General features: G+C 31.1%; 6 protein-coding genes across 6 annotated transcripts; 4 read left to right on the top strand and 2 right to left on the bottom strand.

Annotated features, from left to right (window-relative positions):
• The first annotated feature begins 1,266 nt into the window (after nucleotides 1–1,266).
• Nucleotides 1,267–4,669, top strand: LOC114390074 (GDSL esterase/lipase At2g23540-like). Its single transcript, XM_028350759.1, has 5 exons — nucleotides 1,267–1,593; nucleotides 2,497–2,627; nucleotides 2,729–2,977; nucleotides 3,720–3,975; nucleotides 4,230–4,669. Exons 1-5 carry the CDS (start codon nucleotides 1,332–1,334, stop codon nucleotides 4,451–4,453), a joined length of 1,122 nt encoding a protein of 373 aa, XP_028206560.1. The 5' UTR covers nucleotides 1,267–1,331; the 3' UTR covers nucleotides 4,454–4,669.
• Nucleotides 4,670–13,213: 8,544 nt separating this feature from the next.
• LOC114389577 (dof zinc finger protein DOF3.4-like) lies at nucleotides 13,214–14,395 on the top strand. The gene has a single exon (XM_028350275.1). The coding sequence runs from the start codon at nucleotides 13,525–13,527 to the stop codon at nucleotides 14,233–14,235; it is 711 nt and encodes a 236-aa protein (XP_028206076.1). The 5' UTR covers nucleotides 13,214–13,524; the 3' UTR covers nucleotides 14,236–14,395.
• A 15,652-nt stretch (nucleotides 14,396–30,047) lies between these two features.
• LOC114390122 (salicylic acid-binding protein 2-like) lies at nucleotides 30,048–33,000 on the bottom strand. The gene is made up of 3 exons (XM_028350805.1): nucleotides 32,520–33,000; nucleotides 30,703–30,816; nucleotides 30,048–30,497 (listed from the first exon to the last, which is right to left on the bottom strand). Exons 1-3 carry the CDS (start codon nucleotides 32,880–32,882, stop codon nucleotides 30,216–30,218), a joined length of 759 nt encoding a protein of 252 aa, XP_028206606.1. The 5' UTR covers nucleotides 32,883–33,000; the 3' UTR covers nucleotides 30,048–30,215.
• Nucleotides 33,001–37,743: 4,743 nt separating this feature from the next.
• Nucleotides 37,744–40,439, bottom strand: LOC114389473 (salicylic acid-binding protein 2-like). Its single transcript, XM_028350167.1, has 3 exons — nucleotides 39,911–40,439; nucleotides 38,303–38,428; nucleotides 37,744–38,167 (listed from the first exon to the last, which is right to left on the bottom strand). Exons 1-3 carry the CDS (start codon nucleotides 40,286–40,288, stop codon nucleotides 37,886–37,888), a joined length of 786 nt encoding a protein of 261 aa, XP_028205968.1. The 5' UTR covers nucleotides 40,289–40,439; the 3' UTR covers nucleotides 37,744–37,885.
• A 5,887-nt stretch (nucleotides 40,440–46,326) lies between these two features.
• LOC114389957 lies at nucleotides 46,327–48,340 on the top strand. The gene is made up of 5 exons (XM_028350653.1): nucleotides 46,327–46,439; nucleotides 47,186–47,474; nucleotides 47,548–47,721; nucleotides 47,973–48,200; nucleotides 48,290–48,340. Exons 1-5 carry the CDS (start codon nucleotides 46,327–46,329, stop codon nucleotides 48,338–48,340), a joined length of 855 nt encoding a protein of 284 aa, XP_028206454.1.
• A 7,927-nt stretch (nucleotides 48,341–56,267) lies between these two features.
• On the top strand, nucleotides 56,268–60,211 carry LOC114389074 (serine carboxypeptidase-like 27). The gene is made up of 9 exons (XM_028349664.1): nucleotides 56,268–56,739; nucleotides 56,897–56,992; nucleotides 57,317–57,409; nucleotides 57,494–57,579; nucleotides 57,701–57,961; nucleotides 58,498–58,625; nucleotides 58,725–58,820; nucleotides 59,597–59,702; nucleotides 59,808–60,211. Exons 1-9 carry the CDS (start codon nucleotides 56,379–56,381, stop codon nucleotides 60,060–60,062), a joined length of 1,482 nt encoding a protein of 493 aa, XP_028205465.1. The 5' UTR covers nucleotides 56,268–56,378; the 3' UTR covers nucleotides 60,063–60,211.
• Nucleotides 60,212–72,089: the final 11,878 nt, after the last annotated feature.

The following is a 72,089-nucleotide window of genomic DNA, read 5'->3' on the forward strand; positions in this document are numbered from 1 at the left end:
TTCCTTCACCTTCAAAAAGACCTAAACAGACAAAACTACCCCTCCGACCTAACCACTCAATACCATCGTGCTCCACCTTCGACAAACCACCCAATACCACTGTTACATAATCCCACCACCACTCAACACCACAATTGACAACTTTGGTGCAGGGAAGAAGGCACAATGGAGTTAGGGACAATGAGAGGTGTAAAATTTGATCTCATTCCAAATATGTAAATCTAGAATACACTCTTTTATCCTTTTGGAAAAACTTTTCCAAAATTATCCTAACATAGTTTTGGAAAAGCTTTTTCAGAAGACACAATTTTTTTATACTTCCAAAAAAGTCTTTTCAAAATTATGCTAACATTGTTTCGGAAAACCCTTTCCAGTCACAAATACTTTTTCAGAATTATGTTAGCATAATTCTGGAAAAGCTTTTTTGGAAGTATAAAAAATAGTGTCTTCCAAAAAAAATAATTCGGAATAGGGTCACATTGTACACCTCTTATGTTGTGTCCGACTCCACTTGTCTTCTTTCCTGCACCAAAGTCGTCAATGATGGTGTTGGGTGGTGATTTTTACTTGTAGCGGTGGTATTGGGTGGTTAGATGGAGGGGTAGTTTTGTATGCTTGGGTCCTTTTAAAGGTGCAGGAAGTAATTACCCAGCACAATCCACCCCAAAACATACCTCATGGAGTCCTGGTTTATGAACTTGCTACAAGAAAAAAAATTGTTCACAAACTTCAAAGAATAAAATAAAAGAATAAAAGATTACGTTTGGACTTTTTGACCTATTGAATTGGAAGGAAACAGAAAAGGGCAAAACTTGGTTTTCCTGAGTTGTTGAGTGCAGATGGACTGTCCCATTACTTGTTCAAAAGAAGTCATTTTACCTATGTATCCAATAACATTATGAAAATAGGAGTTAAGTGCTGCTTTCAATGTCTTTTATTAACAGTTAACACCAAAGTCCCTCAAAACTTTATTCTTTAATTAATTTTACCTTGTAGAGTAGGTCATCATCGTGGATAAAACTAGACAACCACATGAATTGCAAAAGCAAAATCTCCAATAGATTAATTCCACAGCAGGTTGAGAAATCTGCACATATGTTGATGACCAACCACATGAAAATCTGTTTTCAACTTGTGCACTCCTTTGGAGTCTTATTTTTAATAATAAAAAAAGGGTCAAACCAAATTCAACTTCATTAAAACATGATCACAAGTTTTCTCACGGGAAGGAAAAAAAAATGCTCCTTATAAGCCTCTTCGCTGGATTTTCTACTTGCAATCAATGGTGCTTTAGTGCTTCTTTAGGTGAAGTCTCGTGAAGCTCAAAAGCCATGGCCTTCTTGAATTGTTTCGACATGTTGGTCCTTCTGCTTTTGCTTGTCAATATGAGCTTTTATGGAAATGTTGATGCTCAGAAAAATGGCTTAGGAGCCTCTTTCATCTTTGGGGATTCCTTGGTGGATGCAGGAAACAACAACTATTTGTCAACTCTTTCTAAGGCAAACATCCCTCCCAATGGAATTGATTTCAAAGCCTCTGGAGGAAATCCCACTGGTCGCTACACCAATGGAAGAACCATTGGTGATTTAGTAGGTAATATTGTTTTCTTTCTCACATATAAATAAAGATGTTTGTGTGAAGCTATTAATTTTCTTTGTTAACAAACAATTAACATTTTGATTTTTTCAAACAATAATTTTTTTTTGTTGTGTTAACATGGAATATTTCTCAATCGAGAATCAAGAATTAATCCCTTAAGTTAGATCTAAGGAATTAACTTCTAATTTTTTTTTCCATACGTACAACGATAAAAAATCAAATCTTTAATCACATGTTTAAGAAATAATATTTATGTCAATCATATCACACTATATTTTTATTAAAAACAATGTTACATGCATAATATACTTATATGAAATTTAATGAAATTTTAATGTAAAAGCATAAAGTTTAATTTCTATATATTGTCAATTTTAAAAAATTATACTATTAAGTCAATAAAAATTATTGTTGATGACTTTTTAAGATAATTATTTTAAAAATAAATTCTATAAATTATTGTTTACAAAATTATTCTTTAATTTCTATAAATTATTTAAGATAATATAATTTATATTTCACGATAATTTGTAATTAAATAAAAAATAATATAATTTTTTACATTATCGATATATACACTGTTTATTTTAGCATATGCCTCCTTTGATTTCTTATGGTATTATATGTAGTAAAATTTTAGGAAAGTTCAGTCTATTGTTAAAAAAATAGAAATATTAAAAATAATTTCATTAAACTTCAGGAGTACAAGTGTAATTTCTTAACTTTTTATGAATAATAAAATTCATGATATTGTGTAAAAAAAAATCATGATATCTATTTCCCACACAATAAAGTGGCAGGAATGCTGTCCAGAAATGAAATTAGTGTGGAAAAAAAAACCTTATTTTTTTCTATACTTAATATAACGTTTTACTTTTTATATTTTAATCTTTTCAGGAGAGGAATTGGGACAACCAAATTATGCTGTACCATTTTTAGCTCCAAATGCAACAGGAAAAACCATACTCAGTGGAGTGAATTATGCTTCAGGAGGAGGAGGAATACTGAATGCTACCGGAAGAATATTTGTCAGTATTTTATCACCCTTATCTATTTCTTAATCTTATTGATCAATCTATGTAATAAGGAACATAATTGTTTCATGTCACGTACATAAATTTGTTTTCAGGTGAATAGAATAGGAATGGATGTTCAAATAGATTACTTCAGCATTACAAGAAAACAAATTGACAAACTGCTGGGTAAATCAAAAGCGAAAGAGTACATAATGAAGAAATCAATTTTCTCCATCACGGTTGGGGCCAATGACTTTCTCAACAATTACCTTCTCCCAGTTCTCTCTATTGGAGCCAGAATTTCTCAAAGTCCAGATTCTTTCATAGATGACATGATTACTCATTTCAGGGCCCAACTTACGGTATATATACACCTTAATCTAAATTTAACACCAAAACAAACTAGACCAGTAAATGAAATTAATTTCTTCAAGAAAAAAAGGTAAATGAAATTGATACCCATTAGTCATTTTAATGCTATTTGGCAAATCTTCATAAAATTAACATAATCAATATCCCGTACCATGACTCGCATTCTAAAATCTGTGACAGAAACTAATTAAAATTATTTTCTTCAAAATCAATTTCACTTAATTTAGTTCTATGTATTAAATGAACTTATGCAACCGGAGTCCCTGGTTCCTAAGGTAATCATCCTATGACAATAACAATAAGGAATTGAATTCGAATCCAGTACATGTCTATATATCAGGACAATAAAAAAATAACTTATTCAAAATTAAAATTAACTTTTAAAGAAATTAAATAAAAACTTTTATAAATTAACTTATGCATAAGTTAATATCAATTTATAAAAAATTGTTTTATTTTACCTTCTTGTTTCCTTATTCTAAGATAAAAAAGATAAACGAGTTAAACTTCTCTTATAAGTTAAAATCAGTTTTTGAAAAAATTAAGTGGAAGGATTTTTATAAATTAACTTATTTCATTTTGATTGATGAGGCAAGAAGTTTATTTCAGTTTACTTTTGGGTTTTTCTTTTATAAATGTTTATTAAAAAAAAATCCAAACAAAAATTTACTGTATTTTATTTTATTTTATTTTTTGTCATGTGTAACTTGGCATGTTTGATTGGAATGGCAGAGACTTTACCAAATGGATGCTAGAAAGTTTGTCATAGGAAACGTTGGGCCAATAGGCTGCATACCTTACCAGAAGACTATTAATCAACTGAACGAAGACGAGTGTGTGGATTTGGCTAACAAGCTTGCACTTCAATACAATGCTCGATTGAAGGATTTGGTTGCTGAGCTTAACGACAACCTCCCGGGAGCCACCTTCGTCCTTGCCAATGTGTATGATTTAGTGCTGGAACTCATAAAAAATTATGATAAATACGGTAATTAAACATGCAATCCCTTTCATTGGATTTTATTTTTTATATGATCCATTATAATCTTCATGTTAGTAATCATTATCATTACATAACCTATTTTTTTTTTCTCAAATTAAACATATGTTTAATTATGGGTTCAATTCAAAATTCTTGAAAAGTATACATGCCATAACATTTTGATTATCAAGAAAATCTAGAATAATATGCGTGAATTATTGTAAATTTTTTAATATTTTTTGAGTCTGTTTTCTTATTAGGGTTCAAGACCGCAAGTAGAGCTTGCTGCGGAAATGGGGGACAATTTGCAGGAATAATTCCATGTGGACCTACATCGAGTATGTGCACAGATAGGTACAAGCATGTGTTCTGGGATCCTTATCACCCAAGTGAGGCAGCAAACCTAATCCTCGCCAAGCAGCTACTAGACGGAGACAAGAGATACATATCTCCTGTGAATCTTAGGCAACTCAGGGATCTTTGATCTTTCTTCTTTTACTATTGTTCTTTCTGTACTTCAATTTGTATCTGTCCACACAATGTATTACACACATGACACACCCATTTAGTTCTTCTTATTCAGTTATTGTCTCTCAAAGGATCAAACTGTAGCCTTCAACAGCAAACACCTTTTGTTGTGGCTGCCTCCTTTATTTACTGCAATTAACATAAACGTAATTCACGAGCGTGATTTGCTTCATGTTTTTATTTACTTATTTTATTATGATTCTGAGTTTTAATTATGTTTGACATAACTGAATAACAATTGACCCTAGAGTTGCACCTTGGTGCACGAAAAAAGTGACTAGCTAGTCTCAATTAGCTAGACGTGTTGGAGAATTTCATTTTCTTGTCCCTCTTGATGGTGACCATTTTGCATTTGATTATAGGAAGCTTATATTTTTCCACAACTTCCGCGCCTTGATAGTTTAAAAAAGTCTAACCAAACCAACCTCATCACATGATTAATATCAATCTATTTCTTTTTTGAAATTTGATATAGTGGTCACAATTTCAGTTGGTCCATCGATGGTCCGACCAATAATTGTCATTGATTTAATAATAAAATTAATATGCGGTTGAGATTTATGATGCTAACCTATTATACAAGTTACTTTGTACACGTTACGAAAAAAATTACAGTTTCACCTATCTGTAAAATTAGTTTAACCTATGAAGTAGGAGGCAGGTGTAGAAGCAGGAGGTAGGTGTGGGGGTGCTAAAGGGCTGTCATGCAAACGAAATATTGCCAAAATTAAGAATAACAATTCTTTAATTAGGGCTAAATACTTTTTTTAGGGTCTTTGGGGTTAAATACTAAATACCATAAAACTGTCTACAACCTGTTAAAATTTAGGATCATCACACTATGGGACACTGCAGAAGATTCCTATTTTTGGTATAACCATCTCTCTAATTTTATCCTTGGCACTTGCTAGCAATAGCATGCATGAATGAAGGTCATGGAAAAATTAATTCTACGTTTGATTTAAGCAAAAAAAAAAAAAAATAGCCAGTGTCAATGTGAGAAGATTTTTTACGTTGTTTAATATGAGAAAAGTGGGAAAAATGTGTAAAACAAAATAATCAATAAGATGCGACATAAATAAGGAAAAATTGCTCAATACATACCAAAAAATAAGAAAAAATTGCCCTCATCTCCCTTAAAGTTTCTTAAAAAACATATACACCTCTTCTAATTTTTAATTGAACATCCATTTCCTTTATTTGTTTCTCAAGTGGCACACACCTCTAAGTTAATTGTCTGTGCTACGTTAAGAGAACTAAATAATGAGTTTTTATTGTTGTTGTAACTTAATTTTTTTTTTTTCGTTTTTCCATACACAACCACCTACACAAGATATTAAAGAGATAAACTTGCTGAGAAGCACAAGTTCTTCACGAGCTTCATTAACGATTGCAAACATGTGACTTCTCCATATTTAAGTTCCGGGTCTAAGCGGGTCCCGATCGGCCTGCAAAGTCGATCAATCTAATCCAACTACATTTTAAGGGGTTAAATTGGACTCATCAGGTTGTTTTGAGTTTATTTTGACTAATCCAATTATAATTAAATTTGGTGTTAGGTTAATTAATTATGAACTCAATTATCTTGACCCGAAATCAAGTTACTTTAAGAGTAATTTTAACTTCATTTTCATTATTCAATTTTTTGAAATCTAATGATTAATTCTTAGATTTTAAAAAATAAATGGTGCGAAAGAATAATTTTTTTAAAATTATTCTTGGTGTAACTTGATCTTCGTCTTTTAATTTTATAATTATGTTGTGTGTGCATATGAGTCTAACCACATAATCAAAGATAATTTTTGTTGAACTGCTCAAGACTTAAGTATTGATCTATCGACGTTTGTGCTTGTGCTCATTGTAGTTACTTGTCCACCCCACCAGCCATTGTTCTCCATTGGTATGACCATGGACCACCTTTCACTTCCCCTCTTTATTAATTTCATTCCCTTCCTTTCTTTTATTTTCCATTTTAGTCATTTATCTTCCATTTCATTTCTTTTATGATTTTTTTTCTTGATTTTTATGATATTTTTTCAAATTTCCATAATATATTGATATTATTTAATTAGTCAACTTGACTTTCCAAACCAAACCAACTTAATTAAGGTTGATTTTGTTCAAGTTGGATTGCTTATTAAAAAGCAACAACCCAACCTAATAATGTTTTATGGCAATTACTTAATGCACTTTATTTTTTGCTTGGTGCACTTCCTAAATTTGTAAAGTCTCCATTTTACCCTTTTAGAGTTACTCACTCTTTTCTTTTCTCCATCTTTCTCTTCACCGCCATCACTGAATAATAGGAGCACAAAAGGAAGCGAGCATGGTCTCAACACACACAACAAGAACACATGCCTCAAGGTTGTTCTCCATAATGTCCTTGGCTTCGAGGAGAATGGTGCTGCCAGCATAGCAGCCATGGCTAAAGAGCATAAGGTAGTTCTCCGTGGACTTGAGTAATATGTAATACAAAGTATTATGAATTAATCAATTCGTAATGCATTTGATGAATGTTAATTCTTGATGTGTATGATGAGGGTGACAATTTATCGGAGGATGAATATATAAAGAGAAGAGATTTGCAATAAGAGTTTTGGAGGGTAGCTACTTTTAATGAATCATTTATATATGCGACAAAATTCAAGGCTCAAGTGGCTCATGGAAGGAGACTACAATAAAAAAATTCTATCATAGTTGTAAATTGGAGGAGAAGGGGTAATATAATGAGAGGCTTATTGATTGATGGTAGTTGGGTAGAAGACCGTTGTAAGGTGAAAGGGGAAGTCATTTTTTTTTTAGAAAAGATTAAAGGAACTTGATTGGAAGAGACCTTTGCTTGAGGGTGTCTCTTTCAATTCAATCTCTTAGGAAGCTAGATTGTCTTTGGTGTCTGTGAGGGAGGTCAAAGAGGCAGTGGGGGAGGTCAAAGAGGAAATGTGTGACTGTGGTAGTACTAAAAGCCTTAGGACAAATGGGTACAACTTCAAATTCATCAAAGTTTTTGGCATTTACTAAAGGATGATGTTATGCACTTCTTACAAGAGTTTCATGAACATGGTGTCTTTCCTAGAGGAAGTAACTCAACATTTATTGCTCTTGTACATAAAGTTGAAGATCCTCAAAATTTGAGTGATTTTAGACTCATCTCCTTGGTTGGTTGCATGTATAAAGTTGCTACAAAGCCAAGGAGGTGCTTCTTTCGATTACTAATCATCTCCAAAGTGCTTTCTTGAAGGGAAGAAGTTTAATACAAAGTGTCTTGGTGACCAATGAAGTGGTTGATGAGACAAAAAGGTTTAACAAGTGTATTATTTCGAAGTGAATATGAGAAGGCATACGATTCTATATCATGGAGCTTTATGCTCTACATGCTTTTTAGGTTGGGCTTTGATAGTAAGTGGAATGGGTGGATTAGGGGGTGCTTGATGTCAAGTACTAGTAGTGTGTCTCTGTAGATCAATGGAAGCCCTTTTATACGAAATTCAATATATCAAAAGGACTTCGACAAGGTGAGTCTTTGAACTTATTCATGTTTAATATTATCATAGATGGCTTCCGTGGGATGATGATGGAAGGTATTTCTAAGGGCTATTTTTCTATTCACCTTATTTGAAGAGACAAAGTGGAGGTCAATCTTGTTCAGTGTTAGAATATCCTTAAAATTAATTAGAAAATTAAAGCTTTTAAATCAATAAATCAATATCAATATATTATATAAAACAAAGTTATTGATTGTGTCTGTTACTTAAGACACATGACAAACGCTGATGCAGTTAGGCCTCGCGTAATTAAATATTATTTCCCATTGAAGAAACAAAATAAAATTCAAAATAAGAAATCAATCAAACACCAAGTAATTCTATCACACAATAACTTTAAATTTATTTGTTATATTCATAATAACATGCTATTGTTTAATTATGTAAACTGAAACTGATTGACGGGAAAAGAAGAATGATAGTTTAGATAACTCAGAACCAACTTAAATAAACAATTTTAATGACCAAGGGCTTAAAGGATGAAAATATCCAACATCTTTTAATATTGTATGTACCTTTCAGTAGAATTTTTATATTGATGAATGCTAACAAAACTCATTTTTTAACTTGATTGAATCCTTACTATTAGCGTAATACCATGTGCCTTGCAAGAATAAAGATGCGTCTAAGTAAACACATCATATTCATTCTTTATTAAATGCATTTTTATTTGTTATATTCATAATAGTAGATTATTATATTTAATTATAATAATTAAGATATGTCTAAGTAAAGTGTGTATAATAAATATATATCAATTTAACCTAATGGCACGCTCATTAAGATGATTTTGACTAGTACTCTATTTTGACAACTAAATCATTTAGAAGAAATTATTGTCATTAACAAATCAATCCATTAAATCTTAAAAATGATTTTTCTATCATAATTATATTTAAAAATGATTTGGAGTTTCGGTAATATAATTTTCTGATTAAACTATAGTAATTATACTAATTATAACTACAATTGAAAATGATTTGTGATTATAAATGGGATTGTTTTTTTAGGTGGGTAAGCCATGTCAAATTTTGTTGTTACGGTGAAGTACCTTTGTATTCAACCATTTGTTTTCATTTGTTCATATTTTGTGATTTTTTGTTGTCATCATTCAGCGAGGTTGGAAAATCTTTATGTAACAACAAATTTGTGATTTTTTGTATAGATTTGTTTATATTTTGTGATTTTTATGTTACAATAAATAATCTGTTATAATATTTTAAAATAAAATATTGAAATTCGAAAATTAATTAAATTGTAGCATGAAACAAACTATCTTAATATTTGTATTATTGTCTTTTGTAAATAATAAAAGATTTGGGAATGAGTAATATTTGTAAAAGAATTTGATTTGATTTGCGTATTATGGGATGAGTAATTTTAAAAACAAATCTCTATTTCCTTAATCATTGTAGTTATAGAATTTTTATTCTTTTCAGGGTATAATACAGAGTACACAATTTTAGGTGCTAAAGAGTAAAGAGAGATATTTTTAAACAAGTTAATGACGTGTTGGGTCGTGCTATTTTTTTATTTTTTATTTTTGCTGAATTTGTTGGTTAGTGCTGATGTTTATCAGTCAACGAGAGATAAATATTGTTTTTTAGATTTTTTTTTATTTACTGAAGTTGTAATTGTTTGTTTTTTTTTGTACTTGTTGCAGGTTTAAAATAATTGTAAAATTCTGGTACGATATCTTTTAAATATTCACACACACAAAGTTGAGTTGTAATTAAAATATGATCATCCTAAATCTCTACGACACGAGTATTGGTAATTGATACTAAAATAATGTAAAAGAATAAATTGGAGTAGTAATTTCACCATGGCACATAAAAGCCTAAATTGGGAGAAATTATTAGGCGTTCTAAATTGGAGTTGTAATTTCACCATGGCACGTAAAATCCTTAATTTAATATAAAGTATAATATATTTTTTCTACTATATCATTCAATATTTCTTAATTATAATAAAAGATTGAGATAAGCAAAATTTGATTCTTTTTCAAAACTATCTAGTTGAATTAAAGTGAAGGTATATATACTTACTTGATATATCTTGAATGAGGTCTTTAATTTAAGTATCGTATTTGTATGGAATGAAGTCTTTTATTTCGTCAGCTGATAAAACAAAAACATATTATTTCGTCTGCGTAGGTGTCTCTTAACCATTTTTACGCAAGTGAAATTTCTTGGGGCACAATATATTTCTTTTCTAGTTAAAAGGAAACCTTGAAAAGAAAAAATAATGAATGTTGAGGGTTGAAAAGTCCAAAGTTTACAAACAGCTGCGTTCAGACATGTTGGCATTAAATTGTAAAAGGAATGATGGATAATAATTGTGGTTGTAGTAGCAATAATAGCCCTGCGAAGAGGAGAATAAAGCGTGCGAGGTTGCAATTCATTCATTTTGAAGAGTGGAAGAAGGGAAAGGGAATATCATGTGCGTGCAGAAAAGGCCAAAAAGAGGTGATTGCTGATCTACATTTTACAGGTCTGAAACCATGACGATGCCAAAAAACCAAAAATGTTCCTCTCTCATGGCGCTGCTATAATTGATCTTTTTTGTTGCAACGAGTCGTATGTTTGCATATGTGTTACCTTCCTCCAAGTACGGAAAGAAAAGGTATTCCAACACTTAAATCTAGATAATATAATAAAATAAGAATAATAATGATGATAAATTATATATATATATATATATATATATATATATATATATATATATATATATATATACTATTTTAATCCATAGATCCCATATTATGATGATATTGTTATTTTAATAAGATAATATTATCTTTATCATATTATTGATATTATATTTAAGGTAAGGGATCAAGAGCTTAAAGGGATAAAAAAAATAAATGTTGGTGGATATAGTAAAAAATCATGAGATTAACCTTGGATATAATGATTATTGAAAGAAATTTTATCTTTTTTAATAAGATTTTTATATATATACATGAGTAGATAATTAAAATTCTGTCAGCATGTTAGTAGATAATTTAATATATATTTAAATAAAACATTTAAAAGTGAAATTTTTGTGAAATTTATTAAAAATTATTTAAGATTCTAAAAGAAAATCTCTCATTAAAAGAAAAAAAATCTTAGAATAATCTTCAATCTTATAATGAGGTGAAATTCACTCAAAAATAATGTAAGATTCTAATTTGAAATATTCACTAAAAATATTCCTAGTGATTATTATTACCGTTAAATATAAAGGAAATTGAGAAGAGAAGTGAAAACGATGATAATAGTCACTGTGTGTTGTATGTTTTGGAAGAAAGTTGATAATATGAAAGATTTAATTTAATTATAAAAATTAATTCAAAAAATAAAAATTATCCCTCACTCATATATTCTAATGAGAGATTTAGGAAGATTTTAAGAAAGAAACAAGGGATCTTCACCTTACAAGTTTTGTTTTTGCGGTTGAAAGCGACCCATGATTCATTCTCGAAGACCAATTTGAATGGGGCGCGTGCCGATGGTTGCGATCAACAACCACCGGTGTGTCGCCGACAGGTGTCGGTGAACCGGACAGGAAATGATCCGTATGATCGCTATCATGCGGTGAGCAGAGTGGTGCCTGTGCGGATGGGGATACCGCAGGCTAGTGTTTGGTAATGGCTACAGTGTAGCGGAAAATCCGGTGGAAGATAGAAAGAATGGGGGGTACGGAGGAGGAATCTGATGCGGACATGACGCGTCCGAAATCAGAGGTGAGACCCAATTATTGCTACCCACGCTGCCCGACACTCATTATTTTGTCGCTTCTGTTCGCACCCACTCCTCCCTCTCTCTCACTGTCTCAATCTCATGCTATACTATGCTACTGTTGCTATGCTATCATGTGTGATGTGTGTAGTGTACAATTACAATTTACCCTACTTCAATTTTTGTACTATTCTACTCTCTCCAATCAAAATCGCCCTCCCAAGAGGTTTCAAGTTTTCGTGGCCCCACTCAATCTAAGAACCACACAACACCATGGCATAATCAAAGTTAGGTTTGGAAACATCAACTAATAACAACCCATGGAAAATAAAATTAGGATGTTGTTTGTTAGGATTCTTAAAGTTAAGAAATTATAAAAATATTTATTATATAAATTATAAAAAAGTTAACTAAAATTATGAAGAGTATAATTTTTTATTTCAAGTTTTCTGACAAATATTCTAAAAAACTGATTAATATTTATCTTAAATAATTGTTGATCCATTTCTGCATGTGCCTAATGATCATGTTTCGAGAAATGAGTATGATTGTGTTTGCGATTTGCCTAATTAGAGGGAAATTTTTGTATGCTGGATTGTGACATTATCCATTGTAGTTCTTAAAAACAACAAAAAAGAAAAAATCGAACTTCGATGCTTGTAGATGGCATAGATGGGGTAGCTAATCACCCTACGGCCTAGGAGCTCTACGTCAAAGCAAATTGAATAAGGAAAAGACACGAGAAACGAATATATGTATATAATATTACAACATGAACCATGATTAGTTATCCTTAACACAATCTGTTCATTTATTTTTAATTAAAATAGTTGGTAGTTTTGCATTTGCATCCTATATTATTATTATTATTAACAATAATTTTTTAAGTGAGTTTTTTTATATTTTTTTGTAATTTTTATAGTATTTTTTTGTAGTTTTCTTAGTATGGTGTTATTATAAGAAATCGATACTGATGATAAAAAAAACTTATAAAATTTCAAGATTTTTATTTTTTTTTATTTTTAATCAATTATGATATTTTTATGGGTTAGATAAATATTTTTTTAATATTAAAAAATTATAATTTTTTTTTTCACTTAACATATCCTTAAAAAATTCTCATTAAAAATACTGTTATCTCAAACAAAGAATGCATTACATATACATGCATCTAGCTGGCCGTGCAAGCGCTATAATACCAAACAAGATAATGCTTCCACTACTATATTTATGTATGCTTCTATATTTTTTTCTAATTATAATATTAATATGAAATAATTTTATCGGCAATAATTAATATTTGTGAGAGACTATAAGCATAAATAATATAGTATGAATATTCTATTATTAATATCATTTATTCCATATCAAAATTAAATTTTAAACTCTGAACATGATTAAATACTCAGTTGTGTGAAGTATTGTTGGCTTATGTATGCTTCTAATCAGAGTGTTCCAAAATGAATTTATATAAAAAAGTTTGAAATTGATTGGATTGGGGAAGAGAGTGGTTGGTGTTGTGTGTGGAGAAGGCGCAGCCGACTGAAATGTCGTGCTTAACAGAACACTGTAAAGCTGATCTCACTCTGTCTCATATAAACCTCAGAAGATGTCTCTGTTTATATTCTCTCTGACTCTCTTCTCTCTCTTAATCTGTTTCTCCCATAAAATCCCCCTCACCCACCCTTCACAACCAAAAACTCCTCACACATATCACACTCAACCCAAAACAAAAAAACTAAAATTTTTCACTTTAACAAATGCCGTCGTCGAATTCCGGCGAGAGCCGCCGAGCGAGCAAGCCGCATCGATCGGTGGCGGCGCCGCCGGTCGAGCCAGAGAACCTCCCCTGCCCGCGGTGCGACTCCGCCAACACCAAGTTCTGCTACTACAACAACTACAACTACTCCCAGCCGCGCCACTTCTGCAAGTCCTGCCGCCGCTACTGGACCCACGGCGGCACCCTCCGCGACATCCCCGTCGGCGGAGGCAGCCGCAAGAACGCCAAGCGCTCCCGCACCCACCACGCCGCCGCCGCCACATCGTCGTCCTCCTCCACCTCCTCCGCCACGACGTCAGCGCACGAACACCACAACGCGCACACGTTAACCGCATTGGCTCCCGTTACCGCCGCCACGCACTTCGGACATGACGGCGACGTCAAACAGACTAACGGTAACGCTTGCGGGAGCTACACTTCGTTGCTGAACAACACCCAGGGCTCCGGGTTTTTCGCCCTCGGTGGGTTTGGGCTTGGGCTTGGACACGGGTTTGACGACATGGGCTTTGGCATTGGGAGGTCGGGCTGGGCATTCCCCGGAATGGTGGACAATGGCAACATTGGCGGCGCCATTGCGTCTTCTGGAGTCAACACGTGGCAGTTAGAGAGTGGCGAAGGTGGGTTCGTTGGCGGAGATTGCTTCTCTTGGCCTGGGCTTGCGATTTCAACACCGGGAAATGGTCTCAAATGAAGTGAAAACGTGAAATGCAACTTTTTTATTTTATTTTATTTTTTTACTTTTTCTGGTTTGGGACTTTGGGTGGAATGGAAGGTGTGTTTATGGTTTTACTATTTGCAGGTATAATCATATGTGAAATTTGAAGCACAGCTATGACTTTTTCTTTTTTCTTTTTTTCTTCTTAATTTTACTAGTTTTGTGGATGTTTAATTACTGGCTTATTTTTATTTTGTGATTAAGCTTGGTGATTCAAATATTCGTGACTGATGACGTTATTAACGTTTTGTTTTTCTCTTAATTTTTTAACCATGTATCAAATTTGATTAGGATTCCTGCAAAGATAATATGACCATGGCTACACGTATAATACTATAAGAGAATAAATTATACTAGTACTGTTAAATACTTTTTTTGTAAAAAAAATAGAAGGAAAAAGTAGCAATATCTAACCTAGTGTTTGTTCTTTGCTGTTTGTAGACTTTAGAGAAAATAATATGATATAATATTAAATATTTTAATTTAACATGAAGTTTGGGAGTTGTGTTATGGGGGGTGTTGAAACGAGGACGAACCCTTACCCTCAACCATTTGTTGCTGAAGATTAGAGAAGTGTAGTGACAATGTAACTTTGCTGGGTATTTTTGGCTCAGTACAGTTTGGTTGAAAGATCTCTAGGTTTGCGGGTTGTCTTGTTTTGTGTTGTTTTTTTCTACAATAGGACTCTGCTAAAGTTGATTCTGTTCTATTTTTGAGAAACTTGTTCCTTCAATTCTAATTTTGTCTGGAAGAACGGCCAGATAGTAGCATGGGGAAGGAAAAAAAAACCACAGCACTCTCAATCTTTGATATAAAATAATTTTTGAATCTTCGTTAATAACATTTCATATATTTTTTATTTAACTTTTTAAATATATTTCTTTTTTGGGATAATAATGTCATGGTTACATGTGACGAAATGCCATCTTACATGTTTAGGTTGGCAAGACTAAGGGTTGGTAGGGTCCAATGCATAAAAATGGAATGAAAATAAACTAAGATAAAAAATTTAAATTAATTAAAGTAAAGTGTAAAAGTGAGTTTATCTTATTTTATTGTTTATTTTTCTTTTTTTAACCGTTTTTCAACTAATGATCCAATGAGGGTTCATTTGGCAAACTCAACAAAAAAAAAAGAATAAAAATGAACTGAGATAAAAAGTTTGAATAAAAATAGAGTATAATTTTTTCTTTTTTCTTTTTTGTTATCTTTCACTACAAACAAACAACCCTAAATATAGCATATGATACCTTCTATTTTTTTAAAAGGAAATATGATACATTAAGGGGCAATAAATATTACTTTTGAAATTTTTAAAATTTGTAAAAAGTGAAAGTAATGAAAAATATTTAGATATTAAACTCAAATGAAACTATAATTATGTGTAACTTATGATTAATTTTGTTTGGAAAATTTTCCTACAATTTAGATATTCTCTATATTTTTCCTACAATTTTAAAATTGTTCTTTTAGTTTATATTATTTTAGTGAATATCATCTTTTGATTGACTGTGTAAAGGTGATATGTTAGAGTTGTGTGTATCTAAGATTTGCGCATGCTCAATGCTATACTGGTTGATACAAACCCAAAATTGGATCACAAATTCAACATAAATACTCAAAGAAATGGAACTAAAAAGGTGAAGAAATAATAATAAAAAAACCTAGAAAGATAGACATGAAAATATACCACAATCAAAGCTCAATTAATAAGTCGAATGAGGATTCACCACAAGAAAGTGTTTCTTTGATAAGAATAAAAAAGGTTTTAATCCAAGAACCAAGAGGAAATTTTTTACTTAACACAAATACTAATTTCAAAGTTTATCTAAATCTAAGTGTACAACAAGTTTAGAATCCAATTTATATCTCTAACTAACAAGATCCATTTGGCACATGAGCCCAACAAGCTAAACATGTTAGCTAATAAAACAAGGGAACAAAGAAGTCCCCTATCAATAAAAGACCAATTAAACCAACAAGAAATAGATCTCTGGTAGCTTCCTAGTCCCGTATCAACCGTGCTTGTAGCCTTGACCTCTGGTCTGTTTTTGTCTTGCAAGACTATGATTAGTGCTTCACATGATTCAAGCATTTTGTTTGTGGATAATAATATTGTTACTATAAAATATTTATTAACTTTGTTGATAACTAATTTCTACTAAAAAATCTGATTAATCATCTTTGTTGAGATATTTCTTCCTAATTACATTCCCCCCACCCACCCCCAAAGTTTGAATTTGAAAGCATACTTTTAGTGTCAAGCAAAATTGAGTGCTTCTTTCATCTTTATTTATAAGACATAGTCAATGCATTTTTTGTTCCTTATTAAAAGATTTCATTTTATCTATCTTATTCATTAATTTTTTTTTACTAAAATACCTTTATTTATTTTAATCTATTATTAAAAGTTACTTTGAATTGTCACTTTTTCTCTCCTATGAACATTGGAGAAGATGAATACGCCCCCATTAATGTTAAGGGCAAATTTGGAAAAATACTATCTCTTTCTTATATTTTTTGATGTTTAAGGTTATTGTACATGGATTAAGAAATATTTAAGGTTAAAATATATTTTTTGTTCCTGTAAAAATCAAAATGTTTTAAATTCGTTCCTACAAAATTTTTCACTCATGTAACTTTTTGGCTTGGGCACGAACCTACATCCAAGCCTACATGTATGCTTATGTTGACATTGGCATATTTTTCAACTTTTTGCATTGGTTATAATTATAACCGATGTAGAAAACATTGTTCTACATCCATTATATTATAACTGATGTAAAATTCCTCATTAAAGGGTGTTCTCTCTTCTCATTTTTCTCTCATTGTTATCATTCTTCCCTCACCCACATAAACACTCATCAAAAGACGCCCTCACCTCCGATGGCACAGCAACACAGTGACTTTGATGGCTTTGTCGATTATCTTTGTTGTTGGAAACATAATAAAAGAAGTTGATGCAACAACACCTTCTTCTTCTTTCAAGCTTGGGAAGAGCAAATGAGGCATTAACTAAATCGAGAGAAGGGATTCTAACGATTTTGAGTGACGGATATGGACAAGACAGAAACAAAGGTGAAGCTTAAAGGTATTAAGAATAATAGTGAAGAAAATTTTTCCAATCTTCACTCACTTTTCCCTTTACTTCTTATCTCTTTATTTAATTCAATTCACACTTTTCCCAATCTTCATCTTCCTTTTGTTGCTTTGCATTTGCAAAAATGAAATGCTTCCATATGATTGGAATGAATTTAGGGTCAATTCCACTTTTCTCGAATTCCCTTCTTAGCTTGCCACCATCGAACACCAATCGAATTCCTATGCCCTCTCTTCTCAATAATCAATCTTCACTCACTTATCCATTTATTTATTCTTAATTCCTTTTACAAAAACACTTCACTCACAATCAATCACTCTTCACACTCGCTCCATTTTTGCAACTAGAAATTTTGCAATCACTCTTTACACCCCAACCAAGGCGTTTCTTGATGTTTTCACATTCCTCCTCCTCTGATCTCCTTTTGCTTGATGAAGCTCCCAAAGGCTTTGCGGTACCCTTCGTCTTTGGGACCCTTTTGGATCTCTTTCAACATAGAGCCTAATCAGCACCTCCCTCGTTTTGCACCACCTCCAGCCCCACGATCCCCATTGATGTATTCACCTTTGCCATTAGACAGAGGTGACGCTAATGTTGGGAAGAACGATATTTGGGGATTTCTTGATGACATCCATGGATTCAAGAGATAGAGTGGTTATAGTTTAAACATATGTTGTCATCTAATTGGCCAATAGACCAACTTCAGTGCACCATATTCACACACGTAGGTTCGAACATATTCGAACCTAGTTTCGGGCTTAAAAGTAACATTAAATTTTGTAAGGACAAAAAATAGACCAATTTTTTTATAGGGATGAATTTCAAATATTTTGATATTTATATAGATGAAAAACATATTTTAGTCAATATTTAATGAAATTGAAAAATGTTATATTTGGATTAAAATGTCCTTATTTAATACCTTGATCTTTGATACTTGGACAACTAGTAGTAAGTATTAAATAAGGGTTCACTTGATAAAAAAATGCATTAGTTAGACTTTGAAATTCTAAAATATCAAATGTTTTGACAAATTTAATGTTAATACCTTAATTAACTAATTTTCTTACTAAACATAATATAGTCAATTAAGTTTTATAAATAGAAATGGAGAAAGTATTGTGTTAACCGATGTTTTCCCACTTTTTCCAAAGTTTAGGGTTGGTGCTTGTGCTCGTAAAATAGTTCCAACTACTTTAGTGCTTAGCATTGTCTTCGTGCTTCAAGCAGCGAGACAAAAAATTCTAATGTTTGTTTTTCTCCTAAAAACATTATGATGAAAATTGATATTTAATGAGGATCTTATTACATTTTTTCCCGGGCTTGTTTATCTAACTGACAATTTCAATTTCTATGTCAGTATTATTTATATAAGTTAGTAAAATATGATTTTATCATGTATTTTGAAAGAGAAAAAAATGATAAGAAAAAATATAGATGTAATGAATAATGTGGTGAATAAAAAAAAAATTTATAACAAATGATCTTACATTTGACATGTCGTAGGTTTGTAACTTCAACTTTACTCGTCACCTTAGCTTGAAATAAATGTAAATATTTTTTAAGCGTTTTTTTTAATCGGGAGACTTTTCTTACTTTAGATTGACACATCATCTCATATCCCAAATTTTGAATTCAACAAAAAAGGACAAACCTTTACCTTGTATTTGGATTAGAAATTTCAAAATTTTAAAGAATTTAAAATGTCTAGAATTTGAATTGCTTTGATTTTAATTTTTTTTATTTTTCAAAAATTTCTTCCATTTTAAATTTTTTGTTTGGATAGGGCAATTCAATTTCCTCCATATGTAAAATTTTAATTTTATATTTTAAATAGATGAAATTTTAATATTAAACTTTATAAAAAATAAACACAATCTAATTTTGAAATATTAATTAAAAAATATTTTCAAGTTTTAATAATTTATAAATACAAAATATTGATAATTTTAACTAGGGTTGTTTTGTCTGACCACAACCAGTGATGTTTCTAAACCGACATCAACTAAGGCTATTTTTCAGTCGATATCAAATAGGATTTTTTTTGTCAAAGTATGTCAGGAATATTTGTTAGCTGACATCAGTTGGGGCTATGTTTTGGCTAACATTGGTTGAGTCTATTTTCTAGTCGATGTTGGCTAGATCTTTTTACCAATGCCAGCTAGGGTCTTTTTGAACGACATTGACCAAGACTACTTTTAGTCAACGTCAGCCTAAAAAACCCTAGCAAGCGTTGACAAAAAAATCTACCCAATATCGACTAAAAAATAGTTTGGTCGATGTCGACCAATAGAACCTACCCGATGTCGGTTGAAAAACATCATTGATCAACGTTGGCTGAAAAATCCCTAGTCTAAGTTGGCTAAAAAATAGCCCTGACCAATGTCAGACAAAAAACCCTACCCAACATCGACTATAAAATAGACTTGGCTAATGTTGGCTAAAAAATAGTTCTGATCAATGTTGATCGAAAAAACTCTAGTGGATGTCGACTGTAAGAATCTAGTCGATGTCAACTAAAAATAATCATGTCTGATGTTGATCAAAAATACCTAGCTGGTGTTAGCAGAAAAAATCCTAGTCAACATCAACCAAAAAACCTAGCTAATGTGGTTAAGAAATAGCTCTGACTGATGTCAGTCAGAAAACCCTAGTCGATGTCAACAAAAAAATCCTAACCGACGTTAGTTAAGAAAATCTAGTTGACATAAGCCAAAACACCCTAGCTAACATCGACTAAAAAATAACCCTAGCCAATATTAGTTAAAAAATAGCTTTGGCTGGAAAAACCTAACTGACGTCAGTTGAAAAACCCTAATAGGTGTCTACTCAAAATTTAGTCATGACCGATGTCAGTAGAAAAAATCTAGCCAACATCGGCAAAAAAATATCATTGGTCAACATCAACTGAAAAAATCTAGATGACAACGACCCAAAAAATCCTTGGCCGACATTAGCAAAATTTTCCCATGATTGACGTCAGTGAGAAAATAACCCTAACTAACATCATTTTAAAAAAATCTTAGTCAATATCGGCAAAAAATAACTTTGGTTGACATCATACAAAAAAATTCTGACCAAAAAAATCTTGGTCAACGTCAGTGAAAAACAACTTATGTTGATATCGATCGTAAAAGTTTTGGTCACCCGTAGTTGTGAGTGTTGAGCGAGAAAGAGTCGCGAGCAAGAACGTGAATTAGAGTGAGCATCTCAAAAAAAAGAATTTCAAATTCTATATTTTTTGAGAGAATTTGAAATCCCACTGTTTTAGTCAATCAAAATGATTCATAAAAATATCAAAAATTAAATCTCATTTTAAATACTTTATCCAAACAAATTATTTTATCACGAATCATTTTAAATTCCTTGAAAAAATGAATTTCTCTGTTAAATTGCTCCATCCAAACACAATATTAAAGAATATTTAAGAAAATTGAAGAGAAAATAGGAATCCTTTATTGAATTGAAATAGACAAAACTAAAACAAGAAAATAATCTTAGATATTTGAGAGCCCTAGACTCTCCACTTCCTAATTGATTCCAAAGACCCCCCCCCCCCCCTAACTATTCCCTATATATGTCATGTATATATAGATCCACTCTTTTTGTTTTCTAATGAAATTATAATTTCCCATGGTTTAAATTCATTATCGTTTGATTAAGTGTGCTAGCCGCAAATGTAAAAGGGTGACGCCTAATATATTTACTACGTCCTTTCCATTTTTTTATGTTTTAACTTTTTATTTGTTTTAAAAAAAATTGATGTTTTAGAATTTTAAAGTCTAAATAATATATTTTTCTTAAATATACTCTTTTTTAATATTTACGGTGTAAGTATCAAAGGTTAAATATTAAATGAGGATATTTTAGTCTAAATATAATAATTTTAATTTTATTAAATATTTCTTAATCTATGTGTAATAACCTTAAACATTAAAAAAATATACAAGAAAATAGTGTATTGAAGGAAAGTGAGGGGAAACCAACAGAAATTTAATGTAACATAAATAATTAGTTTCTCACATGATAAATTAAGTTTCGAATTCTCATGTGTTCAAATAAAGAGGGGAGGGAGGAACTTTCCTTTTATTAGATGGCATTTCTTTCGTGTACGCCACTGCCACTAAAATATGGTGTATTATAATTGATCCATAAGAGTTTTGGTGAGGAGGTCAACATGTTGATGACTAGATGAAACATTTGAGACTCAGAATTGCTTGTTGGCTACTAGATCCTGTACAAAGTGATAGTCAATTGCCAGATGTTTCATACACGAGTGAAATACCGGGTTAACACAAAGATAAGTTGCTCCAATGTTACTAGAATACACTGTTGGAAAAGGATCAGGCGGAATGTGAAGTTCCTTGAGTAGATGTTGTGACCAAAGTAATTCAATGACTGTTATAGCTATTGTGTGGTATTCAACTTTTGTGGAAGATTTGGCAACGGTGGATTGCTTCTTCCAGATCCAAGAGATGGCATTTGGGCCAAAGTAAATTACGTAGGCAGTTGTGGACTTCATTGCCTTCATGCTCCTCCAAACAAGCATGTAATGAGTAGAAGACCAAAAGTGTAAAACTTCGTTGCTTTGGTTAAGCTAGTACCCCTTCGTTTGAAGGCTAGGGTGAAAATGGTTTCAAGTGCCTAAGTTGTAATTTCTTGAATAATATTAAAGGTTGAAAAAAAAAAAACAGATTAAGAATATAGAATTATGCAAAATGAAGCATGATAGACTTTGGGTTAGTTTCATTTTCTTTTACTTTGACCTTGGGCTTACAGCTAGGTTAGTTATCTAGCTAAGGCTGTTACTTTGGGGGCAAATTGTCTTAAAGGGGTTACTTTTAGAAACTATTTCTTGAAATGGTGTTCTTTTCAAACTTATTCCCGCATGGGGTTGTTTTTTATGAGAGTGGATGCATGGAAGAAGAAAATCGCCAGTCCTATTGGTGAGTTTGGGCTAGCGTCGACACGTGGCATGGGACTAGCCAGTCAAACTGGCGATTTGCAGGTAGCAGGGCTCCTCAGCTTTTTCAGGGTTGCAGCTCATCTTTTTCAGGATTGCAGCAGGGTTGCAGGCACGCGTGGAGGCAACAGGAGCAGCAGTTGAATCGCAGGCTCCATTAGCGATTTGATGGAGAAAGAAATCGTAGGCTCCATTGGCGATTTGAAATGGTAAATTAGAGATGTAAACCGTAGGATGTTTTTAGAAAAAAATATTCAAGCAAGATGGATAAAATGATTGAATGCCTTAGGTGTTATTTATGATAAAAATGTTATTACTCAAGTTTAAAGAAAAAAATATTAAGAATAAACTAGCTAGATTAGCTTTCTTGGTGGATAAAATATTAAGGATAAAATATTAGATGAGTGAATAATAAAATTTATTTCAGACTCAAAATAATTATTTCAACTAAATAAAAATGATCCCACAAAAATTAATAAATAAAAATGATGCAACAAAAGAGTTAGAAGACTTACAAATATTTATAGAAGTACCAATATACAAGCATTGATAGACTCAAGTATGTATTTTAGAGGCACAAACCATGAAGCATACAGGAAAGCATATTCCAGACTCAAAATAATTATTTGAAATAAATAAAAATGATCCCATATAAATTAATAAATAAAAATGATAGAGAAATTAATGATTGAGAGAAATTTAAAAACACTTACAACACTCACAAATTTTGGTACCAACACAAAACCATTCAGGGACTCACAAATTTTTCAAATTTTTAGAGCCACAAACATAAAGCATTTAGAGACTCAACAATTTATTTTACAAGCACAAAACATGAAGGATAAAGCATCACATGAATTTGCTTTTTAAAGGCACAACAAAGATAATTCAAATAAATAAAAAGGATATCACATAAATTAATAAATAAATTAATACAACATAAGAGAGAAATTACTGGAGAGAAATTGAAAAATACTTAGATTGAGAAATTCTTTACAGACACCAAAAGCATTCACACAGGTTCACAATTTTTAGGCACAAAGCATCCCACGAATTTCATTTGCTATTTAAAGGCACACAACAACACATATCGCCAATGTAAGTGGCGATTTATGCTCCACAAATCGCCAACCATGGTGGCGACACCAGCATAGCCCGTGACCTCCATTAAAGTCTGCGCCCTCTGCCCTCTGCACAAAGCCTTGCCCTCTGCACCAAAGCCTGTGTCCTTTTGCGACAACGACGTGCCAAATTGCCATGCATCTCGCCATGCATGCATGGTGGCCTTTTCCATGTACAAAACAGTCCCCCATTGGAAAATCTATACAAACAACCCCATTCTGGGAAATAGTTTGTAAAAAGACCCCAATGGAGAAATTTGTCTTACTTTGGGCACCCAACAGTTTTGTTGGGGCACCCAGCAACGTTGGTGAAAGGGCTAAAATGCCCTTCACCATTTTGATATAAAAAGTTAAAGTGACTTGTCCGTACGAGTCACTTTTCATATCTCTCCCGCGGCGCTTCTTCTTCTTTCATCTTCCTATTAACATCGCTTCTTCTTCTTTCATCTTCGTGTTAGCCCTGACATCGCTTCTTCTTCTTCTTTCGCCTTCGTGTTAGCCCCAACACCGCTTCTTCCTCTTTCGAGTGGTCCTTTCGTTTCGTATTCTTGGTGAGTCATCTTCTTCGAGGTAAGTGGTTCCTTCTCAAGTTGTTATTGTTGATGTTGTTGAATGATTGTATTTGGTGTTGTTCGTATAAAGCGGTGCCAGAAAAAATGGAGTTTTGTGGAAAAAACCCATACGGATTGGGTCATATGGATTATCAATCCATATGATAATCCATATGACCCATACAGATTACCGATTCGTATGCTTCATAAAGATCAATAATCCGTATGAACCATATGGATCAGCAATCCATATGAAACATACAGATCAATGATCCGTATGTTTCACACGGATTGCTGATCTATATGGTTTATACGAATCACTGATCTGGAATGTATTTTTTTTTATTTTGTTTTTAATTGAAAATAATAAACTCGAAATTTTTTTTTTATATTTTTTTTGTGTAATTATGTTTCGTAAAATTTGTTAGTCATTTTTGATAATTTTTTTAGTGTTGGTTATTTTGTAAAAAAAAAAAAAAGTTAACTTGTAAAGAAAAAATAGTGTAGACACCATACGGGTTGCTGATCCGTATGTTTCATACAGATTGACAATCCGAATGAACCATACGGATCACTGATCCGTATGTTTTTTTTTATATTGAATATAATAAACTCCAAAATATATTTTTAATTTTTTTGTGTAATTATGTTTTGTAAAATTTTTGTTAGTTATTTTTTAGAATTTTTTTAGTGTTGGCTATTTTGTAAAAAAAAAAACATTGAGTTAATTGGTAAGAAAAAAGTGTAGACACCATACGGATTGCTGATCCGTATGTTTTATTTTTTATTTTTTTAATTGAAAATAATAAACTCCAAAATATATTTTTAATGTTTTTTTTGTGTAATTATGTTTTGTAAAATTTTTGTTAGTTATTTTTTAGAATTTTTTTAGTGTTAGTTATTTTGTAAAAAAAAATTGTTAATTGGAAAAAAAATATAATGTAGGAACCATACAGATTGCTGATCTGTATGGTTCATATGGATTGTCAATCCGTATGTTTTTTTTAATTGTAAATAGTAAACTCCAAAATATATTTTAAATTTTTTTGTGTAATTATGTTTCATAAAATTTTTGTTAGTTATTTTTTTAGAAATTTTAGTGTTGGTTATTTTCTAAAAAAATATTTGTTAATTGGAAAAAAATAGTGTAGAAACCATACGGATGGCTGATTTGTATGGTTCATACAGATTGTCAATCCGTATGAATCATACAGATCAGTGATCCGTATGGTTTTTTTTAATTGAAAATAATATAGTATAGACACCTTACGGATTGCTGACCAAAATTTCAAATATATTTTAGAATTGATGAAGCAAGAAGCAGAACATTCAGGCTTTGCTCCATCACCATCATAGTTATGCACCCTCAAAAAGGAACTAAAAATGGTTATTGCGACTCTGCTTAGTAAGAGTGTTTACCTTTCATATTGATACATTTATTCACACATGTGACATGTCTGTAGTTAGTTAGCTTTGGTAGTAGGATCTTATGTTTGGTCAATTGTTGTCAAATACCCTAACAAGTAGTAATATGGTATTACTTGGCTCACCGTCTCATTAAAAATATGCCACTTGTTTTGGAGCTTAGGTTTCATTCACCTACTTTGACATTAATGGTGAAAAAAATTACGTAATTCTGATGACTAATTTTTTGTCATGTTTTCCCAATGCTTTAAACTGTTTGATGTAACTATATGCTTTGGAACAACATCTATATGTTTGTTTCAACTTATGTTTCTTCTACTTAACAGTTTTATTTGAAATCATTTTTCTTTTGAATGTATGTCGAGTTAATAGATTAATAATTCTGCCAATTGCTAAGAATGAATTGGCGTTCATCATGACTACTAATTGAATATCAATTTTGTTATATCATGCTTGAATGTGAATTATGTCAGAATTAACAAATGAAGAGCACGAACAATGCTGTGAAATGGCCAAGATCATGCTGAAGGTCGCGGTTCCGCCATATGCTATTTTAAACACCGTTAACGCCAAGGACCAGGTCATCTTCATTTTGAATTAATTAACATATCATTATTCTGTTATTTTGTGTAACTAACCAACCTTATTTTGTTATATCAAATGTAGATTTACGGTGAAGTTAGGAGGTTATTTGCTGTAAGATGAAAAGACGTACTTGACCGTTTATGACATTTCATTGACAAGGATGAAAATTTTCATACCGTTGTTTACAACCAAGATTTGGACAAACCAACCATTGTAGCAGGGTGGACAGCACTAAGAGATTTTTATCACCTGACTGGAGATCATCAAGTGTCGTTAACTCATTATGGTAAAAGTGTATTCTTTCTCACCATATTCAAGAGTAGTAGCCTTCCAAAATCATTTCCAAGATGACACTCATTATACCATCAAGTGTCAAATTCTGTCACTTTCAAGGTGTATCTCACTTCGCACAAAGTTACCTACAACAGCCTGGTGAGCAACTTTCCAATTTAGTTGCCAACAATTCTTTATCTTCCAAGTTTTAAATTTCATAAATTGTTGATATAACATTATTCTTAATACCAGGATGTTCCAAGCACCATGTATTATTTTCTTAAAGACAAAGGCTGGACTCATTTGCATTTGGAGGACATTGCAGAATGTTGGCTTGTGTTCAATCACCGGAGAAAGACAGTTAAAATTGGAGCTGGATGAAAATATTTTTGTGAAACCCTGTCCTTCAAAGCTGACATGGAAATTGTCTTCGAATTCCCTGATCCAGCTGTTAACCATGTTTTATTTTGATCATGTTTATGAATTAAATTCAACATTATTAGGACTTGGAACATTATTACGACTTTGAACATTATTAGAACTTGGAACATTATTCCTTTTAATTATTAGGAATTCCCTAACTATGCTTTTGTTACAAACAATTTGTCTAATATTATCCCTTTGTTAGTTACCAGTTTCTTATATAATAGTTGTTTTATTATGTGTAGATCATAATTTTTTTTTGCAATGTTGAAGTGACATTTTGCAACAAACAATATCTTTTAGTAATTAATTTGGTCATGTTTATGAATTAAATTATTTTTAATTAATCCCTAAATTAATTTTTAAGCAATCTAATGTTAGTTTTAGTAATTTTTAAAAATTTTATATGTATTATAACTTTTTTAACAATCTAATTACTAAATAGATTTTTTTATGCCACTATAAAATAATATCACAAAATCAATATTTTTTTATACCACAATAATATCACAAAATCAATATTTTCATAATTGCTAAAATTATTAAAAAAATTCACACAATTGCTAAAATTATTACAAAAAAAGTTATTACAAAAAAATTATTTTTAAAATTGGTAAAATTATAATTCATATAATTTTATTCATAATTTAAATTTTTTTTATGAACCTACGGATCAACAATCCGTATGGTTCATACAGATCAGCAATCCATATGGACATACGGATTGCCAATCCGTATGGTTCATACGGATTATTGATCCGTATGAACCATACCAATTACTGACCGTATGGATCATACGGATTGCCAATCCGCAGGTTCGTAAGATTTTTTTTTCGTGTAACTCTTCTTCTCTGGCGGTGAAAATCGATCAAACTTCACCGTATACTCCTGAACAACGCACGTACACCATCGGAGACCAAATATGCTTCAAAACTGACCTTAATGGAAGCAACTTATACTAAGTAAGTGAGATTTTACGAAAAAAAATGGCACTACAAAAATGAAAAACTGCTCTTGCTATTTATAACCAAGGGTATTTTTGACATTTATGAAAATTGCTGGGTGTCCTAACAAAAATAATGAGTGCAATTCCCTCTAGCTAATCCTCAAGATCCATTTTGTTTCCTTGATCCAAAACTTAATAGGGTGTTAAGGTCCAGTTCACTTACAAGTCTCGATTAAAAAAATTGAACTCTTTCAACTTTTCTTGCTTTTGTATGAAGGCGGCTCCTATGGTACACATTTGGTAGCTACAATACCCACATTGTTTTATATATTTTTCTTAATAAGTGCAAATAGACCTATATACCCTCATTTATAAATTGACCTAACAACCATAAGTTGACCTAACTTTGCGTATTTTTCCAGTGACGGTTCCAGCAATCGTCGTCATAACTCCAACGTATTTTCGACCTCGACCACCACTGTCCGATTTGCCTCGGGTGATCTATCCATATCGAGCGCTACGTGAATAAACGACGTCGTAAGTGCCATACCTGCTTTTTCAACACACCAAACACCACCAAACACAGATTGCGTTTGTAAAGTTTTCCTCCGGCAACACACTCTCCACCCAAGCGTCGTTGCTCTACCGCAAGCCCCATGCGATAATGCATCTGGCGGATGCAAAGGGCAGATGAGATTTGGCTCTGTTCGATTCCTCTACTTTTGAATCGTTGATTTTTCTTCTTCTTGTAAAACCCCCTTTCCCCCCTTTGTGGTTGTTTGGTTCTCTTATATTGCGATTTTTCTCTGTTGACTTGGGTGATGTCTTCTTCGTGAAAGACGATAATGGTGCATCGAAGCTCTAGTCGACAATGATGATGGGCAGCAACGGGGTTCAGCGGAAGAGAAGGGAGATTTAGGTTTAGGGTTAATTAGGACTAATTAAGATTAATCAAAACTAGTATTTTTAATTTACATTAACATTTGTAGGGTTAAAATAGTCTTCTTGTTATCAGCCACATTTAAAAGTGAAATTAGTATTACTTTAATCTAAATTGTTCCATTTTTTAACATTAAATCCAACCGTCAAAATATACACACTCACTGGGGGACATATATGAACTATTCAAATTATATGGAAAAAAGGGTGCACCACTTATATGTGAATCGTAGACGTGGCCTTGTATGAAAGGTTGGTTGATCTTCCATGTGTTTCATTCATAAAAAAGTACAAGATATTTTAACTTAGTACAGACTATAAGAATTATATCTATTTAGTATGACAATTTCTAAGGGACGTGTTTCATTCATCCAAAAAATACAAGATATTTGAACTTAGTACAAAATAGAAGGCTTAAATGGATCAAATGGATCCGTGGGAGCCTTTCTTCTAGCTCAATTTCTATTCTCCTTAGTGGAAGTCCAACCAATGGGTTTATCCCTCAAAGATACTTGAGACAAGGTGATCTCTTTGCATTTTTTCCTTTTTATCATAGTGGCGCGAAAGGTTTAAGCAGACTTTGAAGGAGGCCATATCCAAAAGGCTTTAGGCTTTTCACAATATTTTTGGGAGAAATGAACTTCCATAATGTGGTTATGGTGAAGACTGGACTAAAGGTCAATTTCCATAAAAGTAGATTTTGTGGGTTTGGGACTGATGGGAGTTGTGAAAAAATATGCAAGGTTCTTAAATTGTAGGACATTGAGTTGCCTATTTATTTATTTGGGAACCCCATTGGTGCTAATCCAAGGAGAGTAGAGATTTGGAGCCTATCATTGCAAAGTTCAAGAAAAAATTAGTATCATGGAAGCACAAACACCTTTCCTTTGTTGGGAGATTATGCTTGATTAACTCGGCCACTTGAATTCATTTGATGGAGGGATTTGAAATTTGTGTGTAGAGGTAAAAATGATGTTTGGTTCGATAACATGGTAGAATGAAGGATGAGGGAGGGTAAGCTTACTAGATTTAGATTTAGGGTGGATGAAGGAAGCCTTAAAAACACTTTTCCTAGGACGTTCTTGAATTCCGAGCAAAAAGGAGATGTTACGTTGTAGGGGCTATGAGAAGTTGAGATCAAGGGGAGACCATGGTTTGAGTGGGAAAAGGAGTTGGTGGTAGAGTTTTATAGTTCGTTGGAGGGGGTGACTTTGAGATACCAAGAATATGATACTTCGATTTGGTTGGAAGATGCCTCAAACTTGTTCATGATCAAGTCCACTTATTTAGCTCTTTACAAGCTGAAATTTGAGTCATCGCGAGGAGGAAATCTTTAAGTGGGGGATATTTGTACATGTGGGATCATTCTCTTTGGTGCCAAATACTTTGTATTCTTAGCTCTTCTTGTGCAATTAATATCGTCTATTATTGCTGAGAAAAATAAAATAAAATAAGGCTTATGTTAATTTAGCGAAGACAATTTCTAAAGGATGACTATATCTGTTTCAAGGTTTGATTTCTACGTGTATAAAACGCTTTTAGTGACTGCGTTATAATTTTTTCTTAATTATTTTAAGAATTTAATTTAAATACATTGACAATATAGTAAACAAAAGCCAGAGTCATGGATTTATGCATATTTTGTAGCTATCTTCTGGAGAGAATTGTATAGTTCTCTAGGCTTGCTAATCATAGCTGCATGATCTGCGCCTTTGATCTTTAAAACTTCATTGATCCCAGCATTGTGAATCATCCAGAGCTGAAATTCCAATGGAATTGCAAGGTCCTCAGTGCAAACAATATAGGCACGTGGAACTGACCCATATCCATGTTTGGAGAAGTTCTTCTGCTTAGACAAGTCTTCAATAAAGAGTGATGATGGCCTTACCAATGTCTTGGCCAATTCAAGGTCCTGCAAAATCCATTCCTTATTATTTTTGTTTTTATTGAAAACTTCGATGAGTTTCCAACATATTCTCCAGATAGTAATGTAACTAAAACAATGATGTAATTGTCTTATTTAACAAAATGTCTTTTGTGGTAGCCGTTAGAAACTGTAAATTTAACTGCCACAAATTGCAACACTTTTTTGTAGTGCTAACATCACATGTAATTACCTCAATGGGAGAGCGCTGGTATTGCTTCTTGGACAAGTACTTGGGACCAAAGAGAAATGATGTTTTGTTTCCACTTGGGGCAAATTCATTGTCCAAGTCTTCAGACGACGTGTCCTGGAGAAGTGGAAAATATAAGACTAAATGATTTATGGGTCCTTTTTTTTAATTTGATTATTTATTTTTTTTAAAATTTATTTAATCTTTTTTTTTCAGTTTAATCTTTTATTTAAAAAAAATCAATTTGATTTTTTTTAGTTTAATCCTTTATCTTAATTTCTTATTTATTTTAGTTCTTTTATCTATTTAAAATTAATGTCGTTAATCATTTAAAAATGAATTTTTTTTTTTCAATTTTTTCTCCTTTGCCTCCATTTTATTTTTAACTAAAAAGATTTATTCTTAACTGATTAACGAGTCAATCTTAAATGAACCAAATGATCAAACTTAAAAAAAAATCAAAATAATTTTTTTTAAAAAAATAAAGGATTAAACTAAACTAAAAAATAAGATAAATATCTAAATTAGATTTTTTTTAAAAGATAAAAGACCAAACTAAAAAAAATAAGATTTCATTTGGGAAAAATATAATAATAGTGAAGATGCACGAGTGTAATTTTTTTACTTTTTATTATATATATGTTTTTGACAATAATAAGATCTGGAAGCGTGTGTCATGTCATGCTTATCCAATTACGGTGTATATTTTTGAATTGGAATGACACTAGTCAAGCATTTGATAGTTAAAGTTTAAAGAATTTTCATATTATATATATTTTAAAAGTTATAAAATTGATGGCCGTACATAAGTCGTAAAAGCTTTTTTAATCTAAGTAAAATTTTAAAAATATAAAAAATATCAAACTATAAAATAATATACATAACTAGAATAAATAAAAAATAATATAAATAGCTTAAATTAGGTCAAAAAGAGGAATTAAAAAAGTACAAGTAACTGAAATTTAAGTTGGAAAAATAAATGTTAAAAAACAGTAAAGTTAATATTTGAGCAAAGGAAAGAAGAAATTATAAAGTAAAAAATTTCTATAAACAATTAATAATTTAAAAATTATTTGAAATATAAATTAAATTTTAAATAATGACAAAATTACATAATAAAAAAATAACATGATAAAATATATTCTAACATTTAAGAATAAGATTTCTTTTACTACCATTTAACAATAAGAATTCAAATTATATTTATAAGGATTATTTTTTATATTATGAATTCAAATTATATTTATAATATAAAAAATAACCCTTCAAATACATAATTATAAATAGAAAAATGGGTAGGTTATCTAACTGCTGATTTATGTAGAATACTGGGAAAGTTGGATTTCTGCCCCTCTCATCCGGAATATTTTTGCAGCAATAGTGAACTAAAATTGATTCTCAAGAATCATAATTTGTTGACACTTTTTTTCTATTAATTACATATTAAATATGAAAATCATAATTTTTCACTTTAAAATTTCTACAAAAGTAATTTTTTTTATTAATTACATACCAAACATAATAATAAATTTTCATTTAAGATTCCTAGCTAGAAAAGTAAAATCTTCCTTTTACCAAATGCTCCTAGGTGTAGATATAGGAAACTCACCCAAAAAAAAAGAAAAGAAAAGAAAAGTGTAGATATGGGAAGCCAAAAAATGCATTTTTTTTTTTTTGTCAAACGAAAATAAATTCGATCTCTTTGTGATTGAAACTGTTTTATAGATTTTGATAGTCTCTTTTTTCACGGAACATGCATAAGTAAGAAAACTGAAAAAATTCTCAAGTAATAACCTCACTACTAAGAAGCATATATATACCTGTTCCAAGACATAAGATGGGCTGTGTTCAGTGTCTGGAGCAAAAGCAGCTAAGAAAACACCAACTACAACCTTTTCTGGGAATTTGTCCATAGCAAGTGCTATGCTCATCCCCCCAAAACTGTGACCAACTAGAACTACCTTCTCATTTTGGGGAATTGTGGCCATTAGATGCAACAAAGGCTCAGAATACTGTGAGAAAGTGTCAACATCTTCAAGTTTCTTCATGTTGATGCCAGAAGCTGCAAGGTCAAGCACCGTGACCTTGTGGCCTGCAGATTCCAAGCGTGGCTTCAGCTTGTGCCAACACCAAGCTCCGTGGCAAGCCCCATGCACCAGAACATAATGCTTCCTCCTATTCATATCCACACAATTTCTTGAACTAATGCTTATCAGAAAAGTAAAAACAAAAATAAAATTTTCAGATTTCGTCGTGTTTGCTTCTTCTTGTTGTACTGTTATATACGTGGTAGATGCTTTGTATTCCGTCTCCCCCTCTCTCTCTCTCTCTATATATATAGTCAATTTCTTTTTTTTAGGTTAAAGTAGTTTATTTTTCTTAATTTATTATTTAGGTTGAATTTGGTGTTTTAATTTTTTTATTTCAATTTAATACTTTAATTTTAAAACCAACTCAATTTGGTCCTTTCATAATATATATATATATATATTTTATGATGGATTAAAATTATTTAGTTATGATTTTAAATCGTTATAAAATTTAGTTTTTTTAACAATGTTGATCCAATCTATACGATAGAATTAAATTGAATATTTTTTAAAAATTAGAACAATTAAATTTTAAAAAATAAAAAACTATGTTGAATCTAAAAAATAAAATAAATTAAAGAAAAAACTAATTTAATATTTCTTTTATCATGAGAAATGATATAAAGCCGTTGAAACAGAAGTCAAACAATCAGCCTACCAGCTCGTGATGGCATGTTTATAGCCATTCCTTATACACACAAAATTGGTTTTTTTCTCTTATCTGATATTAGTTGTGTTAATATTTAATTTTATGATTTAATTTTAAAATGTTATAGTTTTTAAGAAAGTTCAGAGACAGCGGTATGACACAATTTGATGATGTGTATGTATATGAATATTGATGCCCAAGTCTCATTCTCATTTGTGGAACGTGTTTCATGCGCCATTGCAATAAATACATTCAGATCGAGATTTGACCCATCGCAATAAATACATTTACATAGAAATTTGAAAAAATAGATAATGTATTAATAATAATAAAAAATAATTTTATATCAATATTTAATCACAATTATCATATATATAATAAATTTTTTAATTTTTAAAATAATTACTTTAAAGATCTTGTTAATAATAAATTATTATTAAATAATAATATAAAATTATTTTTCAATTTTCATATCCATAAAATTAATTGTAAGCCAATTTATTTGATCCACATATGTTTTTGTTTTTGGTTGAATAACAACCTAGAGGATTAACAACCTCAAGGAAACAAAACATGAGTCTCGAAAAATTTAAAATACAATTTGGAGCATATATATTCAAAAACATTGAAATCAGATTTGAGCCTCAAAGCTTCTTTAGTCACCCCATCTGCAGGTTCCACGAGTGCATTTTATAATTATATTAATTTTTATTATGATAACTAATAATAAATATTAAATAATTATTATTTTTTCACTTACTCCATAATTAAGATGTATATTTTACTTTTATATGTTAAAAAAAGATGTATTAATAATATTAAAAAATAATATTAAATATTAAGTGATGCACAAATTATTATTATATTGCAAAAAATTGATAATATTATTTTATATCAATACTAAATAAGAGTGAACATAATAATTTTTAACTAAAATATATTAAATAATATTTAATAAATATAAACTTCATTTTTAAAATTACATGACATATATAATAATTATGCAAGTTTAATTGATAGATTTACATTTTGATAATAGATTATTAAAAACCACAAAATTAAATTAAATCAAATCATAAAAAATTAGTTTGATTTAGATTTGATGTTATATTTAAATTGAATCAAGCTGCACTACAAATGTCCCTAATTCCTGGTTCATTCACAAAATGTTTGGTTCATGGTTGTTAAACTCTCGATTTAAATCGTAAAATCTTACGATTTTACGATTCTACTAAGAGTTGACGAGTTAAATCGGAAGTAGAATCGAAACCGGAATAGACTCGTCCGATTTTGTGTAGACTCGGATGAGTTTGGGTAGACTCGTGAGTCTGCTCCGAGTTCACGAGTTTATGAAAACCCGAAATGACGTCTTACAACAACCCCCGAAAATGACTGTCGTGACTCTCTCTACTCACTCACTCTACCTTGTTCAAGCTACTAACCCCCCAAAGTGACTCTTGTTGAGCTACTCGTGTTGTCGTGGTTGTCGTCATCGCTGTCGTGCTGCAGTGCTGGACTGCTGAGCTAATCATCATTGTTTGAAACTTGAAAGTCCTCACTCGTCGAAAGCCCTCATTTCCTGACCTAGCTCCAAGCTTTGCTCCACGACGCTAAGGTGTTTTCTTTCTCAAAGCTTCTTTGTTAATTCATCTCTGTTAATTGAAAGTTTGAAATGATGCTTATTAAGGGAGTATCTATTAATTGAAATTCTGGCAAGGCTATTGTTAGCTTCATTGTAGTGTTGAGTTTTGGGTTCTATTGCTAAATTAAGAGAGTATTAGTTAATTGAAATTTCTGTTAATTGAAAGTTTGAAACGATGCTTAGTGTTGAATTTTAGCAACGCTAAGGTGGTCCTCCGAACATGGACAAATTATCTGTTAATTGAAATTCTGGCTTCATCAAGGGTGGGTAGTGGGTTTTGTTGCTGCCTTTTGGGTAGAGGGTTCTGTTGCTGTCCTTTTGAATAAACTCTTACGAGTTTACGATTCGATTCTACGAGTCGAATTTACGGAACCTCCACGATTCTACGTAGAATCGCGAGTTTAACAACCATGGTTTGATTAATATCTTTTTCTTTCAAGAAATATATTTTTTTAATGAAATTTATTAGAAACTTAACTACAGATCAATTTTGTAAACACTAAAAATTATTTCATAATTTTTTCATAAAATATTGAATAAATTATTGTTAAGCATAAAACAAACTATTTCAAGAACACGTTTAATTTATATACTTCACAAATTACATCTTCTAAAGTTTGATCAAACAATTATTATATGGAATGAAATTATATGAAGTGGAAATTATAGTGAGAACTAAATAGAATTAAATGATGTTTTAATTTCATTCTTATAATGTACATGAATAATTGATTGAAAAATAATTATAATTAAAAAGATAATGTATCGTTTTAGGTGAGATTTATACTTGCCACGGTGCCTGATCTCCCTTTTCCTCTTTATGCAGCCTCCTTGGTTCTCTCCTGATGGCGAAAGGAGGATATATGCAAAAACATTTCAACACTCAAGTCATGCATAAGTGTTTTAGAAAGTAGGTATATGAAAGTATTATGTTTAGAGTCACTAACCTGATCATTAGATTGCTTCCAACAGCAAGAAACTATTTGAAAATCCCTTCAACAGACATTAAAAAAACTACTAGCTAACTCCAAGGTCAATTTAAGGATCTTAATTTGAAGGAACTCATTGCAAACCGGAAGAGAAGCCATCAAGTGAGAATCAAATCAGAAGACTTGAATCTTTCAAGAAGAACACCTCAGATTTCAATTGGTGTCTTCCTTAACCAAAACACTCTAACATCAATTGACAAAAACATGGGACCAAACAATATTGATGTTTTGTTTCCACTAGGAGCAAATTCAGTGTCCAACCATGCAGACGGCGGGGTCCTCTCAGTGAGCTGTTGAAGTAGAAATATAATAATGGTGAAGAATATGCATGTATGAGTGTAATTTTTTGACTATTTTGTTTTTTTTTTTACAATGAATAAGATGTGAAAGTGTGTCATGTTTATCTATCCAGTGCATATTTTTAAATGACATCAATGATAATTGTTTGCTACAAGGATCTTACGGTCGTATAAAGTTAATTAGGGTATTTTTGGATTTCAGATAAGAGGATCTAAAAGTATGTTAAAGAGTAAAACTAATTTGAGATTATGTTTAATTACTTTAAAAGTATGTTTGAGAGTAAAGTTTTATCTGAAAACTCAATTTGTAACACTTTTGCAAACTTAATTTTAACTAAAATTTAAATTTATAAACTTTATTCTAAACATATATTTAGTCTCGTAATAAAATAAAAATATCTTGGTTTTATATGCGAGAATGTGCACGTGTACGGGGTGATTGCAGTATTCATATCTTAATTCCTCCATTTGAGAGGAGTTGGTTGGAATTCATTTGTATTATATTTGAATGGTTATTAGAAGAGCATGCTAAAGGACGGATCAACTTTGAATTTTGAATGTGACTAAATCTGAAAAATTAATTTCATTATCAATCTAAAAAATCGAAATTTGTTTAACATTACAATATTTCATAAAAAACCAAAAATCTTAATTATGTTGGTTAGAAAAGAACATCATGCCAGAATTTTCTTAGTGATGTGCAGTACGTCCTCCTCCAACCTGGTGTAAGGTAGGTGGGGAAGTTGATTTTGTGGCCTACCTATTGTTTAACATTACAATATTTCATAAAAAACCAAAAATCTTAATTATGTTGGTTAGAAAAGAACACCAACCTTGTGTAAGGTATGCCAGAATTGTTCTTTACAGCTGTTTCTCTCGTTTGTTGTTTGTTGTTCATTCAAGGTATGTATGGCAGGTTTCATTTTCTTATCCCACATTTTTGTTCTCTACAGCTGTTCTCGAGGTCGTGTCTAAATTTTCAAGACTTTAACCAAAATTTATATTTGAAACTAATTTAATTAATACTATAATTTATCAAAATTTATTAATTTTTTCTGACTAGAAAATTACTAACCAAAATTTTATAATTAAGTATTTCTAATGATTTGATCCCATCTCATACCCAATATATATAGCTAGTAATACAAATTTTTTAATGTATATATACGTATATATTATTAAACTACTAAATAATATTTTACTTAATATGCACTTAACTTAAAATTTAGATGAGTTCATTTATTTACTATATAGAATCAATATATATAATTATTTGATAAGTTTCACTTGTTCATCAACATGAATTGACAAGAACTACTACAACTTCATATATAGTAGTTGTTTAAAGCATAAAATTTACACAGATCCATGTATATGTACCGAAAAAGTCACATAAGTGGCAATATATCTCTCCGCTTTATTGATTTGTCTCGTGGTTTAAAACGACATCTTAAAATTTTAGCACAAGTCAAACTCAAAGACAAGAAATAAAACTAATTAAAACATGCTTCGTGAATTCATGCATATTTAGTCGCTATCTGCTGGAGGGAATCGAATAGTTCTTGTGGCTTGCAAAGCATAACCATATGATCTGCGTCTTTGACCTCTACAACGTCATTGAACCCAACATTTTGGATCATCAAGAGCTGATATTCCAATGGAATTCCAAGGTCCTCCGTGCAAACAATAAAGGCACGTGGAACTGACCCATATCCCTCTTTGGAGAAGTTCTTTTGTTTAGTCAAGTCTTCCATGAAGAGCGATGATGGCCTTGCTAAAGTCTTGGCCAATTCCAAGTCCTGCAAAATCCAATCCGTATATTAATTTGTTTTTATTGAAGATTTGAAAAACTTCGAAGACTTTCCAGCATATTACTTTAATTCGCTAGTAATTGACAACTAAGACAATGATGGATATATGTAACATGTAATTACCTCAATAGGGGACAGTTGGTAGAGCTTGTCGGACAAGAAGTTGGGGCCGAAGAACATTGATGTTTTGTTTCCGCTTGGAGCAAATTCAGTGTCTAACCATGCAGCTAACGGGGTCCTCTCATTGTACTATTGGAGTAAAAGATACTAATTAGTTTAATATATGGTAAAGATAACTGCAATTCTCTTAATTACTCTTTATTTTTGGCGATGAAATGTGAAATCGTGTGTTATGTGTATCAATTCACAAAAGTGTAGATATTCGTGTCTATTTTTTATTGACATAATCATTTGATAGTTTAAATCTAATTAAAGAAGTTTAATATTAATTATCTTTAAAGAATTACAAGAATGATGACCATGTATATTAATGTAATTCAAAGGGAAAAAGAGGAAATTTTAAATTAGAAGAAAAATTATTCTAAATAATTAATAATTTAAATAGTATTTGAAATATATTCTTACATATAAGAATAAGTATAAGTATTTCTTTTAAGTAGAAATTAAATATAGATATTAACAAATTTATAACACTCACACATCTTATTTAAGTAACATCTTATTCAATTAACTAAGGTAGATTCCATTAGTTATAATAAGAAAAAACAAGTGGGATGTCACACACAAAAGATAAGTAAATGGAAAGTGTAGTCTTAAGATCATAGTTTTAAAAACTGGTCAAATAACTAATCTGATCATGGCATCGGATCACTAGTTCACTGGAGAAAGAAAACCGATATTTGGCACAACGAGAGGAAGGGCGAGAGGAAGAAAGGAGAGGTTGGCTGTTGGCCAGTAATGGTGTAGAAGGTGGGGCTGTGAGAGACCGAGAAAGAGACTATGAGCAAGAGGAAGGAAAGAGACTGTGAGGAAGGAAGAAGAGGTTAGCAAACGAAGCGACGAAATAGAGCGAAACTGCGTGAGGAAGGATAGGGTTTGTAAAATTAACATGGCTTGAAATTGAAACGATGTCATTTCGAGCTATAACCAATTAAAAAAATAAGATAAGTGATCTAGTCTAAGTCAACGGATCACCGGTTTAACCTCAAACTCAATTTAGTCATTCCCAATTACTTTGGGTCAAAAACATATCCGATCGAATGTAAGACTCAATCGGATTCAGTCACCGGATCACAATTCAATCAGTCAGATTGGCCAAGTTGATCCAAATTTCAAAACTCTACTTAAGATATCCAAAAAGATATGATCTATTTGAGAGACATTATTATAATGATAAACATCTATTAAAAAATAGGATGTATTGACCAAGTTATAATTAGTTGGTTGAAAGTGGTGTGTGAGAATTTTTTCTTTTCTTTTTTAAATTTAAATACAAATATAAAAAGAATCAAAAATATATTTTAATTAAAAGTTAATTTTTTTTTATTTTTAAAAGAAAAGAATGACAAAAATAAAATTAAAGAGAAAGTGTTTGAACGGGAGTACGTATTTTCTTTTTCCCATGAACACTCCGGCCCAAGCATGTATCTTCAACGAGTTCCATAATTCATATTGTTGAGCAGCAAATGCCAATTTTACCATTGTATAATCATGAAATTTGATGAAAATTTTCAGAAGTAACCTCAAGACTAGCTAGTAGAAGAAGCATACCTTTTCCAAGACATAAGATGGGTGGTGTTCAGTGTCTGGAGCAAAAGCTGTTAAGAAAACACCAACTGCTACCTTTTCTGGGAATTTCTCCATTGCAAGTGCTATGTTCAGCCCTCCAAGGCTGTGACCAACTAGAACTAACTTCTCATTTGAGGGAATTGTGGCCATTAGCTGCAACAAAGGCGCAGAATACTCTGAGAAAGTATCAACATCTTCAATTTTCTTCATGTTGGTTCCAGAAGCTGCAAGGTCAAGTACTGTGACCTTATGGCCTGCAGATTCCAAGCGTGGCTTGAGCTTATACCAACACCAAGCTCCATGGCATGCCCCATGCACCAGAACATAGTGCTTCCTATCCATACAATTTTGTGAACCCATTATTATGTTTTCTTCTCAGAGTTGTAGTAATTATTTAGTATACCTTATGGCTATATATTAACATGAAATGGGTCGGTCAAGTTTGGTGTCTCTGGACAAAAAGTTGAATTGTTGGCTTTGAAAAGTATAACACATGTTTGGTTTTAGTTTTAACCTAAGATGTAATGCACGTCTGGATTACAATTTTAAAAGCTCTAATTTGAGTGAATGCTTATTTCTTATAATTTTGAAAAAAAAAATAAAACTATTAAAATAAATTACCGGTTAAACAAGTCGTCTTCTTTTTTTTTTTTAATCTCAAACCTGATACCCGTTAAACTTATTTCCTTTCTCTATTATAGTATAATTTATCTTTTTTTCTAATATTTTTTTTTCTAATTCATGCTGTGTTGTTTTAATTTCTTAATATTTTTTTCTCCCGATTAATAACCTGTTATTACAGGTAATTTTTGGTTCCTCAACCGGTGTGCACTTTCTAGAGACTTCACTGTAACGAACACCATTATTGCAATTAAGAAGAGACGATGCTACTTCCAAGATGACAAATTAAGAACAGGGTCCATGTTTTAAATGGTCGATGTGGGGTTCAGTGTGATAAAAAAATATGTGTTTTTTCATGAAATTATTGATTTTATTATCAGCAAATATTAGTTATTAATATTGTTAATTTTTGTTAGTGAAACACCTGATAACTAAATAAATTTGATATCTTGTTATAATATTATTGTTGCTTTAATATTTTTGAGAAAAAGAATCATATACTTATAAAGTAAATTTTTTTATAAATTATTTTAAAATAATTGAAAGGTTTAGTTGTAATTGGATGACATTATAAAATTATTTTATATTATTAATATATAAATATTAAACTTTACTTTTTTTATTAAGAAATTAAATAATTGGAGAACATATGTACACCATTTTAGCCTTTACTTTTGGAAATATATCAAATAATCACGAAGCATATCCTTATTGATTACGCGCGTGTTTTAAAAGGATCCACTACCATAAAAATATTACTTCTTGTTGTTGTAGCTTTTGCATGCCTATTTTTTAAATGTATTTTATTGTAATTATGATGTTAGTGTAAAATATTTATTAATTTCGTTGGTGATTGATTTTTATCAAAAAATATGAATGACCACATTAGTAAATAAATAAGTTATTGGTCAAATATGTGTAGCGGAGTACTGGAGTATATACACTGTCTCTAGCTTCTCGTTTTCTCCACAAAACTGTATATTCCCAATAGAAAAATTAACAAAGGGAGAGAGAGAGAAATTAATGCGTACAACCAATAGGAAAATTAAGGAAGGAAGAAAGAGAAATTAATGAAATAACAACCAATAGACACACACATTGTACTTTGAAAAATTAACGGAGAGAGAGAAATTAATTAACGGAGTATGTTAGTTATGGAGAGAGAGAATTAGCACCACCTCTAGTTAATTAGAGAGGGGAGAAGGGCACAATAGGAAAAGTGCTGAAAATTTTAATAGGGAAATAGTGGAGTAATTGATTTTGTTGGTTGAAGTGTAAGATGCTTAAATAACTAGTATTATAAAGAATCTCTAATTATAAAGGATCAGAGTAATCTTGTTCCAAAACTCCCTTTCACATTAAATTATTTAAGATATGATTATTTTTTAAAATATAATTTTTCAATCAATCAATGAATATGTCTTATTTTATTGATAATTCAATAAATATATCCATTTTCATGGAAAAAAATAATCATTAAGGATAAAAAAATTAACAATAAAGTGATTAATTCTGTTTATTACAATGAAGATGAAGAAAATATTATTTTTTTATTTCTTATATATATGACCACATGTAATCAAATTAATCTTTAGGTGTAGGTGCTAGGATTATCATGCGTTGGTAAGAGTATTTTTTAGTAATAAAGTTTAGGTAAGATATGTCAAGAGAACTTATCAAAATCAAGGCATACCTGAAAGATTATTATGTGTTAATAAAGATATAAAATATACTTCATTTCTCCTTATTAATAAGAGATGGTTAACAACTTTTTTGTTTTTTATTATAAGATTTTATTGAATTATTATTATATCTCTTTTGTGCATTAATTATTTTTTATTAAAATATTTTGAATTATCTCTTTCTCTCATATGAGATTAAAAAAGATAAATAGATTACCAATAAAGTTAAAAATAGTATAATTATAAAAATTTAATACTAATAACTATATCAATTAACTTTCCTAATAATCATAAATTAATCAACTATATTTTATAATTAAAAACTAAAAAGAATATATTTTACAAAATATTCTAAACAGAATTATATATATATATATATATATATATATATTCTAAATCTAAGACTTTAGGTGTCAGTAGTGTAGGTGCTAGGACTCTAAAAATAATCTAACACTCCCTCTAGACTCATATTATATTAATAACTATCTAATTTCATACTAGTTAAGAAAAGTTAATTAATATTATTTAATTTTTCTAATCTAAAGTTAAAAATAAAATTATTTTTAAAATATTTTTTATTAAAAATTATTATCATAAATAAAAAAAAATCATTGAAAATTAAATAAAAAATATTTTAAGAATGATAACATTAAAAAAAATAAAATTAGTTAAATTTATTTATATTTAAATATATCTAACATATAAGATTATTTTTTACTTAGAGTTGAGAAAGAAATTCCTCCTATTGATTTTCTATAAAATATTATTAACTGCTTAAAATATTATTAACTACTTTCTCATCTAATGGAATTGAGGCCAATAGCTGCAACAAAGGCTCGGAGTACTGTGAGAAAGTGTCAACATCTTCAATTTTGAGGGTTTTAGTAATTACTTGTATTCTTTCTGACTATATTTAGACAGTGAATAGTAGGTCGGTTTGGCGTCATGTTGCAAAAAAGTTGAATTATTGCCTCTAAATAGTCAAACTATACATATTTCTTTGTCACCTAAGAAATGTTGTAGATTTGGATTACAATTTGGAAAGCTCTAGGTCATGTTCTGGAAAGCTCTTATTTGATTTTGAACAGCTCATGATTTGGAAACTTGAGACTGAAATTCAAAATACTAATAAGTATTCCATGATGATTTTTCAAAAATAAATTGAATGAATACCACTTATATTTCAGCTTATATATAAAATTCAGAAATTACTTCTTTTTTATTTTGATTAATCAAGTTTAATTAAATGGAATGAAATTATAAGAGAAAATTATGGTGAGAACTGAATAGAATTTTTGAAAAATCGAGAGACGAATTAATCTTTATGTTGCATTAAAATATATATACATAATTTATATGAATATCAGCTCCTAAATCAACTCTTATATACATAAAAAAATTCCTACCAATTAACGAGACAGATTTTTACAAATTTGCTTGAGAATGAAACATATGTAATCAAAGCATATATGTTTAATTAGATGGGATTAGTTGAAATCATACCAATAATTTGTTATGATATGGGTTGATAAATTTACATCATAATTTATTTATAATCTATACAACTATACACTTCCATGCTGTCATGTCAGCATATTTGCGTACGTGTTGATTTCTAACATTTATTACATCTTCCGTCTACTCTCTACCTAATCCAGCGTTCATTCCCAAATTTGACTTAAATTAACTTATCAAATCTTTTACCCTTCCATTGTCCAATTATCATCCCACACTTTCTTCTTCACTAGAAATGGAAGGTGCTATTCTTTCTTAATTAAACGCAACTTTGTCAACCAAAGACTTTGTTGTATAAAATAGTGTTTTAAAGCATGATTTACTCATTCTTTGTAATAAATTAAAAAAAATACTCATTTTTGTATTTTTTTTATAAAAAATATCCCTTGGAGATTAAAAAGCCTATATTTTCATATATAAGATTTCGTCGTTGCTTACTACTTCGTATTTTGTCGTCATTGTATTGATATTACTTTAAAAAAAATATATCAACTAGATCTATTTTTAAGATAGAGAATTCTTATTAAGGTATTTTAACATTTAAGTTTAAGTCGGTGAATATGTAAATTAGTAGACTGACAATATTAAGGAATTATGCATACTTGATTCTTTTGGCTGTGACTTATTTATTATAAGATCTGAAATGAATGTGAGAGAGTAACTATTTGGATAGTCAAGCACGGCCATGCGTCGTGTAAACACACTTAGTGTAGGCCTCTCAAACAAACTAGAAGAAAATTATAGAATTCTTAACAAGTATGATGTGGAAAAAAGCCAATAAATGTTGATATTTCCACTACTATTTTTGTTATTTTCACTACCGCTTTTTGAAAAGTAATAAAAATAGATAAAAGTGCCTCTTTACACATTTTTCCCACCACTTTCCCTTCCCTCTTTCCCCATTCTTCTCACCACCCTTTTCCTTTCCCCTTGCATTTTTTTTTCATAAATAAAAAAAATATCATTTTGTTGTGTTCTAAGATGAGAATCATAATATAATCATACTTTTGCTTTAATTTTTTTTGTTTTGAAAAATATCACAATGAAAATACAATTCTATCATTATTTTTAACCTATAACATAATGGAATCACACATCTATTGCATTTTTTTTTGTTTTGAAAAATAACATCACAAAAGTATGATTCCATTATGTTATTGAATGAATAATATGAAGAAATCATACTTCTGTTGTCTTAATTAACACAACAGAATCATGATTCCATTTTGTTATTTGAGGTGAAATCATATAATACAAAAAAATCATGTTTTCATTGTGGGATTAGGGAGTGAAAAAATATACAATGGAAATACGATTTCATTATGTATTTTTTTCATCCTCCAATTGCATAACAAAAACACCATTGCATTGTACAATTTTTTAGGAAAAGTTTTGAAATATAGCTAAAATGCACGCATGTGAGTAGTTCCATTAGCAAAAGTTTTTAGTAACAATAGCAATATCCATCTCATGCTTGAGGTGTACAGAGACATACTCAAAAGCATATAATTAAGGTGTTGGGTTTCAGATAACTCTATCTCGGCCCAACTAAGACCAAGCCAGATTGGGCATCCTTGTAACATTGTGATTCCTCGTGAACATACTCAAATGTATTAGAGTTGGGCTGAATGAATCTAAACCAACACTAACCTGATTTGTATTTATTTATTATTAATATTAATTACGAAATATTATGAATTAACTATATACTATTCAATATTAAACATCTCTAATAATTTAAGAAAATAATTTTCCTTAAAAATTTGTAACCATAAACATTTGGGAAATCCAGGTATGTGTTATTTTGTGGACAAATAGCTGAAACAATGCAACTTGTATTCTTCACTTGCCCTCTGGTTGAGAACATCTGGAAGGTGTGTTGCTCTTGGCTACAAGTATCCACTGTTTTATTACCAGATGCAGTAGACATGCATTTCCAACAATTTCCTGGGGGTGTATTCAATATCTACTGCTCAAATTAAGGTGAAACATTGTATGATTTGTGATTGTGTCTTGTAATTGGAGGCAAGCTACGTAATAATTGCACTTTTAGAGGGAGCTCCTTTGATAAGAATTCTTTGTTGCATCAAATTAATTACACGGCATGGAGTTGGCTGAGAAAATTCACGGATGATTTTAACCATTAATTTGTGAAGTGGCAATTGAATCCTAATATATATATTTTTTTTTCATGAGGACGTTTCCGGGATTGGTAGCATTGTGGAGAGGCGTGGTGTTGTGTGAGAGGGACATCCATGCATTTATATCACAGGTCTCGTTGTTGCAGAAGGTGGAGGCCTAAATTAGGGGAGGTGCTTTCCATTTGGGATCTATTGTTGTAACCCTTTAATGTTGGGGTGGGTATATAAATTTTGGGTTATAGAGGTGTTACTGGGTGCAAATAATTTTAAGGCATTACTTTGTGCATTCAACAGAATTGTTGGTACACCCAGTAGTTGTTGTGAAGTGGCAAAAATGTCATTTACTTGAATTTTAAAAACGCTTCCCTCTCCTTCTTTGTTCACTCTATCTATACACTTTGCGCTTACTCTTCTTCATTTTTTGTTTGGTGTTGTATCCATGCCGTCACCGTTCGTGCCGTTAGTCTCCGTCTGCACAGTCGTCGTCATGTTCTACTACGTCGTTGTAAGTGTCTCTTCCCTCTTTGTCGGTTTCTCGCGCTTTCATGGTTGGTGGAGACTGAAAATCTGTATAAACCATATGGATTGTCAATCTCTATGATTTATATGGATCGCTAATCCTTATAATTGTTTTTACTTTAAATATATTATTTAATAAATTAACAATAAAATGACTTCTTAATTTAAAAATAATTTAATAATTCAGTTGTTATAAAAAAATTATAAACAAAAATTGTTGAATATTTTTAATATGCATTTATTTAATTAATTAAATTTGTTAATTTAAGTTTTTTTTAATAATTAATTAATTCCAAAAATAATTAATTTATGTTTTTTTAAGAATTAAATTATATTTTAAATATTTATTTATAAAATATTTAAATATGACTGATTGCAAATTTTTATAAGTATATATTGTACAAATTAGTGTAACAAGAAAATCTATATATGTAAATGACAATTTTTTTTTATTGATGTAGTGATATAAATATTTTGACACTAATAGTAACAAATATTTATATAAATAGTATTTGGTAGTGTAAAAAAATACTCATTTATTAAAAATTTAAAAATTTGTCATAAGATTTTTAGAATATATTTAAGTGTACAACAATCAATGATATGTAGTTTAAAAATATTTTAAAAAATTTATGTATTGATTTATGAATATGTAAAAGTATTAAAAAAGTTAAATAAAAAATTAGTAAATATATATTTATGAAAGCGAACTATTATTTTAATGATGTCATTAATTGTTAATGATGCTTTTAATGTGCAGATTATGATTAAAACCAAAGGTTTGGATCGGACTTAAGTAGGGTTATAGGAAGAGTCTTAGGGAGAGAAGTAAGTCACGATGCTGATGAAGTTCCCAAGCAGCAAAGACCCACAACATTTGCACGTAGACAATGGGAAGCTGCACCTATTGATAAGAATGTTGAGCATGTGGATCGTGCAGTTGACGAGGTTCATGAACAGCCTAAAGTACCAGTTACTAATGCTGAGGGTTTTCTAGGTAAACCCTACGACACATCAGTTTTGATGGACTATGTTCATCATATGATAGTGATAGTTTGGAATAGAGAGGTATTTATATTTTGAAAAAAAAATTCATAACTATTTTTTTTATTGCTTAAATGATTTATATTTTTATTTTCAGGAACATCTTGAGTTGAAGTTGTCCTCCCATGAAAGGAAGGTAGAGAAATTTGGCAGACCTGCTCTAGAAATTGAAGGCTTAGTGGCTGCCATAGGATTAAGTCCTCTAATTGCTTTTTCGTTGGACACTGATGATCGGAGACTTATTTTTGCATTTGCAGAGAGGTGGAAACTAGTATTTTCAATCTTCTGGTAAGAGAGGTGACCACCACCCTGGATGATGTGACATCGTTGCTACATCCATCGATTACAAGTGTCTTCCATAGCTTTGAGGCTCTTCATGTGGACGATGCCATCTTCCTTTAAGTTGAATTGCTTGAAGTTAGTTCAAAAGAAGTAAGAGCCGAGACAGTACAATGTCATGTGGCATATGTTTGGCTATCTTGACTGCGAGACATTTATTGAAGCAAATGTGACACAACATAGTGGACTGTAGCAGCTCGAGCATATCTCTTGCATCTGGTAGGTTGCACACTCTTTGCTAACAAGAGTGTCACACACGTGCATGTGGTATTCTTGGATGCATTTCGTGACCTGAGCCAGACAGGAAGCTACGCATGGGGAGCTGTTACACTAGTCCATATGTATGAAAATTTGAATGATGCGTCAAAGAGCAGTGTTAGGCAACTTACAGGATATATCACACTATTACAGGTAATTATAATTTATTTTAATTTTTTTTAGTTTTGTAGTTTATATTGAGTGTTGTTTTTAATTCTTTGTTGTTTTTAAAATATGTGTAGTGTTGGATCTACAAGCATTTTCTTTCTGTTACTTCTTCTATTGTTGCTTGAGATTATGATGAGAGGAAACCATGTGTTTGTCGTTGGAAGTCTGGGAAACCAATGTCGACGTATCGTAAGCGTCTGGATAGATTGACATCTGATGTTGTGTGTTGGATTCCTTACGGTAATCACTGTGCATTCAGAGAATTTGAGCTGATCTCTTTATTTTCCGGACATATCCGTTGGGGTCCATCTATTGTCATACATCGACCAAAGAGGGTTGTGCTAGTTTGGGTATCTGTAGACCATTCCACCATACCCTGCTGCTCCATGTCTATGTGTATAAGATATTGATGAAAGATGAATTTTGTTTTCTGAATACCTTGCGCCGATGAGTTAGATATGTGTTGCGCCCGGAGAGTGTGCACCAAACTACATGGAGTGGTTTTACATGATATTCCATCCATTTATGACTCCTGCACAGCCTGGGGATTCTCCTAGACATTCACCTATAGTGCACGATGACACATTTGTTAAACCAGATCTTCCTTAGCAGTCGGTGGCGGCAACGCTATGGATGAGGCACCTGCAGATGTAGAGCAGCCTCGACATGCAGTGGTAAAATATATTTTCAATTGTCATTGTTACTCATTTTATATGAACATGCATTAACCCTAAACTTTTTTCCTTGTTTTCATTGTCCTAGGAGGTTTGCTAAGCAATAATTGAAAGGTTGGAAATGTTGCTCAACCTAAGGATAGTGACTGAAGGAACAAAAGCATACACTATCATCGAAGGCTACCCAAGGATCGCAAGAGGTGTGATTGAGCAATGAAATGTATATGTTTGATCGAGACGAAGGCGACGTATGGAAGACACATGAAGACTTTTACGATTTTTGAGGTTTTATATCAATTATGTATGCAATATGACTAAACTATGTTTATTATTTAATGTTATTTGATAAGCTTTTTAATTATTATTGTTTATGTTGTATGCGAATTTTAAATTAATCACCAATTTACATTATTATGTTAAACCTTTAATAACCCCAATTAGTCAAACCACTTTAATTAGTTATGTAACACTAAACCCTAAGTATTGAATTAACACTAAACCCTAATTGATCAGGTAACAGTAAACCCAAATTAGCGACGTAACCATTTTCCCTAGTTGGAAAGGTAACACTAAACCACAATCAGTGAACCTTGAGTAGTAAGTTAACCCTAAACCCTAATTAGTTAAGCAATCCTAACCCCTACCTAGTAGGGTAACCCAAAACCCTCATTAATCAAGTAACCATAAACCATAGATAGTCAAGTAAAACTAAACCCTAATTAGTGACGTAACCATAGACCCTAGGTAGTCAAGTAACCCTAAACCATAATTAGTCAAGTAACCTTAAATCCTTATTTATTGGAGAGAAACAGAAACAAGGATGACCTTATACGTTGATGAAATCACATATCCCATGTCGGTTATATTCATCCACTTATTCATGGTAACCTGCATGTAGCAGTTATAATTACATTTATTTAAACCAAATTTAATCCATCAAAATGGAACAAAAAACTTATATACCATGGATAATCCATCAACAAGTAGGGACCGATTTAATTCCTAAAACCTGTCTATGCCACCAAGCATATTGATATACTCATTAGACCATTTTGCAAGTTCTTTAAGCAAATGGTTGCGAACCAAAGACCAAGAATCTTCACACATACCTAATAAGGCAACAATTGCATGATATCTATAGTTACCATCAACTTTGACATCAACAATGTTTTCAATGGAATTATGAATGCATGGATGAAATTGATCCAACATCGACATGGTCCTTCTTTGTTTTGCTTGGTCAGATGATGTTGCACTACGTTTAATTGAAGAATTATTATTTTGCACAGAATGTAATGCATCAAAATATTCACAGTAAGACGGATCACGCTTTGTTGATCTTTGATGTTTGGTCATCAATTTCTTCTAAGAACCTTTTGTTTTCACCTTTTCTGGAGGAGCACACATAGAGTTTAGATCAGGGTAAACAATTTTCCGAAGTTTACTGTTTAGAGTAACTTTGCCACAAACATCAAGCTCTTGAAATCGCTTGGATATGAGTTTCATCTCTTCGGTTATGTTGACTTTGGGCTCAGATAACCTTGGGTCTGAAAAACTTAGCCTCCACTAAAACATGGATCGTGTTAAGTGGTATGGTACCAACAACATATCTAGCTAGCTCACATGCACATGAAAGACCGTGAGTAGTTCTCATTATACATCCACAACAAGAAGGGTTTTTGCCGGCATAATGTACACGCTCAAACTTAGTAGCAATCTGATTTAAAGCATACCTTGATACCATGTCAAGTAGTTTCTTGTATAAGATAACTTTAAAAATATGTTCAACCACATGTGTACTTGTTTCAAAAGATGCCTTAATTTCAATGTGTTGCAACGTGATTATGTTGTTCATGGCTTCCCAAACACTACATAGGTCTCCAAGACTATTTTATAGTAGTATCTTTAAAGTCCAATGAGCAGACTCAACCCTGCATATGAAATACACAACCAAGTAAACAAACACAATTTTTTTTTATCCATTCAATCATAAACCCTAACAACAACAAAAGTTTATAATTTTCATACCTGTTAGTTGTTGCGTTTCTTAATTGCATCACCTTATTCGTCTAGGTTTTAACAAACCCAACAGTAACTTTAAAAATGATAGTAAAACACAAATACTATCATAAAACAAAATGAAATGAAGTAAAAAAATTTAACATAACAAGAAAAAGTATACCAACAAGGTCCAACACAATTAATAGATAACCGAGTTCTTTAAGTATACTGATAGAGATTTAATTCTATAGTCGTGTGTATGGAGAATATTTTAAGGCAAACCCCACTTCGGTGATCTTTACACCTTGATAGTTAGTCTTATAATTTTCGACTATAAGGATATCTTACTTTCAATTTAAAAAAAGTATTTCACAATAAAAACATTACATCTCTCAATTTTCCCTATATCACCAAAATTAACTAAGTTGGTGTGATAAACTAATGAAATGATCAATTAGATTTAACAGACTTAAATATAAACAAGATTATCTAACATTTGTGGTAATTAAGAAACCTAATGTCATTGAAATCTACTAATGACTTTTAAACTAAACTTTTTTTTTACCTAAAATGTCCTTCATTTGAACTTGCTAAGAATCAAAAAGAGCCTTTGGAAATAGGCTAAGTGATCATTTTTGGTCCTTTATCATATTTTTTTGTTCAGTTTGATCCTTCGTCTATTAAAAATTTCATTTTGGTCCATTATTTTATTTAAGAATTTAAAAATGGTGTTTCATATTTTAAAGGATTCACTTTGGTATCTCATCTTATTTTAAAGTTTCATAATTGTAACACCCCATTTTTCGTAAAATAAATTAAAAAGGATTTTATTTAAAAATAAATAAAGTTTTAGGAAAATAATGAGATTTTTGAAATTAAATAAATAAAGAGAAATAATTTTATTAATTAAAATAATAGTTTCAAGATAAATAAAATAAATATATATCCTTAAAAATGTATTATTTATTCATTTGATATGGAATACAATAGAGTTTTTTTTTATAAAATGATAAGATAAAGAAAAATAGAATAAATAATAGGCCCTAAGTACCCTATTTATAAATAAAGACATATTATGTCATTTTTCACATTTACTATATGTCTCTATGCTTTCTCTTCCTCTCAATTTCGTTTTCCCTTCTTCCTCTCCCAAAATTCTCTCTTTTTCCAGTATACACCCAAATACGTCTCAGTAAAATAATGATTTTAGACTCGTTAAGAGTTGGATCATTGTGAAATTTGAACACCAGGTTTGAAATTTATTTTTTTACACACCCATAGTTGGAAATTTTGAATTAATGTTTATGGTAAGGGGAATGTCCCTCACACGTAGCTTTTTGTTATTCCCGCATACACCTAAACCTATCCCAGTAAAATTATGATTTCGAACTCATTAACCATTGAATCATTGTGAAATTTGGACACCAGGTTCAGAATTCATTTTCGCACATCTTCACCGTTGGAATTTGCAAAATAATGTCTGTGGAGAGAGACATTTTCATCTCACCTAGACAGTGAAATGGAGGCTCCAATCCCTTCTTCTTCTCTCTAACACTTGGAAACACTAACAGAGCAAATAGAAGAAAAACTTGAGGAATCTTAGGGAACTACTAGAGATGCCACTATTAATACCAGACTACACACGTGAGCCTACTTAGAGGTAAGGGATGAGTTTCTCGCAATTAGGGTTAAAATGAACATGTGTAGGGGGTTCTTAGAGGATCAAATTGAGGTTTATTTTAGAATGTTTATTGTATTATAATTCTTCCTGTATGATTATTTGAATTTTTTTTAGGAATTTCACTCCTCATTTTGTGAGAAACATTTTTGTATAATTTATTTGTAGTTTGGATAAGATTTACAAGATTAGCGTGATAAATTATTATATTGGGATCATGAAATTATGTATAAGTGATAAATTGAATATGTGATGAATTATGTGATAAAATGTTGCTTTGAGTTTGTAACATTGTTATTGAGATTAAGTATAAGTGCAAAGTTGAACATGTCTTAATTTGCGAGATACACGTAAACATGTGATGGTGGATTGTGACATTGTGAGATGTTAAATTGTGGACATGAGATATGGTTGTGAATAAGTGTGTGGTTAATACTTGATGTAATAATTACTTGTGTTATGAGTTGTGAATTATACAATAACCTAACTGGTGTTTACCTTGAGAAAAAGTGTTTATGCACGAGGTGTTAAAACGAAAATGTAGGGTTACAAGTTAGGAACTTGAGGTGTTAAATTGTAGCGCAATGTGCGAGGTGTTAAAAGAAGAGTGTAGGGTTCTAAGTTAGGAACCTGAGGTGTTAAATTGTAGCACAATATGTTAAATGTGTTTAAAAACAAGTGAGGTCATGGATATTGTATAATTCATGAGCAGTGTCTGCATGCAAAAGTTGTTTTAAGGGTTAGACCTAAATCAGGAAGGTGAGACCCTAACAGATTCTTTGGAGTTTAGGCCTTAATGGTAAACACACTCGGTTTGAGTGCTCCTTTAAGCCTATGTTGATCTCATATGGTTGTAGCATTCTCACAAAACAGAGTGACCCTGATTGGTCACTTTATGATTTTACTTACTAAGAGTGGCCTAACATACCCATTGTGTGATGTATCTTGTTATGTACTCCTAAGTGCCCTGATGTTGTTTTTCACTGACATGGTACCACATTGTATATAGACTTTAGTCTTATTATAATTGTTGCATAACGCATGTGAATTATTTATTATGAAATTGTTGAGTGTTGTTACGTCTTGAATTAAGTGTGTGATTCATGTGTAATGTGATTGATGATTAAATAATGAGTTTTAAATGATAAAGTGGTGAAGTGATGTCAATTGTATTAAGTTGAGTTATGTGATAAATATTTTTATAATGTATTTTGCTTATGTATTTGTTTATCTGTACTTTTGTTAGGAATGTAATAGTTCACTTCTTGTGTGTTGTTTGTGTTGGATCCTATGATGATTTTGAACATTGTATTCATGGGAGAAGATGGTTAGGTGAATGACTATGGAGAATCTCATGTTAGAGAACATTGAAACACAATGCTCTGATAGGATGTGACATTGGGACATGAGCTTTAGTTTTAAATGCATCATGTTTTGAGCCAAAAATAATTCTAACAAGTTTTATTTGTAATAGTGAAGTGAATGTGAACCTTTTACCCACGTGAACTCTTTTATGTTCATTAAATAAAATCTCATTTTATGTAATTCTGTATTTTCATGTATTTTATTATATAAATATGTATATCGGAATAGAGAATGTTACAATAATGATCTTTCAACTATTCAAATATATTTAGAACGATCCTTTATTTGAGTGCTATTCAAAGTATAAAGTTGAATATATTTAAATAATTAAAGGATTATTTTGAACATTTTAAATAAAATAAAATATCAAAGCGAACTTTTAAAAAGATAAATGATCATATTTAACAAAATAAATAAGCTAAATAACTAAAATAGTCATTTAACCTTGGAAATATAACCTCAATTAATTGAAAGATATTTATAAGATGTCATCCTTAAATATGATAAAAGTAATTAAAATTTATTTATATTTGAATCATTATTTGTGTTGCTTACTATAATTTAGTCTGGAGGGAGTGCATTTTGAGGTACTAAAGTAAAACTTTTAAGTTAAAGGGATCAAATTGAAAAAATAAATTATAGATAAGAGGTAGCTTTTTATTTTAACCTAATAAAAATTATAAAACATTGTTCAACAATTAACATTTTACTTAGTTATGTAAATTGCCCCTTGTTTCATAGGATACTCACAACACACAAGGCTTAATTTTTTTTAATTTATAGAAATCAAAGATAATTGTCAGAAGATTCGTAATAACTCATAAATTTATACATCTGGTTTAAAATAGACCCCTTTCTTGATGCAAGGCTTTAAGAATGTGTATACCTCATATATTAATGGCAAAATTGCACTTTTGGTCTCTCAGTTTATCTCCAATTTCGGATTTGGCCCCCCTATAATTTAATTCATAAATTTGGTCCCCCAATTTTATAAATCTCTGCAAAATTGGTATAGAAAGCCCGATTTGGACGTTGACCGTTAACCTTAGACGTTGATTGCCACGTGTCAACGTTTGAGTGGTTTCCTGTAAATGCTTCATTTTTTGTAAGTAAATTTTTACTTTTGGTCCCCCAGTTTTACTCCAATTTCGATTTTGGTCCCCTTATAATTTAATTCGCACATTTGGTCCCTCAGTTTTATAAATTCCTTTATAAATTCAGCCAAATTTCATTACTGGAGAAGTTGTATTTCAAATTTCAAACAAAAATACCATTGTCATACATAGGCCACTTAAGTAGTCGTATACACATAATACCGCATGGGGGAGCAAAAAAAGAAAAAAAAAGGGGGGGGGTTATTACAGAACCTGTTAAAGTAAGAGATCTGAAAATTTCAGACCCAGGTTGGGATTCATGCGCCACTTTCTCAAGTTGAACAATCTCAGAAGTGGGAGAGAGACAAAGAGTGATTTTTCTCTGGGTTCCAAGTGAGTGAAAAACTTGCGATGAAAAAAAAGTGCGAGATTTATCAAGACTTACCATGTCTCTAGCACCAGTAGCTAAACCATTCAAAAGACCAATTTTGCAGGAATAATTTATAAAGAGATTTATAAAACTGGGAGACTAAATGTGTGAATTAAACTATAGAGGGACCAAAATCAAAATTGGAGTAAAACTGGGGGACCAACAAAAAATGAAGTCTTTACAGGGAATCACTCAGGCGTTGACATGTCATTGACACGTGGCAGTCACACATGGCATTGACACGTGACAATCAACGTCTGAGGTTAACGGTCAACGTCCAAATCGGGCTTTCAGGACTAATCTTGCAAGAATTTATAAAACTGGGAGACCAAATTTATAAATTAAATTATAGGGAGGCCAAATCCGTAATTAAAGATAAAGTGGGAGACTAATTTTGTAATTTTGCCTATATTAATTGGTTTTGGAGAAAAGATATGGCAGAACAAGAGATCATCCTTGTAGACACGTTTTATTTTATTTTTAACTATATGCGATTTTACACTTTAGATAACTCAACATTGTCTTGCCCTCAAGGATGAATTATTGAGCTGTCCCAGACCAAGATAAATTGTTAATGAGTGAATTGGCTTCACAGCAAAGAAGCACGGGCACAATAATTATATCTCGACAAGTTAACGACGAAATGCACACCACAAAATCTTATTTAGTCCGATCGCATCATAATACATTGCCTTGGGTGTAGTGCTACCACGTGCTTCAAATGAATGTCTGACATATATAATAAAATAATATATCTTTTCCTGGAGTATTTCAGTGTTTGGTGTTTTTAGGCTCTTGACACTTTTATAAACCCCATTGGTGCTCTCATTATTCTCCAAGGTAGGAAACCCATAAATTTATTCTAGTAATACATTTCTGGGTTTTGTTTGCCTTGTGTGTATCTTTCTATTGACGAGAATAATGGAATGTTCCCAATTCTCTGTTTTTTTGCTTTTGTCCATTTTTGTGGGAATTTGTTTAGCTTCTACTGAGGAACAGGAAAGGGACAGGATTGCCAAGCTGCCAGGACAACCAGAAAATGTGCTATTTGCACACTACTCAGGCTATGTGACTGTGAATGAAGAAGCTGGGAGAGCATTGTTCTATTGGCTGGTTGAGACACCAGCTAGTATTGAACCAAGTTCAAGACCACTAGTGTTGTGGCTCAATGGTGGACCTGGATGCTCCTCTATTGGTTATGGAGCAGCTGAAGAAATTGGCCCTTTTAGAATTAATTCTGATGGGAATTCACTTTACTCCAATCCTTATGCTTGGAACAACTGTAAGGGAAATTATTGTTTTGGTTTTGGTCTTTTCCTACAATGTTTTTTTTTTCTTTTTTCTTTTTGGTTTGTGTTCGCTAGTGGCAAATGTACTACCCTTCTCCTGCAATCTGTTTTTTTTTTTTTTTTTTTTAATTTTTCTTTTGTGTTCTGCAGTGGCAAATATACTCTTCCTTGATTCTCCTGCTGGTGTTGGCTTTTCATATTCTAACACAACATCTGATCTGTATACAGCAGGTGACCAAAGGACAGGTAATGTAGTTGCTTGCTTGCTGATGGAAGATAATTGATTAATTTTAGTTTTGCTTATTGTATCCATGATATCAATTAACTTAAGCTTTAGGCCACAAAAAAAATTATTTATTTTTAGTTTTTATAAAAGAAAGAAGACCTTGTATTTTAGCAAAAAGGTCACAATGTTTACGAAAAGGATCTAATTTATACCTTTTACTTAAAGTAATAATTTTTTTTTCTTAAAATTTGTTTGAAGCATCACTTATCGCTGGGTCGGCCAGCATGATATATATTGGTGTTGTGTGATTTTGACATGGTTCTTTTCTTCTTCTGAATTTGCAGCTGAAGATGCATATACATTCCTTGTTAATTGGTTTGAAAGATTTCCTCAGTATAAGCATAGAGATTTCTACATTGCTGGAGAAAGTTATGCAGGTCCTCTTCTATGCTAAAATACTGTTAATTGAATGCCTTGTTGGATGATAGATTATTATCCAACTCTTTACAAATTCATTTCAGGTCACTATGTTCCTCAGTTGTCTCAACTTGTTTACCGGAGAAATAAAGGAATCGAGAATCCAGTTATAAATTTCAAGGGTTTTATGGTGAGCTTGTAACTTTCTTGAAAAAATGATATCTTTTATATCTCCTATTATGCTAATCAAATATGAGAACCTTCCTTAAAAATCTTCAAATGAGTTTGATTTTTCGTGTGATCATTGTCAGGTTGGAAATGCAGTCATTGATGATTTCCATGATTATATTGGAACATTTGAGTACTGGTGGGTCAATGGTTTGATTTCAGATTCCACATATAAGAAGCTGGGAATTGCCTGTGACTTTTATTCTTCTGAGCATCCACCAGAGAATTGTGTGGAAGCTCTCGAACTTGCAACTTTGGAGCAGGGAAACATTGATCCATATAGCATTTATACACCAGTATGCAATGATATAGCAGCAATCAAACGCCGTTTGGGGGGTCGCTATGTAAGCTTTTATATCAACATATTCAATTTTTTACTTAATAACATGACACCTAGATATAAGTCATTGCATGCCATTGTAGTTGTGAATCAGAACAATGTAATTTTAATAACAAATGTTATCTTGAAACTCAGATGTCTTTCTTTTCAATTCATTTTTGTCTTTAGAACTAGGTAGAGATCACGGGTACTTTTAATTGGGATCGAAAGTAATTTTTCCCTGACTGATTTTCCAGATCATTTTTTTTATAAATTGTTCATTCCATCAATCTTTGACACTAACCTCATCAATTTTGCTAAACATGGCACTTCTCAGTTTGTCACGAGTCACCAAATTGACAAACTTAGTGTGATAAACCGACATAAAGACTAATTTGGTTTATCAGAAAAATTTTATAGAGTAAGTGGAACTTTTTAAACTTAATAGATAAAACTGAAACCAAAATTCTATTTTAACCTGTTTATATATCTTTGGCATATGCTCTTGATTTTTATTTTATTGTTTTCTGCTTTTTCCCCTTACGTGGTTTCCAAACCCAGCCATGGTTGTCTCGAGCATATGATCCCTGTACTGAGAGGTACTCTACCTTGTATTTCAATCGTCCAGAAGTTCAGAAGGCACTTCATGCCAATGTAACTGGGATTCCTTATTCATGGGCAGGATGCAAGTATGTTAACCTTATATATATATATATATATATTGGAGATGCTTAATTTCATGAGACATACTTTATTTCAATCTTTACTGAAAAGTATTTTCTTGACAGTGATGTTATTGTGGAAAATTGGGGTGATTCTCCGCTATCTATGCTTCCAATATATCAAGAACTTATTGAAGGTGGTATCAGAATATGGGTATTCAGGTATATTCTGAAAACCCGGTGATTTCAGTTATTAATAAGTAACTTTAATGCTGAGAATGAATTTTGCTTGTCCAAATGTGTGTTTGGGGGTGTGGCCGTTAACTTAGGCTTGTCTCTCCCAAAAATCTCGTGAAATAGACTTATTTATGTGAAAGTTAGGATTTGTGATTCTGAACAATGTGGAGAGAGAATGTATACCTACATTGGATAATCGTAATCAAACATACAGCAAGTAATAAGAATCATTCTACTGTATTCGTAAAACATAATTAAATTTTGATATGTTGCGTCCTAAATTTTGATGTAAAGTAAAAAGTTATTAAACTAACTATCTTCTTGGTGCCTAAAGACTCTTCACGATGCGAAGATATGGGAAGTGTCATTGTACGTGGTCTTACTCCTTACATATCCAAAGAAATTGTTTTCAGATTCAAACTCACGAGCAATTGATTACCAAAGTGCAACTTGACCTCTGCACTAGGACTATAAAAAAAGTATTAATGACTTTGAAGAAATTAATTTTAGGAAAGTCATGTATAACATAATTTTATACATCTCATTAAAAAAATTTCTCATTTTAATTTTTTAATCAATGACTAAGAACACTGGTTAGTATTTTTCTTAATTTTATTAAGTAGAAACCATAATCAAACATGTTATTCACAAAATGAAAAATCCATGTTAGAAGCTAGTTTTTTTTTATATTTTGGTTGCACTTAAATAATTTTTCTCACATTGCTGACCATGGTTCTGAGTGTTAATTTCCCCATCTGCAGTGGAGACACTGATTCAGTAGTTCCTGTAACCGCGTCTCGGTATTCAATCCGTGCCTTGAACCTATCTACCATCATCAATTGGTACGCTTGGTATGATAATGACGAGGTTGGTGCTACCTTTGAAAATGATACCAATTGAACATGTTATTATTACTTATTTTTTTGCAATTCTATTATTATCTATATGCTGAGGATCTTTTCTTCTATGAAGGTTGGTGGCTGGAGTCAAGTTTATGAGGGGCTTACATTGGTTACAGTAAGAGGGGCAGGGCACGAGGTTCCACTTCATAAACCCCGCCAAGGTTTTATCCTTTTCAAGACATTCTTGGAGGACAAGAACATGCCATTGCCAATTGATAGAAGCCTTAGTGGCCCAACTGATAAATCACTGAACAAGAACATTCGGTTGGCTAGGCCCATACGCAAGATCACTATGCCATCATCGACGCAGGGCTTTACTTATTAGATTTCTATCTTTGTTGTTCTACAATAAAACACCCCTTCTACAATAAAACACCCCTTTCTGCACCGATTTAGAGGGGCTATGTATTTTGTTATATAAGTGATCTTAATAATTTAAGAGGGGTGAATTAAATTAAAAAATTTCTCGTTTAATTGACTTCTAAATCCCCTTTTAAATCTATAAGTTAAAAATATTGAAGATGAAGATAAAAATTATATCAACAGAATACTTAAAGTATGCAAGATAAATAGAATATAAAAGATAAAGTAATAAATATAGGAAAGAGAGAAATGCAAACTCAGTTTATCCTGATTCGGTCACTTTTTGTGTCTATGTTTAATTCTCAAGCAATCCACTTGAAATTTTCTCTAATTTTATAAAAAATCCTTTTTACAACTTCTAAACATCCAAGGGATCTCTTTCCCTTGTGTTCAAACAACTCACATTCAAGAGACAAAAAATCTCTTGATCTTAATAAATCTTTAAAGAAAGTACAAATGTTTTTTTTCTTTTAGAGAAGAAGATACAAGATGAAGTTTTGAGAAGAATCCTTAATTGATTTGCAAGTGTTTGACCAATGATTTTTGTTTGAGAGGATAAGATAATGATGTTCTAAAAAACTCTCTAAAAATTTTCGTAGATAAGTCACATATTTATAGGCCCTTGGTGGTTTTTCAAAAACTTATGAAGGGATGTGACTTTTTTGAGTAACTTTTAAAATTTTTGTTCTGGTAATCGATTATAACTTTTTGGCAATCGATTACACAGTTATGCACTGAGGAGTCATGACTTTTCAATTTGAATTTTTGTAGTTTCGTTAATGGTAATCGATTACAGTTTTCAAATTTCAAATTTTCTGAAAAGGCTTTTTAAAATAATCTTGCTTCTGGTAATCAATTACTAGTGGAAAAATGTCTTTTTTAAAAAATGTTAAAAATATTTTAAAACCTTTTTATAATCAATTTAAAAATTATGTTGTGAGGTCAAACCTTTGCAATCACCAAGAGACTCTTTTAAAATAGATAGACTAAGACTTAGTTTTCTTGTTGATCTTTGTTTTCTTGGTCTTGATTTAGACTTGAAATAAAACTTGTGTTGCTTTTGTCTTGGTATCATCAAAACCTTCATACACATACATTTAAATTCTTCCCCATTTTGATGATGACAACCAGTTGAAATCATTTGCTGAAAAATATTTCTTTTGCAAGACGATCACTCTCCTTTAATTTTGCAATCATTGCTTAGTAGAAAATATTTTAGAGCAAGTCCAAAACAGTATTTATAAATGACCAAAGCATTCATAAAAGAAGCAACCAAGTTTGAAAATATCAAGTCTTAAACAATAGTATGAATGACCAAAGCATCCACAGAAAAACAACTAAAGAAGAAATAAACAGCAAATCCAAAACAGAAATATAAAGAACCAAATTTGAAATAAACCCAATGCAGAAAATTTGAAATATCAAGGAAATTAAAGACAGATAATGCTAGAAATCATGACAAATATGTGATTATAAGTAATTAATATACAATTAAGCAATAAAAAACATTTATGAGTATGCATAATCACGAAAAAAATCATCAAATGCAATTATTATAAACATCCAAAGTAATCAATCATCATAAACAAACAAAACAACCATTTCACTCAACCAAAGTAAACAATCATCATAATCAAGCATGAAAAATAACTATTAAACACAATAATTTTACTCAACCAAAGTAAACAATAATCATAATCAATCATGATAAACAATCAAAGTTAAACATTCATCATAATCATCATAATCAAGCATGATAATTAAACAGTATAAACATCCAAAGTGGCTAGGATTCTAAGTTATTTAGGTCTATGAGTCCTAATTCTCTTCTAATAGCAAAAAAGTTTTCTTTGGGAAGAGGTTTTGTGAAGATATCAGCTAACTGATTCTTTGTGTCAACAAATTCTAATATGCAATTCCCTTTTTGAACATGATCTCGAAGGAAGTGATGTCTTATTTCAATATGCTTTGTTATAGAGTGCATAATAGGATTTTTGGACAGATTAATTGCACTTGTATTGTCACATTGGATAGATATATGATCAAGTTTTAAACCATTATCAGAAAGTTGTTTCATCTAGAGTATTTGTGCATCACAATTTCCAGCAGAAATATATTCTGCCTCTACAGTGGATAAGACAATACTATTTTATTTTTTACTATGCCATGATACTAGAGCGGAACCAATAAAATGACAAGTTTCACTAGTGCTCTTTCTATCAGTTTTGCATCTGAAAAAATTAGAATCAGAGTATCCTATTAAGTTATAAGAGGAATTCTTAGGATACCATAATCCTAGATTCATAGTGCCTAATAAGTATCTCATTATTCTTTTAACTGCACTAAGATGAGATTTTTTGGTATTTTCTTGATATCTTGCACGCATACAAACACTAAACATTATATCAGGTCTACTTGTTGATAAATAAAGAAGATATCCGATCATACCTCTATATTTCTTTATGTCTATTAACTGACCGGTTTCATCTTTATCCAGATAGCAGGCAGTGCTCATAGGAGTGGCCATGTGTTTAGCATTTTCCATCCCAAACATGTTAATTAGTTCTTTGTAATATTTTGGCTAACTAATAAATATTTCATTCTTTGTTTGCTTTATTTGTAGTCCAAGGAAGAAATGTAACTCACCCATCATGGACATTTCAAATTCATTTTACATATCTTGAGAGAATTCTTTGCACAGAGAATCATTAGTTGACCTAAAGATTATATCATCAACATATATTTGTACTAAGAGAATATCATGCAATTTTCTTTTGATAAAGAGTGTGGTATTAACCTTTCCTCTTGTAAAGCCTTTTTCTAAAAGAAATTTGCTCAATTGTTCATACCAAGCCCTAGGGGCTTGTTTCAAACCATATAGAGCCTTATTCAATTTAAAGACATGATTGGACTTTTCCGAGTTTTCAAAACCAGGAGGTTGATCAACATAAACTTCTTCTTGGATGAAACCATTTAAAAAAACACTTTTAACATCCATTTGATAAATTTTAAAATCCATTATGGATGCAAAGGCTAATAACATTCTAATGGCTTATAATCTGGCTACTGGAGCATATGTTTCTTCATAATTTATTCCTTCTTCTTGATTATACCCTTTCGACACTAATCTAGCCTTGTTTTTAATAACTATTCCATGTTCATCCAATTTGTTTCTAAATACCCATTTAGTTCTTATAACTGGATGATCATTAGGTTTATCAACTAATTCCTATACTTGATTTCTTTCAAATTGATTCAACTCTTATTGCATAGCAATAATTCAGTGTTCATCAATTATGGCTTCATTTAAATTTTTAGGTTTAATTAAAGAAACAAAAACCATATTATTGCATGCATCTTTGAGAGAGTGTCGAGTTGTTACCCCTTTTGAGATGTCACTGATGATATTATCAAGAGGATGATATCTTGAAGTTCTACACTCTCTTGGAAGATCTATATTTGTTTTATTTTCATCAATTTGAAAGTCTTCTTCATTACCATTTCCTTTGCCTTTGTGCCCTTTCTCATCAATGTGTATATCTTCTAATGAATATGTAATATCATCAAGTGTTTCCTTTCTTGGCCTTATAGGGTCAGTCTCATTAAAAGTAACATAGATAGATTCTTCAATAATCATGGTTCTTTTGTTATAAATCCTAAAAGCTTTACTATTCAAGGAATAGCCAAGGAATATACCTTCATCAGATTTTGCATCTAACTTACCTAAGTTGTCTTTCCCGTTGTTTAACACAAAACACTTACATCCAAAAACATTAAGATGAAAAATGTTCGGTTTTCTTCCTTTGTACAATTCATATGGAGTTTTCTTTAAGATTGGTCTAATTAAAGTTCTATTCATTATATAACATGCAGTATTAACAGCTTCAACCCATAAATATTTAGGAAGATTTGTATCATTAAGCAAAGTTCTGGCTATTTCTTCTAAAGATCTATTTTTCCTCTCAACTACTTCATTTTGTTGAGGGGTTCTAGGTGCAGAAAAATTATGTTTAATGTCATTTTAATCACAAATTGATTCAAAATCCTTATTTTCAAATTCTCCTCCATGATCACTCTTAATAGATGTAATATTGAGATTTTTCTTGTTTTCAATGATTTTAGCAAGTTTCTTAAAAGCATGAAAAACATCTATTTTGTGAGTGAGAAATAATGTCCATGTGAATCTTAAATAATCATAAACTATAACTAGAGCATAGTAATTTCCTCCAAAACTCATAGTTCTAGAGGAACCAAAAAGATACATATGCAAAAGTTGTAAGGGTTGAGTTGTAGAAACAATATTCTTTGATTTGAAAGAAACCCTTGTTTCCTTTTTTTTCATGCATCACATAATCTATCTTTTTCAAATTTGAGTTTTGGAAAACCAATCACTAAATCCTTAGAAATTAGTTTATTTAAATGTTTCATGTTTATATTAGCAATTCTTCTATGCCATAACCAAAAATCATCATATTTACTAAGAAAACATTGAGCATGATTTGATGTTTTATCTAAATTTATCATGTATACGTTATTAGTTCTATAGCCTATATGTTTTGTATTTTTATCATGTTTATTTTCAATAACACAATTATGAGAGTCAAATGATACTAGAAAGCCTTTATCACATAATTGACTAACACTTAGTAGACTATGCTTAAGACCATCAACAAGTAAAACATTTTGAATGAAGGTAGATGGATTCATACCTATTTTTACGATTCCAATAATTTTACATTTGTTGTTCTCTCCATAAGTCACATGTCCACTTTTCTTAGGAGATATATGAGTAAATTTTGATGCATCTCTCATCATTAGTTTTGAGCATCCGTTATCAATGTACCAACTTTTCTTCAAGAAATCCTCTTCTTCGCTATCATAGTTTTTGGCCATGAGACTCAGATTCACGACTTCATTTTCTGAATCTCCTGATGAATCTATATCATTATCTTCCCAAGTGATGTAAGCTTTCTTTGCTTTCTTGTCTTTGAAATTTTTCTTGTCAGACTTCTCCATTCTTTTCTTGAAATTAGGGCAATCAACTCTTAGATGTCAAGGTTGATTACATTCATAGCACTTTGGAACAGAAGAAAAGTCTTCTTTTTTATTTGGATTGAAATTTGTTCTTCTTTGATTTCCTTTGTTCCTTAGAAACTTGTTGAATCTCGTTATGAAGAAACTAAAATCATCATCTTATTCTATTTTATTCAAGTATTCTCTATCATTTTCTTCTTGAATAGAAGATGCGACTTTAAGTGCATTTCCTTTCTTCTTTTTTTGTTATTTTCTTCATGTTGATTTAGTCTCATAAGTTCCATTTCGTGTTCCTAAAGCTTTCCAAAAGGAATTGCAAGAGACATGTTAGTGAGATCTCTTGATTATGCAATTGTAGTTACCTTTGGTTGTCATTCCCTGCTTAAACATCTTAGAACTTTGTTAATGAGATCCTCATTAGGAAATATCTTTCCTAATGATGCAGGATGATTAACTATATGTGTAAATCTCTTTTGCATATCTTGTATGGTCTCATTTTGATTCATTCTTGTTGGATCAAGTGGCCTCGGAATAATTAAGAATGGGGGGTTGAATTAATTATTAATGTGTCTTGACTAATTTAAAAAATTATCCTTCTTAATGTTACTAGATTCAACTAGGCTTTTACTACTAAGTTAAGAAAGTAAAGAACAGAAACAATAACTTAACCAAAAGTAAAAGCGACAATTAAAAGTACACAACGGAAATTAAAGAGTGTAGGGAAGAAGAAGACAAACACAAGATTTATATTGGTTCAGCCACAACCCGTGCCTACATCCAGTCACCAAGCAACCAACGGTTCTTGAGATTTCTTTCAACCTTGTAAAATCCTTTACAAGCCAAAGATCCACAAGGGATGTATCCTTCCTTGTTCTCTTTGAACAACCAAGTGGACGTACCCTCCACTTGAACTAATCCACAAGAGATGTACCTTATCTTGTTCTCAGTATAACAACCCAAGTAGATGTATCCTCTACTTGTACCACAAAGGATGTACCCTCCAATGTGTTAGGACAAAGAATTCTTAGGCGATTAGTCCTTTGAATTCTCTGTGAGGGGGATACAAAAGATATCTCAGGCGGTTAGTCCTTTGAAATCTTTTGTCAAGAGGGAGAAGGGAAGAAACAAAAGAATTCTCAGACGGTTAGTCTTTTGAATCTTTTGGCAAGAGAAAGAAGTGAATGAAGAAGGAGAATAACACAAGTTTTTGGTCAATGAACTTTTATTGAAAGAGAAAGTATTGCACAAAAAATTTTAGAAAGATGAAGAGAAATGAATGAAAGAAATCTGTTATGCATGAAAGGAAATCCATTTTTGGTTCTTTGAAATTCATGCCATGGTCACATATTTATAATCATTTGATGACTCAAGTTAAAGTTTGTGACTCTTGGCAATTTCTAGTCACATTTTAAAAATTGTGACTCTGTTGAAAACTAGTCACATTAAAAGTTGTGACTCTTTTGAAAACTAGTCACTTAAAGATTGTGACTTTTGAAAAAATCTTCAGAAACAATTCACTTTAAGAATTGTGACTTTTGGTAATTTATTTTTCGAAATCAGTCGCTGGTAATCGATTACCATCATGGTGTAATCGATTACACATCAATAGATGTGACTTTTCATGTTTAAATTTGAAAATCAAAACGTTTAGAAACACTGGTAATCAATTATAAGTATTGTGTAATCGATTACACAAGTTAAAAATGATTTGAAAATGTTTTATCACTAGTTGTGACTCTTGAAATTTGAAATCTAACGTTTTAAAACATTAATAATCGATTACATGCTCATGGTAATCGATTACAGATTTGTAAGTCAGTTTTGAAAACAATGCTGGCTACTGGTAATCGATTGCTACCTTCTGGTAATCTATTACCAGAGAGTAAAACTCTTTGGTAAAAGATTTTGTGAAAAAATTTTGTACTACTCAATGTTTTGAAAAACTTTTTTAGTACTTATCTTGATTGAGTCTTCTCTTGATTCTTGAATCTTGAGTCTTAAATCTTAATCTTGATTGTTCTTGAATCTTGATTATTGAAACTTGATTGTTCTTGAATCTTGAATCTTGAAACTTGATTCTTGAAGCTTTTTGACTCCTGATTCTTTGGAACTTGCTTAACTCTTGATTCTTTGGCATCATCAAAATAATCTTGGAAGTCATTGCTTCCACAATTCTGAAAAGTTCATATTCATGTGTTAGGGTGTTTATTCTAGATCTGTTAACATTTGTTGTTCCTTCATGGGTTACTTGTAATGTATCCCATATTTCCTTTGCATTCTTACAATTTGAGACTCTAAAGTATTCATCCATTCCTAATGCAGAGGTAATTATATTTTTAGCCTTTAAGTTATATTGTACCCTTCTTCTTTCCTCTTCATCCCATTGTTCCCTAGGTTTTTCTATAGTTGCATTTCCTACTATCATTGTAGGAATGTAAGGACCGATTTCAATAGCTTCCCCGATGTTTGAATCTACAGCCTCTATGAAGATTTGCATGCGAGTTTTCCAGTAATGATAACCCACACCATTAAATATAGGAGGCATATTAATGAAGTTTCCTTCGGGAAATAGGAAGTTTGATGAAGCTATAATTATTCTTGAGGTTTTTAAACTTTATACAAGAATCAAGCTCTGATGCCACTTGTTGGACAAATGACCTCAATAACTTAATAGGGGGGTGGATTAAGTTAAAAAAATTATCGTTTAATTGACTTCTAAATCCCCTTTTAAATTTATATGTTAAGAATATTGAAGATGAAGATGAAAATTATATCAACAGAATACTTCAAGTGTGCAAGATAAATAAAATATACAAGATAAAGTAATAAAGATAAGGAAGAGAGAAATGCAAAATCAATTTATCCTGGTTCCGCCACTTCCCGTGCCTACGTCCAGTCCTCAATCAACCCACTTGAGATTTCCACTAACTTTGTAAAAAAATTTTTTTTTTACAACTTCTGAACACCCAAGGGATTCATTTCCATTGTGTTCAGGAAACTCACAATTCAAGAGACAAACAACCTCTTGATCTCAATAAGTTTTTAAAGAAAGTACAAATATTTTTCTCTCTTTTAGAGAAGAAGATATAAGAGATGGAGTTCTTAGAAGAATCCTTAATTGATTTGCAAGTGTTTGACCAATGATTTGTTTTTGAGAGGATAAAACAATGATGTTCTGAAAAACTCTCTAAAAACTTTCATAGTTAAGTCACATATTTATAGGTTATTGGTGTCTTTTCAAAAACTTATGAAGGGATGTGACTTTTCAGAGTAACTTTTAAAATTTCCCGACTGGTAACCGATTACAACTCTTTGCTAATTGATTACACAGTTATGTAATGAGGAGTCATGACTTTTCAATTTAAATTTTTGTAGTTTCGTTATTGGTAATTGATTACAGACAAGTGGTAATCGATTACCGCTTTCAAATTTCAAATTTTCTGAAAAAGCTTTTTAAAATAATTTTGCTTCTAATAATCGATTACAATGTCTGGTAATCAATTACCAATGGAAAAATGTCTTTTTTAGAAAATGTTAAAAATATTTTAAAACCTTTTTATAATCAATATGAAAACTATGTTGTGAGGCCAAACCTTTGCAATCAATAAGAGACTCTTTTAACATAGATAGACTAAGACTTAACTTTTTTCTTGATCTTTGTTTCCTTGGTCTTGATTTGGACTTGAAATAAAACTTGTGTTGCTCTTGTGTTGACATCATCAAAACCTTCATCAACATACATTCACATATTGGAATTTGTAATTATTGCAAATTGTTTGAGGTTAAACAAATAAATTGGTAATAATTTCGTATTGAAAGGAATTAAATACAAGAAAAAGGATACATTGAGATTGAAAAAATATGTAAAAAATATGAGATTAGTGATAAGAAAATTTTTAAGATTGGGGATTCATACAATGATTTCTTAATTGATTAATTGCTTTACGAACCTAATGCCTTATTCGATTCTCATTAAATGTCTAATTGAATTGATATGTCCGTTACTCTCATGGTAACTATGCTGGATTAAATTATTTACGTTCTTTGTTAATTTATTTGCTCATCCAAGGAATAAGTCTACTTGTGGTTTGAAGCCTAAGTCATTTTCTATGAATTTAAATATTAGGTTAACCTTTTGGTTCTTCCCTAAGCATTTAAGATTATACAAAAGAATGATTAATCACCTCACATAGGTAAGCAATAAGAAAAAGTTAAAGAAAGGATTTTTTTACAAAAGACAAAATAATAGACGACAAATAAAGACAAAAGGTATTAAGTTTTGTAGGCTTAAATATATTTTTAATTCCTTAAATTTGTATCATTGTTTTTTTGTTGTCCAAACTTAAAGTATTTTTTAGTCCCTCAAATTTGTATAATATTTTTTTGTCCCTCTCTACATTTGTGTCACAGGAAATAAGTGGTTCATAATTTTTTACGGCTTTTGACCGCCAAAAAAATGATTTTTTATTTTAAATTGTAAAGTACAATTTTTAATTGTCGATTTAAAATCGTCACAATCAAGTCAACAAAAAAAATTAAAGATTCAATAATAATTCACAATTTGTAAGCTTTTGAGATTCTAAGAGCATTATTAATAGGTTTTTAATTTTTTTTATTGACTTGATTCTAATGGTTTTTAATCGCAAAATAAAAAAATTGACCAAAATCATACTTTTGAATTTAAAATTGAAAATCAAATTTTGACAGTAAAAAATCATTATCAATTGTCAGTTCCATTCTTTTTGTTTGGCTTATATGGTAGAGGAATATTGTCACAAATTACAAATTTCATTCTTTTTGTTTGGCTTATATTGTAGAGGAATTAAAAAGAGCACTATGTGAATACAAAGGACCAAAAAAAATAACTTCAAATTTAAAAGACAAAAAAAAAAAGATAACCCAAATTTGAGAGACTAAATACATATGTTTTTTATAACATCTAAATTCAAAACATAACATGAACCAAATTAAAAATTTTAATTAACCTTTGTAATTGGGTTAGACTAAATCTTTTACTTTATTTTTTTCTTTTGTCTTTTACTCTTTTTCTTGACTTCTAGTGATTTTTCTTTTATGCCAAGAACTAATAAGATTTGGAGTTTTCATTAGAGCAAGATTGTTGTGACTCCCTCTATTCCGACATACATATAATGAAAGGAAACATGAATTAACATGAGTAATTTAAAATGATTTATTTCACAACTCAAAATAAAACTTCTCAACGGAGTAAAAGTTTCACATTCACAATTTAACAAAGTTAAAACCTATTGGTAAGAATATAAAAAGGAGTTCCGAATCCAAAGAAAGACCGTACCGATATTAAAATTGAAATTCTAATGAGAAACATAGAAGTAAATCATTTTCAACTACATATCTCAAAATAGCATATGATAAAAATAACAAAACCCTAAACCTTGATGTCACATCCTATTAGAGTATAATGTCTCAGCGTCCATTAGCATAAGGTTCTCCATAGTCATCCATCTAACCATCTGCTCGCACGAACAATAGGTTTGAGATCATTATAGGATTGAAACACAAATAGTACATAGGGAGTGAGTTATCACATTCCTAAATAAGTAGAGATAAACGATGACACACATATATAATATAAGTATAACAAGCTCAACTTAACACAATTCGCATCATTTTATCACTCATTGTGTAACATCACTTGTCCCAAGGATTTAATCACATTTCACACCTTTACATTAATCACGTGTTCAGAATAACATATCTCAAGTACAACACAACATCTTACACTCACACAATTCCTTACCCACCATCACGTAACAAGTCACAATGATTATTATACATGTGGTATGCAACAAATACACTAAGACTCAATCTTATATGCAATATGGTACCATGTCAGTAAAAAACCTCGTCAGACGCCTATGAGTACATGACAAGATAGTCCACACATTAGTAAGTCAAGTCACTCTCACTAGGTAAAATCACAGGGAGACCAGTTAGGGTCACGTTTTGTGATAATGCTCCAACCACGTGGGAACGACATAGACTTAAAGAAACACTCAAACCGAGTGTATTTACCTTCAAGGTCTAGACTCTGAAGAGTCCGTTAGGGTCTCTCCCTCCTGATTCAGGTCTAACCCAGAAAACATTTTAACACACAGACTCTATCTATGAACTATACAAAACACATGACTTCTCAATTATTTTCAAAATAATTTTAACTCGTCACGCCTCAAAGTAATTCAACTCGTTGGGTTCTCTTAGTGGATTTCATCATAATACTCATCGCGCATTAACTCATTGCCTTTAAAAGGTCTTACAGTCGTGTGATTGTACGATTCATAGTTTATAATTCAATATACATGTTAACTCTTTGGTAAGTGTACCAAATCGTCACAAGTAGTAAAGTTCTCGAAAGTCCGAGTGTCGAATCCACAGGGACTTTGTTTGTACTTAGATTAATGCAAATCCAATTTAAAAGCAAGAGATAAGAATTTAAAATAAAAGATAAAGAAAGATAGAAGATAAGGTAAAGAAAAGATAAGATATTTAAAGATAAAATTAGAAGATAAAAGATCAAAACGATAAAAGATTAAAAGATAAAATTAGAAGATAAAATATTTAAATTGCGATAAAGATAACTACTTCTACGAAATTCAAATAAGGAATAACTACTTCTAAGAAAAACCAACAATAAAAATAGGGAATAAAATATATATATTAAAATCGCTAAAACCTGACAAGTCTAATTAGCCTAGATATATGGATTCTGGATTTGTCTGTTATCAATACCAGTGAACTAATTCTGCCCTACATCTATCCATCTACTTGCCCCTGATGCCTCACGATGACAAGCCTACCTTAATTACCTATCTTCCAAATGCCCTTTGCGAAGACTCAATAACTAAGATGCTTTAAGATTACATTCTAGATGTTTGCTAAAGCATGGGCATTGAGGCATTAAGTCATGCTAACCCAA

The sequence above is a fragment of the Glycine soja genome, chromosome 16 (assembly GCF_004193775.1).
Source record: "Glycine soja cultivar W05 chromosome 16, ASM419377v2, whole genome shotgun sequence".
In the NCBI taxonomy this organism is placed as follows: domain Eukaryota; kingdom Viridiplantae; phylum Streptophyta; class Magnoliopsida; order Fabales; family Fabaceae; genus Glycine; species Glycine soja.

Bases quoted from the DNA above. Each gene is read 5' to 3' on its own strand.
- LOC114389957 (XM_028350653.1), top strand. From the start codon at position 46,327: ATGCCGTCACCGTTCGTGCCGTTAGTCTCCGTCTGCACAGTCGTCGTC. The intron at 46,440-47,185 runs GTGGAGACTGAA...TTAAAACCAAAG, and splicing joins TTCTCGCGCTTTCATGGTTG to GTTTGGATCGGACTTAAGTA. The intron at 47,722-47,972 runs GTATTTTCAATC...GACACAACATAG, and splicing joins TTGCAGAGAGGTGGAAACTA to TGGACTGTAGCAGCTCGAGC.
- LOC114390074 (XM_028350759.1), top strand. From the start codon at position 1,332: ATGGCCTTCTTGAATTGTTTCGACATGTTGGTCCTTCTGCTTTTGCTT. The intron at 1,594-2,496 runs GTAATATTGTTT...TAATCTTTTCAG, and splicing joins AACCATTGGTGATTTAGTAG to GAGAGGAATTGGGACAACCA. The intron at 2,628-2,728 runs GTCAGTATTTTA...ATTTGTTTTCAG, and splicing joins ATGCTACCGGAAGAATATTT to GTGAATAGAATAGGAATGGA.
- LOC114390122 (XM_028350805.1), bottom strand. From the start codon at position 32,882: ATGAATAGGAGGAAGCATTATGTTCTGGTGCATGGGGCTTGCCACGGA. The intron at 30,817-32,519 runs GTATATATATGC...CCACTTCTCCAG, and splicing joins CATCTTATGTCTTGGAACAG to GACACGTCGTCTGAAGACTT. The intron at 30,498-30,702 runs GTAATTACATGT...TGGATTTTGCAG, and splicing joins ACCAGCGCTCTCCCATTGAG to GACCTTGAATTGGCCAAGAC.
- LOC114389577 (XM_028350275.1), top strand. From the start codon at position 13,525: ATGCCGTCGTCGAATTCCGGCGAGAGCCGCCGAGCGAGCAAGCCGCAT.
- LOC114389473 (XM_028350167.1), bottom strand. From the start codon at position 40,288: ATGGGTTCACAAAATTGTATGGATAGGAAGCACTATGTTCTGGTGCAT. The intron at 38,429-39,910 runs GTATGCTTCTTC...TTACTCCAATAG, and splicing joins CATCTTATGTCTTGGAAAAG to TACAATGAGAGGACCCCGTT. The intron at 38,168-38,302 runs GTAATTACATGT...TGGATTTTGCAG, and splicing joins ACCAACTGTCCCCTATTGAG to GACTTGGAATTGGCCAAGAC.
- LOC114389074 (XM_028349664.1), top strand. From the start codon at position 56,379: ATGGAATGTTCCCAATTCTCTGTTTTTTTGCTTTTGTCCATTTTTGTG. The intron at 56,740-56,896 runs GTAAGGGAAATT...TGTGTTCTGCAG, and splicing joins TCCTTATGCTTGGAACAACT to TGGCAAATATACTCTTCCTT. The intron at 58,821-59,596 runs GTATATTCTGAA...CCCCATCTGCAG, and splicing joins ATCAGAATATGGGTATTCAG to TGGAGACACTGATTCAGTAG.